We start from the raw sequence: 72,089 nt of genomic DNA on the forward strand, positions 1-72,089 counted from the left end.
CTAACATTACAAAAGTACGTCCCAAAGTGATAATCATGTCTGCTTCATTACAAACATTTCCTCATATTTCCATCAGAAGAGAAAGCCACCATTATTCTTCCTCTGGGCTTTCAAACGTGATGATTCATTTGTCTTTCATCTAGACAGAGACAGGACAAGCGGGACAGCAGTTATAACCTTTAGGACATCAACAGAGATTTGTCTGTATTTCTGTTCTCTACGGGATGACATTTAGTTTAATCCAAGAATGGAAACTGTCTGACTCATAATCCTTCAAACTCATCCTTTTACTCAAATTGGCCCTCCTGGATCATATTTCATATCTCACCAGAGCCTGAAACAACACAAACCATCCCTGGTGTTGTTTTGATGCAGGGCTGTTTCCAGTCTGAACACCAGGTCATGGCTATAGGCGTTGACCGATTAGGTTATGGGTTAAAGCATTCTGTATGAAAACAATATTGGCAGGTGCCCATAAGAACATTGTAACAGGATTTGTTTAATGGAATCATTCCCCCTATTCTGATCCTTTTCATAATGCACGTTCAATGTAGTGATGAGGGGCAAAATCCACAGCCCTCTTGTGCAAAAGTACTTTGTACAGTTTCTCTGATGTTCATATGAGGCTTCAGCAGGCTTTGGGTGGAGGGACACAAAGAGGATCTTTATTTTTACTAAAAAGACAAGAAAATAAATGTCAGATGAAATGTGTCCAACTCAGTCTGCTGAAGCCTCATGTGTGTGAATGCATTTTTACACTAAACAAAGGGCGACGACTTTGTCCCTGTTCACTTACATTGAAATTGAGTTGTGATTTGATTTTTGAAGGTAACTCTTCAGTAGGAAAAATCTAAACGATCAGGCTGCTGCAATGTTCATATGGGCATCTGACTATTGTTTTAAGACATACTTGTAAAATTGTGGACTCATCCTTTAAGTTTGGGTTAGGGTTAGGATAAGGCTGGGTCCAGGGGAGGAATTCAAAATAAAGGACAAAACAAAAACTATAAAAGCGAACCATATTTCAAACGCGACCATTCAAACTCACCACTTGGGAAATGACATGAATAATAGTAATACAGTAATACATTGCTCAATATTTTTTTGGAACTTGTGTGTGCGTGTGTGTGTGTGTGTGCGTCTCCCTCGTGCCCCACCTCCCTGTCCCCCTCTCGTCCAATCAGAACAGAGAACCGCATGCAGCAGCAGCAGAGGAGCGGAGCGGGGAGACAGTGGGGGAGGGTCACGTGTGTACACACTGTAGGGCTCAGCAGCACTCCAGCAGTAGTAAAGTGTGCAGCGGACAGCCCCCTTTCAGAACAAGCCTCGTCGAAAAGTTGAGAGATGAAGTCAGTCTTCACCGTAACGCAGTAACGCGGTTCTTTCTGCTGGTTTTTAGGCGTTAAGAGCGCGTGGAGTTGCCGAAGCGGGTATTTTAGGATGCGTGTTTGTGAAATGAAACGACTGAGAAATGCCAGTGGAAATGCAAACGTTAGATCCAGACCCAATGCCACCGTAGGTTTGTCACCGAGCCAAATCTATACGTTTCTGGTGAGTTGACCTCTCTTTTTCTTTATTATCTGGACCCACTAATGAGACGAGTGTGCCTTTGATTCCCACCTCACAGTGGTAGAAACGTGACTTTACACTACTGGAGATAGATGAGAGAGAGAGAGAGAGAGAGAGAATCTGTGCCAACAATAGCCGCAGACATGGCAGAATAATGGGGAAGCCGTGACAGCTATCCACGCTTTGATCGGTGCAGTCAAGTGTGATGGAGACACAAACAAACCCGAAACCACGAAAGGCTTGTTTGTTTTTCTTAGTTCTGCTCGAGGAGTTTAAACGACGCGTTTATATTTTGGAAAACAACACCTTGAAGATGTTTCTCACGGGATCAGCTTCTCTCTAGTGCTGCTGAATAGAAAGTTCTCAGTGTATTCAGAGGTGCTCCTTCACCGGCATGAACACGTTTCAAGTTGTTTTAGACTGCTCTTTGCATTAATAATAACCCATATCGTGTTCATATGACATCTGCCGCTCGTGGGATGTCATATGAGTGTGCTAAATTAATCATAATGGTGTTTATAACCAGCAGTCTATTTGAGATGAAGCTCACTGTAAATCTAATATATGGCCTTTAATCCCAGGCCATCAATGAGTAATTAGGCTGCTATTTTTGTATGTATATATATATATATGTTTAGCCTTGCTCAGTTTAATTATTAATAACATATAAGGACATGCACTGCTTAAATGTTGGATTAATAATTTATTATTCTACTCTACACAAGCACAGGAAGATATTCTTGGCTTGACATCTTAGTTTTGATCAATGACATCAGGACTTTTGAAGTCACGATTTAATATTCCCCTCTGTAGCTATTTATTTACCACTAATTATGGAAAGCAGCTGGAGGCTGAGTGAAGGCCAATTTCTGATGAATTAGTTCTGCTCAGATAATTCATCCAGCTCGCCAAATGAAATGCTTCTTGAGATTTAAGCTTTGCACTTATTGTTGTGAACTTGATCCATGTGACTCAGGGGGACATGGGCATGTGTGCCGTGGCTTAATAATGGCAGTAAGCCTGCTTTGTGCTGACCAGTGAACTCTGACTTTGTTGATGTCTGTCACAGTTCAACGTGTTTCCGAAAAGACGCTGAGGAAGCTGTCTTGACTGGCCGTGACCCGAGCTTGACCAGAGTCTCAACCACCAGAACTTGAATATGAGGCAATACTGTTTTTCTGAAACAATCAGACAATTACATCATCAACATGTTGGACCTTTTTAAGTTTTGTGATTTAAAGGAAAGAAATCCATTCAAAAACAAGTTCCCTATTCCAGCGCTGTGACTCGAGTCTACGGGGACTGATGATGATTTTTGAGAAAATGTTGTGAATTATATTAAACCCTTCCACAGAAATGGAGTTGATGGCAAGTAGTTTTAATCACCTCTGAGAGCTTAGTCATTTTAATTTGCAGAATGTTATGCAGCATTAGCATGCACCTGAAGTCAAACGATCGGTTAATGCTCTCAGTTGATGAGCAGCAGAGAGAAAGATTTGGGGACTTTCTGAATCATTTACATTCTAGTAGTTTAGTACCTCTGTGGGCAGGTACTTCAAACTGTCCACTATTATTTGCTATAAAACTTTTGTGCATCAAATGTCCTTGTGCCATACTTCACCGCTGACACTTCTGCCGAGTCACTTAATTAATGTGTAAATGTGAGTTCTTGTCTTTCTGTAGTATTTCCGCTGCTGCACGCTGCTGCTGCTGCTGCAGACGCAAGTAGCCAATCATGTGACATCACTCGGGGCTTTCTGAGAAGCGCCTGTAAATTCCAGTAAGGATATATGAGGGGTGTGGGCCCAGCATGTCACACTACTCCCATCATCAGCCCGCGAGATCTGGCTTCAAAACGCTAAGACGTCAAACACATGGGCGTCACTCTGACGAGATCCTGTTTGGTGGGGCTGTAGCATGCTGAAGCACGCCCCCCCCCCCCCCTGGGAATATTTGACTTAACCACTTTTGACATGGAGTGGGGCAAAAAGTTCAGACCGGGCTTAACCAAGTCTACGGCTGCGGTCAAAGTCATGGAGAGGAGTTCTTACAAGAGCTTAGGCTATTCTTACTCAGCCGTGTAATTGTACGTACGGCACCTTTATGCTAAGCCACCTTTCTGCTGGTTTTATTCACACCTACTCGCACGCATACTTCAATAACTCATTTGTATACTTAGATTACTGCATAATTATTGTCTATTGAGAGGTAACGTGCCTCAGGAAGTACTAGTGCACGCTGTAATAACAACAGAATATAGCGCCTGTTGTTCTGCTTATATGTTAACAGTATATCTTCACCCAACACCAACTACATCTGTAGTTTTGGTAGAATCTGTCACAGACCTCAAATTGAAGTGGCACTTATTCCTCTGAACTCAAACAGACACAGCTCCTACGGTTTGACTCCGTTTGTCCCCTCAGCAGAGTGGAAACGAGAGATTTCATTCTCACGGGCTGCTGGTGAAATGTGCGGTGAAAGTAGAGGTGGCCCACCGGGAGTTGATGCAGACGCTGCAAAGCTAGCAGTGGTTGTTCACAGACTTAGTATGAAAATCATGATTTTAAAGTATTGTTTAGTATGGGCTCTGTTTTCATTATTTAGTGACTTAGAGGAAATGCAGAGGAGACTAATTGCTCTCTGATATTGTAGATACTGGCATTTTATTTCTCTATTCATGTGTCGTAACTATATTTTGCGTACACCGTTCCATGAGTGGCCTGTTTTTAAAAGAGTGAAGTCCCACGAGTGTTGAACCAAATATGTGTTTTACATGCTATCAAGTTTCTGTCACTTCCAGTCGGTAAAGGTGGGAAATTCCGAGGTTTCAGTTTCAGACCAGTACGCATTGTGAATGCCGTGGCTTCAGTTTTCATCTCTACGTTCTCATCGGGTTGCAATTGTCACGGTCTTGCATCAAAGAGTGTTTAAAGTCTTAACAGGAAACAAAGTATGTGGAAACAAACTGACACCGGTGCAACACGAACCCTTTCATGCAGAATATCAGGAAGAGCTCTCAGAAGCTGTAGCGTGAGCCGCAGTGGTAATGAAAGGCTGAAGCGTCTGTACACAGCAGGTGCTAATGAGTGGGGACATCCAGCCTCAATGGGCCGCGTTCTCTTTAATAATCACCGACTTCTTACGTCATTATCTCCTTAAGTGATCAGGGGTTGTTGTAGGAGTGAAGAGCAAACAAAACGAGGCCTGTTTTAGTGAGTGAGTCACCGAGCTGCTTATGTTAGAGCGCCGTGTTTACAAGACGTCTGAGCGGGGCTCCTGTCCCGGTGAAGAGTAACTCTACACGTTCTCCCCCCTGATCCTGGTCCAGTCCAGCTCTGAGCTCCAGCCTCCACTGTAGTCCCATTGCAGCCAATTGGAGTCGTGTAGAGGAGGAACTGAGCCCGTGTGTGTGTGTGTGTGTGTGTCTGAGGCTGAAGGCCAAAACAGCCCCTCTGTAGTGGTGTGACGTAAGTGAACGGAAGAACATTCCCCCTTTACTGGCATCGTTACTCATCCTCCTGAAAACAGTTTCATTTTGACATTTTTTTTGTATTCTTAAGTTGATTTGCTCTTCAGAGGATCGTTTCCAACATGTGGAAAAGTAACTGCCAAATGATCAGGGAGGAAATAAAAGGCGGGTGAACTTGGATGACTTTTCACTGCAATCCTGCGATAGCCTTGTGATCTTCCACTTCCTTGACCAATGAATAATGAATCATTTATTTAAAATGTCATGTGTTAATAATGCAAGGCAGCATTACATAAGCTTATTTTCAAAACGTGCCGCCCCCGTCAAGCTTGATCCCAAACGCTCCCGACATGCGCATGGTTTTCTCTGACCTTGCCCCGAACTCCGACCCCGCGACTCGATCCTCTCTGACCCTCCGCCAGAGCTCGCTTCACATTTCACTCTTTATAAATCTAACCCATCACCACGCTCCCAGTCCCCAGTCAACCTGAACAGAAGGTCCATGTGCTTTAGAGTCGTAGCACCAAAGCAGTCTGTAAAAGTGTCCGGCAAGTAAAGTGTTTTTTTTATTTATCAGGCTGCTGACTGCACAGCGATGCCTCAGCATGTGACTGTGTGAGAGAGAGAGAGAGAGCAGCAGAGCGAGACAGGAAAGCTTGCAGAGGCGTCGAACACTTGCTCTGCCCAGTGTGAGGAGAAATGGTGCACTTTGAGGCTACGCTAGCAAACCAAACATATTGTGAGCCGTTTGTATTCAGCCAGTCAGATGCAGTGAAGTGAAATTAACAGCGTTACCCGGGGCATAATGGCTGAGCCGTGGCCGACGTGTTTGCTCCTCTAGCCAGCATGGAAACCAAAAACAGAGAGGGCCCCCATGGTATACACTATTCATAACTATGTTTTCAGAAGCGTATAATCGCCTGAAACTAAGAATGGCGGTGTTCTCGTTAGCTTAGAATGAGCCCTTCAGATCGACATAGGGAGAGTCTGCCGTGCACCGGCATGTTCTTACAGTCGTCATTCTTGTCAATATTACATGGCTCTAATTATCACTGGGTAATTGATAAACTATGACGTTTATCATCTGTTCTGTGGCTAACTCCTGTCTCCCTCCCTCTCTGCCTGCAGGCCACCCATTGAGAGACCTGACCCGTGTGGGAGCCCAGCGATGTGGCTCTGCACGGCTTACAATGAGACGGACACCAGCGTGGACTTCCGGCTCTGCCAGGACTTTGGCCTCATCCTGTCCGTCTTCTCCCTCATCTACCTCCTGGTGTGCTTCCCGTTGGGGCTGTGCTACAACGTGCTGCTGGTCGTGGTCAACCTCTCCAACAAGGTGTCCATGACTATGCCGGATGTTTATTTCGTCAACATGGCCATCGCGGGCCTTGTGCTCAACCTGGTGGCGCCCGTGGAGCTGCTGAGCTCCACCTTCACCCGCTGGCACGCGTGGGAGTACAACAACGAGGTCTACATCACCCTGCTCATCCTCTTCAACATCTCCTCTCTGGTCATCATGTATTCCACCACGCTGCTCAGTCTGGACTACTACATCGAGCGGGCGCTGCCGCGCACCTACATGTCCAGCGTGTACAACACCAAACATGTGTGTGGGTTCATCTGGGGCGGCGCGGTGCTCACCAGCTTCTCTTCGCTGCTCTTCTACGTGTGCAACCACATCTCCACGAAGATGGTGGAGTGCTCCAAAATGCAGAACAAGGAGGCAGCGGACGCCATCATGATGTTCATCGGCTACGTGGTTCCAGCTGTGGCCGTCCTTTATGCCTTTGTGCTCATTCTGCGCATCAGGAAGGAGTCCACGCCTCTGGACCAGGACTCGGCTCGCTTGGACCCTTCTATCCACCGGCTGCTGCTCGCCTCGGTCTGTGTACAGTTTGTACTGTGGACCCCGTACTACATGACCCTGTTGGTGCACACTGTAGCCGGCGCACCGGGGTACATCAGCAACTCGCATTACTTACCTACATATTACTTCTTGAGGTGTGTGTCTAAGCTGCTGGCTTTCTCCAGCAGCTTTGCGATGCCGCTCATGTATCGGCAGATGAACAAAAACTTCTCCAGCAAGCTTCAGCGGCTGCTCAGGAGGCTGCACTGCAGAGACCAGTCCTGCCCTCATGAACGCTCGACAGTGCAGCAAGTGGTGACGTGAGACCCCCGCTCCCCCCTTTTCAACCTCTTGGCGACGCCGGCACTTATCTCCCCACTAGGCCCAGTATCTGAGTGGGCTCCCTCGCTGCTCTGGACTGCGTTAAGAGCGACGTAGCTAACTGTGGAGGTTCCTGTCACCTTCCAGAACTTGGTCTGATCTATCCAGGTTCCGCATTGAGAGGACACAACAAGCAAAAAACCACTAAGTGCTGTTATTTTTGTGGTCACTGAGTGAAGCTCTCCACTGAGATACTTGAGCGTCTAGTTTGTGGGCGGTAAATTGGCACAATCAGCTAATAACTACCCAGCGTTTCACACACACACACACACACACTCGTGAAATATCTTGTTAGCAGGGGACTCTCAAGCACTCGACCACGGCCGTGCATGCAGCTCCCCCGATACGGGTGTGCTGTGGATATTCTGCTGACGGTGTGCAGGTTTGACCGTATTGAGTCACGATACGCTACTAGATAGGTTCAAACTAAAATAATGAATAAATGATGCATGATGCTTTCTCCTATCACACAAGCAGAAAACCAGTTAGCTATAAATAAATAATCAAGTAGTTATTTTGTTCAAGAACAAACTTAAGAATGCATTGATGGGTGCTGGCCAGTATATCAGTGACCCACCACAGCTAATGAACTTGCGTTGCATGTGTCAACATTACATTGTGCGCTGACAGTAAACAGTGTTTGCTGTCCTCAAACTAGAGGCCTTGATCACTTGAATGGGAAGACTGTTCTACCTTTACAGAGCGGGAATTCCCTTTTTACTTCAACGTGTCGACGAGTGATTCCTCATTATCACAGTAAATCATTTTCACATTTTAACGGTAGAGTACAATGTGAACGGTCTCTTCATTTGAAAAGTTCTTTTCTTTCTTGACACCAGTGCTGCCCTAAAGCTAGACGTAGGTGCTGCTACGAAGAGGCGTTCTCACTTCACTTTGAATGAATTGAGTTGTGAGGTTTAGACAGGCTCACAGGCATCTGTCAAGCTCCACTACAAATATCAAATATATGAATATACATCAACGTCACTTTGAAGTCACAGAGTACCACATGAAACGCTCATATAAAGCTCGTATTCAGACATAACCGGTGTACCTCTTGTGATCTCTGAAATCACATCACCAGCCATAAGCAGTTCAAATCAACTCCTTCAAATCCAACCTCAGCTTCAGCCCACTATGAGTCTGTTGAGGAGTCACACATGGAGAGCCTCACACGGGGTCAGTGAAGTCCCACAGTGTCACAGAGAGGGCCCTGGGGAGGTGGCATGTGCATTCCCTGAATTGTTTGAGTGGTTGGAAGGTTTTTGTGCAGTAAAAATATGAAGCCTTACCGTGTTACTCGAGAGGCGCTATCACAACCTCCACAAATCCTAAATGACTCGCCTGTCGAGCAACTGCAGACCGCACGCTTTGATGCACAACTGTAACGCTGCCCTTATCCAGTGAGCTCATCTGCTCGTTTAATGGTAGAGCTGCTTTGCTAGTGGTGATGAACCCCAGTTATGAAATGAAAAATATATAGAAAACCTGCTTTTGCATGAGTGTCGCTGCATCACTGCGTTTGTTTAGTTTTGCTCTTTGCTTTCTGGATTAAAGGGCCGGTAACGTAATCATGCTGTGAAGAGAAACAGCAGCGGGGGGGGGGGGGGGGGGGGGCAGCATTCACTTGAACAGAAATGGAAAGTGGACACACTGTTATATTCATCACAGACAACAACTAATGAAGGGCGCTTATGTTTGTGGAGTTTTAATTTACACCTTTTAAATTAACAATAAAGCTGAAATTGTTGGGCGATAAAATGTGCTCGGCTTTCACTGTAATATTTAAGGGACTGCCAGATGTAACAACCCAGATTTGATGCTTTTCAAACATATGTGAATTTATTATTAAGATTATAACATTATGTCCCTTTATACTGTTATTTTCTTAAACATCTCTTGACTAGTAGGGATATTTTTGTCTACGATTGAGGTCTGAAACAGTGTTCAACGTTTAGATTTTCGCTGCGTAGCCCCACCCTCGTTGTGTGTATCTGCAGTCAATCAGTTAGAAGAACTGTTTATTTCCAACTGAGTCTGTGTGTTTACGTTATATGCTACAGTATGATGAAAAAAACAAAAAGCACACGCACGTATCGTGACACAGTTAATCATTATTTGAACCCAGTTCAAAGTCCCAAAGCTTACTGTTCATCAAGGATTGGAAGGCAAACAGTAGCACACATGGTGGAATGAATCAAAGCGTGTGACGGTCTGAAGGAGGACATTTAAGCAGCTTTTGTTAACATGCTGTCCGTTTTATATAACGTTAGAGATTGCAGTTACCAGAACACCAACTTTTATTTAATCAACAATGACACTTGATTTATCGTGAATAGAATTGAGTGCGTCACAGCTTTCTCATTATGTGACACTTGAACATGTTCCCGTGCGTTAGTACTATGCAGTTAATCTGGAAAGAACTGATATTTAATTTTACATTTTGTGAAGAGGCAACTAACTAGAAGGCATTCAACAAAAATTCAAAATGTATTGTTTTGATCATTAAAAAACAAATGGTAGATTGAAATTTTGTTCTGAATTTGCATCAGACTACAAAAAATGAATGTCAACGGATTGTTGGAGGATAAATAAAAGTCACTTCTAACCTTCCCATGTTGCTGCAGCTCCACCTGTAGGCAAAACACCATCACCCATTGAAGATGGCTTTGAGTTGATATGTGCCATCTAAATGTGGTTGCAATTGCACAAGAAGGCCTCACTTTTAGCACTAAAATTAAAATGTTTTTAATTTCGTTTTCGAAATATCTTGCTAAGAGACGGGACTTATTTCCCGGCAGAGAGAATAATTAACAATCACCACTAATGGACCGACTGCACGATGCAAATAAAGCTTCATTAAATTGGGCTCAAAATCCCACCAGACTCGGATGACTGCTCGGGTCTTAAGTTTGGTTTATTAGTTCAGAGGGGCCGTGATCTCATACCAGTGCGAAGACATCGGAACAATAATCACTGAGTTCAGCTAAATTGCTGAACCACACATGAAGACCAGAAGTGTAAAAACACCCTCAAAGTTCTCGCGTGTCCAAAGTGTGCAGATGCATTTTAACTATTTGAACGGCAAAACCTCAGAAGTCCATTTTAAACCACTTTCAGATGTGATGCTTTGTGTGACTGTGTATGCAAGTGTATATGTATAATACTAAACAGTGTGTATATATTGTATGTGAGAGATTTACAAGAAGATACAATGCTCTTTCAAAAACAGTATTATTTTGTGAGAGATAGATATATTTAGATTCTGTAAGTGATCTACTCTATTGTCAACTGAGTCCAAGACTGATTAAACAATAAACTAACTATTACCACTCCTCCTTATTTCAATGAAACTGACCATATTCAAGATGAAAATATGTTTGAAACATCTGCTCTGCAGTCTGTTTAGTATGATTAATGCCAAATGTTTTTCTTAAAAGTTAACCAAATTTGACAAGTTTGTGGGAGACAGAACTTGGAAGTGTTGCTTTGTTCGCAAAAATGTCCCTTGAAATGGAAACTTACTATTCTCACTTTTTTTTTATTTGACAAAGACTGACTCCTCGACTCAAGTCAAAATACTGTTAATTTGAGCTCCTCAACCCAGTGATCGGGTCAGGATGGTGGGCAGCTTGTCGAGGTTTCCCTCCCTGTGAGCTGCAGTGACAGTGGGAGTGAGGTCGCCACACGCTAACAGCAGATTGCTTGTGGCGAGGCCCTTCAACCACGCCACTCTGACTGGGGAAAATAACAGCGGTCCAGGCATTCTGGGAATTGTTTTGTCTTCTGTGGGTCTGAACGTCCAATACTGCTGCTATTCTCAGTGTGTAGGCTACGTCTGATAACAATGCTGCACACAGAGCTGTGTGAATGCCTGCAAGTAGGAGCTGAAAAGAACAGTGCTGCAACAGGAAGCGAGGAGGGTTGCGATGAAGAGGTGATGAGGTGAAAATCTAACTTGTAATTAGATGGGTTACAATAGATGCGGAGGTGAGGACCCATGTTGCAAGGAGGAGTGCATCAGCTGTTGCCGCTGCTAGAAACAGACCCAGCAACAGTAACATGTGATTGCACAATAGTGTATATATTTTCAACATCTTTGGAGGAGCCAAACCACAGAGCAAACAGAAGAGGTCCAACAGGAGGAGGGGGAGGTCTTGAATTATATGTCCTACATCTGGAAATGATATGATAATGGAGTGAATTGAACATGGTTGTCATGGTTCCTCTGAGGTCTGGAGTTGCAGGGTTTTTACTTCATTGTGTTGGCTCAAGCAAACAATACGCAAAGGACACAAAACATCAATCAGTGCAGTTACAATGTGTATTTGTGTGCTATTTTTCATTTTCTTATAGAGCGGGAAACCAATGATGCGACAGGGCTGGATTTCTCTAAGAGGTAATACGGCGGAAAGAGTTTGACATCATTAGTCTGTAAATGCACCGCTCACAAGAAATAGGTCGTCTAGCTAGCAAAACGGTAATCAACCAATAGAGTACTAATAGTATGTTGTTGTTTTACCAGAGTTACTTTCTTGTCCTTACTGTCTAATTATGCTGATTATAGCTATGTGCCAGGCAACCAGTGGAGATTCCGGAGCAAGGCTAGTTGTTTCCCCGTTTCCAGGATTTATGCTAAGCTAAGCTAACTGGCAGCTAGTGTGGGTAATGTAAATTACCCACACTAAGACTAAATTGTCTTTACACCCCTACATCAATAAATCAAATGCTCTGACAAAAGAAACATCTTCTCAGAGCGATAAACCAGCGATAAACTCCAGTGAGAGTCCCCCACGAGCTGCTAGCTTGACAGCTGTGATGCTAACAATAGCCACTTTTGTTGTTTACACTCATCATTCTCATCATCACACAACTTTTGGAGTTTGTGCTGCTAGTTTCTTTCATTGGTAAACAGTTAGCAAGACTCGGCTGGGTTTTTGGGTTGGAAAACATTTTTAATCGTACTCGTGCTGGCTTCTCCATACCGACCCAATAATCGGATATGAGTGGTATCAATCATCTCATGTTATACAAGTTTAATAGTATATTTCCATAATGTAAATTTCTTTCTAAACTCTCAATATACAAGACGATATCTGGTTTAGATAAGTTGTGTGCGGTCAAAATGAAGGTTTTGCGTCATTTTCCTCAGGTTGCATCAGGAGAAGCTCTTAACTGTAAAAGCATCCGTCTGGGAAAGGGGTAACGCTGACAGAGCACCGTTTTTAATGTGCTACATTTAGTCGTCATGTTGTTTTTCTCCTTTAGAGGTTCATCCAGACCTAAATTATTTGGGTCAGCTTCAGTCTAACATAACATCAGACCACCTATGTAGCCAGAACATTTGGCTTGTAGCTTCAAATGTTGTATCTGGCTGTTGACCAGATTTCACACACACACCCTTAGACCACCATTGTTTTTCTTAATGTGGGTCAAATTGGGCTGCAGAATGTAATGACAAGAACAAGCCGAAACAGTTCACAGTTTTTTTAGAAATCTGTTTCACAATGTTATCCGTGAGGGAATTATACTCATAAAACAAAACGTTTAAATAAAATCCGATAGAAAAGGTTGGACATTTTGAGCAACCGTGTCTCCTACAAAATGATGTTCCCGTACAATTACACTGCACTCTGTTACCTTTCCAGGGAAACTTGTTTTCTCCTATTACGGCCACATAAAACAGTTTGAAACACGTGGAAGCGTTGAAAATTCAAACAAAACAATAAACGCTACAAAACTACGTTGTTAGGTTTAGGCAACAAAACTGCTTGATTAGGTTAAGTAAAAACAACACAATGGTTTGTCATACAATGAATACCAAAATTGAAACAAAACTATACTCGTGTTTAGGCAACAAACTTGGTACTATCACACGGGACACACACAGCAGTCTCCTGGGTGAAAGCCCTGTGTTTTCTTGGCCAAACACCACCTTCCTGCACTTCCGTGAATTCATGTGAAAGTTGTTTGATACATCAAAAGCAAACGTAATCCGTGAATATTTTTTCCTTAAAAATGCAATTCACAATGCAGCTTTGACAGGGTTTTGAGTGTACACGCTGGAAAGAGAACAGGGGAAATGACTCCAATATAATGAGATAAAATAAAAAAGACCACATGATGCAAAGTCAAGCTGGTTCTGATCCCGAGTCAGATTTAACCAAAGCAATAACATAGATAAAAGAGGTAGAATACGTTTGAACTGATCACTGTCCTGCATCTAAAACTTACTCCTGAGGTTGGTCAACAGAATAATACTGCTGCAGTTCTTGTCTCCAATGTTGTCCTTGACATGTTTAAACGCTTCCACTATATGAATCCTGCAGAACAGAGCAGAGCAGAGACCTGAGAGAGGAGCCTTCATCTTTGACCCACCACATCACTTCAGCTCTGGGGAGACAAGTGGACCAGGGCAGATGCTCTAAAAACAAGCCACCCTTCCTCCCCTGCCACTCTTCTTCTTTACTTTTCCTCTTCAGACAAAAAATAAAATACACTAACAATAAAATTCCAGCATCAGCTAAATATCAAACATGGCCCTTGAAGCAGTGCAGAGGAGCTGGACTGTGCAGGATGTTCCATTCAGAGGTTGTGGTTGTGGCTGCGGGAGATGTGAGATGGAGCCAGAAGCACTTCAGACTGGTAAGTGGAGGCAGATGAGGGTGTTGTACCCTCCTCCTCTAGACCTCCCACTTTCCCTCTCCTGACCACAAGCAGTTAAACCCCACAACTTCCCATTAACAGCACTGGTAATGTTGTCTTGTTGATTAGATGTCACTCGGTGGGACGTTTTTTTTTTTTCATTCGTAGATAGCCCCTTTTTTATACAAGAAAACAATCGTTATTATCATAATATGTTTTCAGCATTATGGTGTGATTTCATGGTTATCATAATAGAAAACCGAGACCGAAGCAAATGTTGGATCCTCCTTGTAATTTACCGTATAATCCAATAATCGAGCCCTCAGCTTCTTTGAACGTCACTCACCTCACCATTCTCAGCACGTTTCTCTGACTCGGCTAGAGCTTGTGGAGAGATGTTCATATTCTCATCACCTTGCCAAACATCCTTCACTGTTGATGCCAGTGGGCCACCCAGTGGACATGAACAGGGAGTGCATCCTCTCTCTCAAACCCTCAGCAAATGACAGAGGTCTGATCGAGGAGTAGTTGAAGCACAATGCGTCAATTCAGAGTCATAGATCATGAAGAGGCAAAAGTCCTGAAGGTAGGTGATGTGCCATGTTGCTGCATCACACCTCATTACTTCTTCAAGTTGTCTATATCACCCTTTCCTATCACACATCATTTCATTCAGTTTTAGCACATGCAGGATCCTTTTTCTGAGAGTATATTTTCCAGATTAGGATCACTGTTTAGTTAACCCTAGCTTATTTAATCAGTTACTTGGGAGTGATTTATAATGTGGAGTCAATGCCACAACTCCTCTTTTTAGCCTTTTTTAGGCAGAGTTAAACATCAAGACAGCTCTGCTGGGCTTCAAACAGTAGTGTGTACTTTGTTTGACTTGTTTGACTGTAACATGTATGTCGAAGATATGTTTCCACCAATATTAAATCAAATATCACCCATTTTACCTGCTCTGCTTCAGTGCTGCGTTTGACTAATATGCTTCATTAACTTGGTCTCATCTCGCCCCATCAGGGGAATGTGGACACTCTCCTCGCTTTCTTCTCCTCTCCCCTCCTCTCTTTGACAGTCTCTAGCACCTGTTCACTGACTGACCTCCACATCCACACTTTCTCCTTATCTGTGTGAAGTCATGCGGGCTGAATAACTGAGATTTTAGGTGGCAGAGAGAAAATCACTCACACATCAGACTTGCTGTATGACCCAGACTTTCTGCTCTCAGCTGCTGAATCGATTTTCTACCACAACTAAAAACCTCTTCTTCTAACCCACAGATTCAATTCTCTCCTGTTGCCTCGCTTGTCAAAAACTCAAACTGCTGTTTGTGCCAGCAAGGCCACCAGCTGCCAGCATTTATTTACACTTGAGCTTTTTGCTCTACCTTTCATACTTATCTTTTCCTGTAAATAATAATAAATGTTTGAGGACTAAAATGTTCAAAACCAGCTTTTCTTGGAGTATTTAAATGTATAAACTTTACACAACAGTGTTCAATGATGTATTTTGATCACCTTGAAAACCCCAAATAATTTTGAGAGGGCATGAAGGTAAATTGATTGATTGTTTAGACCAATCTACCACCTGATGCCAAAAGGATGCAACAACTGGATAATACCAAAATAAATGCTTAATGTCCTCCTCCTCATCGGCACTAAATCGACAGATATTTTCCTCAGCTATTCCCCGTAACTCGGTAATCGAGTAAAAGATATCAGGAATATCTTGTCATTTTCTTTACTAGAAAGCCCATAATTAAGTAGAACATTTCCAGTTTCCCTTGATTTTTCCTCGATGCAATTTTCTTAAAGCAACCCGATTGGACTGTTGGCAGACTTGTGAAATGCCACATGAGTAGCAGAAACAAGTGGGCAGGCTGTTGACCATTTAAATAGAATGTCTTATTCCAAGGGTGCATTGGATATAAACAGAAGAGTATGTCATGTGTGTGCAACTCAGGCAGTCAACATTGCATTGCAGTTGAAAGGGCTGAACTAGCTGGCAGGCATCTCTGCTCTCTGAAACTTTTCAAAAGTTGCCTCTGTAATCTGTAAATCCCAAATTGTACTCGACTACACCAAGAACTCTGTCCACCAAGCTTGAGTTGTGGACATCGACAGTGCTGTGACCTGCCCTGTCTTCACTCACTCCACTGGCTGTCTGTTGTTGATGCATGACATTCAAATCCCTGGAGCTGGTGCACATAGCGCTGCCAAAGGAACTGCAACCCCAAACCTCCAGGCAAGGATCCAGCCCTGGCCTTGACTTCTCTCTGGCTGTCAATGGATGAAGTGACCTTCCCACCATGTGAAGACCTCAGAGTCACATTCTGTCTTTCGGAGGCAAACTGTAAATTCTTGTTGTCATGGACCCTTGTGATCCAGTTCTTTCCTTTCATCCTGATGAGATGCTCCTAGTCTCAATGATTTCATCCATTTCTGTCTTCAATTATTCCAAATATTTTGGATTCCAAGTTGTTTCTACTACCCACTGCAATCTTTGCAGCTGTATACTGATCATTTGGGAATAAACCTACTATGATATGAATAGATAATGTAGGGGTCAATATAGTCTAAGACAATTTAGTTTTACAACTGTGCTTTGACATGATGCAGCCTGCTCCATATCAATATATATGGCTCTGTTGTCGCAGATGGTTATTGTATGTCCGCAATTATTGCAGGCATCTGCAGTTAATGCCCCCCAGCTGTCAAAGGCATTACACTAGCCAACACCACATCAAATAGGTCTCCACAGCCACAGTTTGGATGCATAGATTAGTTCAGATTATGTTAATGTTACTCCTTTCCCAGAGGCAACGGGTCTGTTCTGTTTTGCCCTTATTGAGAGTGAAGGCTCAGGTTTTTTAAGCCTTATCTAAATGTAATTGTAGTATTGAGAATGAACAGTAAATAAGAATGGTTTAATGTGTTTTGCTGTGTGGAATTAATAATCGATACAGATCAGTAGATAAGTTGTCTATCAAACCTATTGATGGAGAAAATAAGAAAGGTCTTGTGTGGTGTGTTTACACGGCCCTGAAGACTAAGAGCGACACAGTTGAGCAAATACTGCATAAATATGTAAGTTTCCATAACAACACAACCTGGTCGAGATAAACTCCACGCTTCTCATTTGCTGTCCAAACTTTACTTTGTCCCGGCTAATTCAGTGGCTGGATCTTTTCAGATGCTCTGCAGACACCTGGACTCACAAGCTGGGCGAGAAAGAAAAGGAAATGTGATGAAGCATGGTAACAAACCGAAGACGACAGATCATCTCCTGCCTCTCTGTCTCTCCCTCCTCTCCTCTCCAGACAGGGTTGGGCCAAACAGCAGGTGGTGCAGAAGAGAAGCCCGGACATGCGATTTACAAATCTCTGGCTCTCAGACCTCTGCACCGGACAAGCATGGAGGAGTAAAGAATCCCACATTTTAAAAAGTAAGTGCTGCTTTTGACATCTTTTCTATTATTTGTGGTTATGGAATAGAGCTTGATGTGATTCATATCATTGTCAAGTTTTAAAAACAAGGATAGTTTGCAAAAGGTTTACAGGTGGTGGTGTTCAGTTTCAGTGTGGATGGGGCAAACCCTCATGTCCTGGGAATCCAGTTGCATAATAAGTTATGCGTTATGTCGTTAACTAGTTCTATATCTTTCTCCATTACATGTCTGAAGTGGCTGGTTGTAGTGTCTGATTGAAACAGGTCTCAGGTCTCACTGATTTTGGTAGAATATATAAAGATCAAAACAAGCTCAAAACCGAAGAACAGTTTCAAAAATGATTTAAATCTGTTTTTAAATATCCTTTCCTGCTATTAGAAAAGGATACCTTAGGATTCAGATATCAGGGAATACATTTTTGGTGACAAGATAACTTCTCTGAATATTTTTTTAAGTACAGGAATATTTGACTCCATTATATTATATGATATACTTATGTGATACAAAATAGAACTGTGTGAGCTTTTGTGGAGGTTTTGAACTCTCCCTATAGTTAAAAAGAAAAAAGACTGCATGCTACTAATGTTGTGATCATGACTATTTATTTCTTGGAGGATTTAAAAACTATGGCAAAAAAAAATATTTGTAAGATTTCCAGCCATATGCATGAATTTTGCTTCCATGTGCATGCATGTGCTGAATTACTGCTATGAAGACGACTGTTGATAAGAATGCATTAATATTGCAGAAGGTCTCCCCTGGAGGAAATAAAACCCAAAAGGCTGTGATGTTTGCTAAAGGTCATGTTTGCCAAACAGAAAACAGTCCTTCTATCACCGGAGAAAGCCCCAGATTTTGGGCCTGAAAATCATCAACCAAGGAAGAGGACTGTTAGTAATGTAAAAACATCTTTGTATTATATACATTCAGAACTGAGTGTGATGTGTGTCGACTTGAGCCATAAAAACACAGAGGTTTGTTAAATGTCAATTACAAATATATTTTCATCTTGCCAATTAAAAGTCATCAAGTCTTCACAAACCGTCTCGAGTGATTGGCCGAGGATTTCTAAGGAGGATTTCAATGCATCTGTTTAAGCCTGCATCTTGAATGTTAATGTGCTTATTTAGTTGCATCTGCCATCCATTTTAGACCCCTTTAAAGGTCTGCCTCCAAAGTGGACCTGTTTCATTTAAATACTGGATCTTAAGATGTTGAAGTTTTTTGTAAAACAAGTGCTATTTATCGTAGTTATTCTCATTTAACTGCACAAAACATTGCTTCTTTTTTCACGTCTGTACTCCTAATTGATTTTTTTTTTCCTCTCCTCTCCACAGCTCAGGTGTCACAGCAATAGCGTCTCTGGCCGGGGCTCTCTGAATAAAGATGCACATGGACTTGGACGGACAAATCAGATGACTCAAAAGAAGAGAAAGAAGTCCAGCCTCTGATCTCAGGACCACAGTTTGTGATGATGTGAGTCCTCAGGTTGCAGAGACCATTTTAAGACATGGAGGTGCTTCTGTTTTGTGTTTGGTACCTATTGATAGATGTACCTTGATGTCAACATGAGGTCAAAGAAACAGTAACCATTTTGTTCCACTCACCTGACTTCTGTCAGCATGCCAACACAGCATAGATGACTCACCCTTTAAAGAGACATCACTGGGAACTAACATTGTCTAACGATGTAGCAGCTACAGGTGACTTACATGTGGCCCACGATTCAAGACAGTCCAATTACAGTCAGTATGGAAGTGCAAACAACCTCTCTGGTCTGGATATATGTTAACAGTACAGAACAACTGAACACTTCAAATGAGAACAACACAACAGATTTGATTGAAGACTCAGACAACTACCAATCTTACATCATTGGTCTCTTCCTGTCCTGCCTGTACACCATCCTCCTCTTTCCTATTGGATTTATTGGTAACATCTTAATCCTGGTGGTGAACCTGAACCACAGAGAGAAGATGACCATCCCCGACCTTTATTTTGTCAATCTGGCTGCAGCCGACCTTATCCTGGTGGCGGATTCTCTTATTGAGGTGTTCAATCTGAACGAGAAATATTACGACTACGCTGTCCTCTGCACCTTCATGTCCCTGTTCCTGCAGGTCAACATGTACAGCAGCATCTTCTTTCTCACGTGGATGAGCTTTGACCGATACGTTGCCTTGGCCAGCTCCATAGGCAGCCGCCCGCTGAGGACTATGCAGCATGCCAAGCTCAGCTGTGGCCTCATCTGGATGGTTTCCATCCTGGCCACCCTGCTCCCCTTCACCATTGTGCAGACCCAGCACAGGGGCGAGGTGCACTTCTGCTTTGCCAACGTCCTTGAGATTCAGTGGCTGGAGGTTACCATTGGCTTTTTGGTGCCCTTCTCCATCATTGGTCTATGCTACTCTCTGATTGGGCGAATCCTCATGAGGGCCCAGAAGCACCGTGAGTTGTGGCCACGGCGGCAGAAGGCCCTGCGCATGATCGTGGTGGTGGTTCTGGTGTTCTTCATCTGCTGGCTGCCAGAGAACGTCTTCATCAGCATCCAGCTGCTGCAGGGCACAGCTGACCCATCGCAGCAGACTGCTACCACCCTGTGGCATGACTACCCACTCACAGGCCACATCGTTAACCTGGCTGCTTTCTCCAACAGCTGCCTCAACCCCATTATCTACAGCTTTCTAGGAGAAACCTTCAGGGACAAGCTGCGTCTCTTCATTAAGCAGAAGGCCAGCTGGTCAGTAGTGAACCGCTTCTGCCACCACGGCCTCGATTTACACCTCTCTGTCAGGGGCGAAGTGTCAGAGGTGTGACAATCAAGAAGAGGGACAAACTGAGTCCATTGAATATGGTAAAACAAATCTTCATATCAAAGTGATGTATCACCCAGTGGGATATATGACCTCAGCTTTCTTCACCTGTTATTTAGCTTTGCCTCATAGTTGTACAGTTAAACCGGCTCACTTTCTGAACAAAAACATAAGGCCACCAAGAATGTACACTCAAAGAAGGATGAAAATGACATGATGTATACGTCCCTTTATGTAGCCAACAATGCACATACAGTACTTAAAGCTATAGTCATGTTTATCTGCATGTTGGATTGTTTTCTTTAAGTGTATTTGGTGTGTTATTTCTTTAGTTAAAGGTTAGTTGGATGGCAAGGCAACAGTAAATGAAATGCTAGTTACGGGCAAAGTGTCAGCATCTATCTTTGAAGTACAGCCAGCGGGCAAATATAACTAATGGACAGATGAGTGTCAGAGGAGACCAGCCTTTGTTTGAAACGGATAATAATGAAATCTAATCAGACTGTTTCATCTTCAACAGAGGGGTCATTTCAGTTAAAACTCACATATAATATCACCTGGTTTATGTAAAAAGAAAAACATGCATTTATCAAGAAACTACCACATACCACCATCCACATCACCATGACATCCCATAACAAAATGACTGCACTCATCTGTCAAGTGAAACCTAACATGAATCAAATGTGAAAACAATCCATGACATCACAGTTGAAGAAAAACTATAGCAATGACTTGCTTTTTACTGTCCCTGTCTAATAAATAATAATAATAATAATAATAATAAGGTGAATGGGATAAAGAAAATGTAACTAATAGATATCAACATGAAACTTCCCCAGTTGCTTACCTACATTAAGGCAATCATTTTTTGTATTACAAGTTTTCTGAAAATGTATGTTTGAATATGCAAATGAGGCATTATGCTACTAAATATGTGCTAATTACCAAAGCAGAAACTTAAACATTGCCAGGTTCAAAATTCTTGTTTAATTTTGTTGACTCATAAGAGTCAAAGGTTTTTACAAAGGGAATGTTGGATATTGAATCACACCATGAATCAGAAAATACTGTCAACAGTCATAGAAAATATAAAAATCTATTTTTGCCATGTCTTTGGGAATAAAATGTTCCATAAATCAGGCAATTAATGATATATGAACAAACTCCTCTGTAAGATAGGAATGAAACTGGAAAGTTTGGTGTATGTAAGTGCTACTGAAGTGGAGAATTCTGGCTCAGAGTCTGACAAAAAACTAATTTTGAGAAAACGCCTTTTAAAGATATTTATTGTGAAATGAAGAGACTACAGGTGCATATAATGTATGTTTAAATATGCAAATGAGGAGAATTTAGGAGAAATCTGCAGACGCAAATAAAATAAACACCTAAATGTGTATTTTGGATGAGTCCTTTCCACTAGTCTGAAAGAAGACATGTTGTGGAATCAAAGTAGCCTACAATCTCCAAATTGAAAATTAATTTGTGCATGAAAAAACGAGGTTTTTGCCAGCGTTTCTCCCTTAATGTACCCTCTGCTTTGTGCATTTCTGCAAACCTTTTGTTTTCCTTCTGTTGAATGAAAATGGCCTTATGTATAGCAAAACATTCATTGGACAATGCAAACCAATGTGTTCTATTTTTAGAAATAAATAAAATGTCTCACTTTTCCAGGAGTATAAAGTGGAAGTTGTCGAGTGATGTTCTTCAGTAATAACAACATTTAAAATAAAACAGCTTGTGTTGTACATGTCTTCAAGTATCACATGGAAGATATAAAGGGTAACGTAGCTTCACCATTCATTTATATCTTGTTAAACTGGACACTTGATCTCAGTCACGCAATCCGGTGAATTAAGGACATATGAAATGTGTTATTAATCTTCAAAATCTGATGTCTGAGCTCATATATATTTTAGTTTTTGTGGGAGTCAGTGAGTGCTCATTTCAGAGATGGCTGTGTTATTACCCCACTTGTCAGGTCCTGTTAACATGATGGTAAAGCAAAGAGGCAGGTGTTGTTTTGCCAGGAGGGGATGAGACAAACACATCATTCAATGTTGACAACCTGAAGCTGCCTCAATCTTTTGTGCCTACACGTCTGTAACACCCATTACACTGTGCCACGGGGGCATTACACAGGTCGAGGGTGGGCCATTGCTGTTTATAAAATATTTCCACCTAAAACATAATACATCTGTGTGCCTTGCTTTTCTGTCTGTGAATGGAATTAATTTATTTTGTATTCAATTAACACAGATATTATGGCAACATATTTAGGTACCAAAGGCCATCACTGACATGTGGATTCTCTTAAAATATAAAAAGTATATATAGAAGGAAGCTCCTCATTAAAATATTGATCATAGGTTAATGTAATGCAGATTGCCAGGCTACACAGGTGCAGTTTAAACATTTTAAATTGTTTCCCATCAGAGACTTAATAGCAGAGGTTTTAATGAAACCTGCCACTAAGTTTTAGAGCCTCAAATTGTGTGTTGACCCGTCGCAGCAAACGTTATAGATTCTGATTGCGTAGTGATGCACTATCTTCTTCAATTCAATTGCATTATATGAAATATAACAGGGTTTAGAGAATATTCTATTTCTTTTTTACATTTGTGCAAAACAAAAATAAAAAAACACAAATTAGGAATGTAAAGCGGTGATGTAGCAACGGCAAAAAGAGTACAGGGAACTCACGCCTATAGGTTGAGGATTGTACATCAACATATAAAATCTGTGTATTGCCAGCCTGCGGTGGGCCTGAGCTGAATCTGTGCATGAGGCAGCCAGAGATAATGGCGTGACTGGGAAAAACAGGAGTCCAAACCACAAACTGTTATTCCAGCTGTAACAGTCCCAGCAGCCTGGGAAAGCAGCGCTGAGGATCTCTTGAGTGATTGTTTATTAGAGGTCTGCAAAAATGCTAAACTTGTTGTGGTACATGATGGTAAAGATACTTTTGCATGGTGTTCCATTACACTGTCCTATGTCCTACTCTCTTATCCTGCAAGAAAGCAATCACTATGTTCTATGTTTCACAGATTTGTCTTTTAAACCCTGACAAAGACAATTTAAGTATATCTGATATATTTGATTTTTGGTTGTTGATTTAGATGTGTATGAAGACTTGCATTCTTCCATAAACAGCACACGGTTCTATCAGAGTCAGAGGGCACAAAGGCAGGAAGACAGGGAAGTAATAATACAATGAGAGCTGTCAAGTTCACTGAGAGAAACAAGCAACACATAGACACCAAGACCCTCCAAGTTCAACACTGTGGAAGAGACAAAGGACCATCTTTACATCACACATCCACACGCATACAAACATACTCATTCAAGATGCTGTGAGAAGAGGTTGACAGTGGACTGTGTGTACAGCTGAGACGAGGAAGGTTAAAGGTTTGTGGTGACTGACGTCACAGAAGGGGAAAAGGGTGTGACTTTTCCCCTTGCTTACATTTAATACTTCCTCTGGAGGATGCTGGATTAAACAACGAGTTTGCGAGCAACAAATCTATCTGGTAAAAGAACATAATACAATATCTTTATGTTATTATATAGGGGTGGATAAGCAAGATCACGCAGCCAAATGATGATGATAATGCACTCTTGAGACAAATCCTGGCTCTTTTTACAGACTAAGTTGAATGTAGTTGTTGGCAAATTTTCCTCATTGTATCTCTGCTGCTGTTGCTCAAAGACAACAAAGTGCTAAACAAACAGAATGACTAGTTTATTAGGTGCAAAACAATGTGATATTGTACAAAAGTAAAATTAAATAAATGTATCTTAATGTTCAGACAGCTGTTAATTCAACTCTTCGATAATTTTAGAGGCTGCAGGTAGAAAAGCAGAAATCAAGCAGACAACAAAGTAAGCTAAATATATTCCACATAAAGGTGAGCACTCTTAAAATATGTCCTGTGTAAAGAAGGTACTGGACACTGTCCAACTGTAAGCTGAGTGGGGGTGGGGCATGTCAAAGTAATTACAACAGGACCGTCCAGGCTTTATGCATAATTATTAGGCAGTGCACTCGGTGGACCTCAGCAGCTGAATTATGAATTAGGCGTATAATTGCATTTGTAAATTAAAATCCCTTACAGGAAAAAAAGAGCTGAATAGAACAGATTAGCTTCCCGGATACAGAAGAGAAGAAAAAAAGATTGGAGTTTGACACGCTGCAGGCAGACCCCATACATTCCTTATATTGAACATTAAGGCAATCGAAAAAAAACAAACTTAAAACACAAATTTGTAAATTCCCTCTGGAGGCAGATGATGGTGTGTTCGAAATAAACTGAACTTTTTGTATCATTTGCTCCTGCAAACATTTTATCATATTAAACATAGAAATCAGAGTATAATTTCTTTAAAATAACCTAGATCACACTTTATGTGTTGTTCTACAAAGACGTTAATGATTATCACACATTATGAAGCTCCACATATTAAAAACATGTGAGACTTTATAAGATAGTTTATAATCTTAAATATGACTACTTTAGGTCAAATAACTTTTTTTTATCCTCCTAATATTCTGTAGATATTAGACTGGGGAAAAGGAAATAAACAGACTCTTCTCCTTTTTTGTTGGTTGCTCATTGAACATGATGATGGTGGGGATTCATTGGTAGAAGAAATACTGATAAACTCAGTATTTTCAAATCCTGCTTTGAGGATCTTTGAAATAGGGGGGGGTTCTCATTGTTATGAATGTTGGGGAAATATTCCTCAAATTTTGTTATTATTATTTTAATTTCGTTCCCGTAGCAGGTGTAACAATAGAGGGAAACATGTCACGGTCCCGTCTTTGCAGCGCCCCCTGCTTCAATGTTTGCAGAGTGCGCTGGCTTGCAGGCGGACGTGCATGCACGCGAGCAACAGATCTGAGCGCATGCGCAGTTCATTGTTTTGACTGAAAATGCCGTCGGTTTCGAAAACGGCGGCCAATGCGTCTCCTCAAACCGAGAAACCTACCCACTATACGTGAGTAAAGCTGCTGCGCAGAAACTACTAAATCGCTCGTTGTTGAAAGGGTTATTTGCATGCGCGCGTGTGCGCGTTTGCATTTCTTGCATTCCTCAACTCTTGTGTGCGTGTTCAAAACATGGTGCTTTTCCAGGCATTGTGACTACCTAACGTCACTTAGCAAACAACGACTGCAAGCGAACGACATCAACCCTAACGCAGGAAACACGGACATCTTAAAGCACTTAATTCACAAGCCAGACGTTAACGGAACCGTAAACAATTGTTTTACCGAGTTGGGACATTGTTTTCGTAATCCCTTGAATGTAATACCGTCAACTTGGTTTGCTAAATGATTAGCCAGGAACTCGCTAACCAGTCTGCTTGTAAATAGCTCGGCCTTATTTTGAGTTCCCCCTTGCTACGTACATTTATAGACGTACGCTCGGGGACTTCCAGCCAACGTTAGGTCGGAATTCTTACGTAGTTTGCTTTGTGAATAGCAAGCTAACGTTAGTGACCCAAAACATACAGTGGGCTACAACACGAGCCACATAACACGACAGCACGCTGTCGTTGAACTTTTCCTCGTGCAGACATTCATATTAAAACGCGGCTCGTGATTCTAAATGTTCCTTATTGTTTCAGATACTTAAAGGAGTTCAGGACGGAGCAGTGCCCGTTGTTCCTCCAGCACAAGTGTACGCAGCACAGACCGTTTACGTGCTTTCATTGGCACTTTCTCAACCAGCGGAGAAGACGACCCATCAGAAGAAGAGACGGCACTTTTAACTACAGCCCCGACGTGTACTGCACCAAATACGATGAGACTACAGGCATCTGCCCGGATGGAGACGAGTAAGTCCCAGTTTCAGTCTTAACATCCTCCAGTTTCATGGAAGCCTGTCGTGGTGCAGCTGCTGACAACCGACTGATGTTTTGCTGCCATGTTTGGTTTGAGGACCAGATTTATGACGCAAATCAGACTACTGCCACAAACACAATATAAAGCACAGGACATTTCATGAAGTAGAGAAGTGTTTATGTGTCCTTTTAATGGCTTGGGGCTGAGGTGTGTCTTCATTGGGAGGCGTTGTGTGGATACACTACTTGTTGAAGTAGTACTTCATTGTTTCATGTGACTGAAACAAACGGTGAGAAGCTGCAGCACTTTTTTATTGTCCGTAGACCAAGAAGGAACTGCTTTGGAGCTAACTATGTAGTGGTGTTTGCAAGGGACTAAAAGCATGTGTTTGTGTTATGTTTGTGTATTTTGAGGGAAATTCTCATAGATTAAAAACTCGTTTACCAGCTTGCTCTACAGTAACACAAGCGTGTAGGATACACAAGCTCTGTTTAATGTAATATGTGCCCATCAGCTCCGCTGAGTTGAGTTGAGGTTATAAAATGCCAGCCTGGTTATAAAAGCTAATTTAATGCAGGAGCTGTTTATTTTTAAATGACGGCTAAGAGAGGTCTGTGTGCTTTTGTAATCAAATCTTTCTAGCACTGAAAAGAGTGGCCTAAAGACGGGAACCGTGGATTCGTTACGCATAGTGAGCAATATTAAGAACATGATGTTTTGCATCTTATTTATTTACTCATGAAAACATGGTTTCATTGGTAGCTGCTTGGTGCGCAGTGTTTATCATTGAGTATCTGAAAGGTCAGATGTTGCTCCAGATGTTGTCCGCATGTTACAGATGCAGGGTCGCACGGCCACTTCTTTGTGTTGTTGCACGTAGAGAACTACGTTTAACATTTCAGATTGGACTCTCACTTCATGTGACATGAACCGCACCTCTTTGTCTTTGAGGTAGGGCTGCTGGACAGCGTGTCTGTGGGAGCCCTCCAGCATTACATTCACTGCCGATGCTACTGTTATTTTAACATTTAGTGCCAGTCTTGTGGCTCCAGAGGAGTCGAGAGTTATCGTGCGCGTCGACTAAATTCTCAGAAATTAGATGTGTGATCCTCAGAAGGGGCGGCGGCCTCTCTGTGTCACCGGGAATTAAAAATGCCTTTTAATTGAGTCCCACATAGAAATAAGATTATTGAACTAATGGAAAATGAACGACTGCTATTCCTCCTCTGCCAATGGCAGCTATTTATGTATGACCTTAATGTGTTGCCGTAGCAACTGTTGCTACTCAAGAAAGGAAAGTTTGGTTTATTTAAGAGGCTTTTTGACCAAACATCTCCAGAGGCCCTGCACCCACAGGGGTCTTATTCTTATTCTTGATTAAAGAGTTAAAGGTGTGCAACTATATCAAATGAAATCCAAATCCTCCTTTTTATTACAGCTTCTAGTTTTGTTCGGACCATGTTTAATATGTCAGCGCTTTGCTGTTATGTCGTCATATGTTGTGATGAGATGCATTTTAGAGTTTACTGTCTAATTATGTCTTTAACTTGAGATCATGTGGTATGTTTGTTTTGGACAGATTTGAGGTTTGGGCAGCACATTGTCTTCATTGTTTTAATGGCATAACTCTTCTTTTCATTACATTTTTATTTAGCTCGGCTAATTCCGTTTTCCGATGTTGTGTCCTTGCCTCCTTAGCTGTCCTTACTTACATCGGACCACTGGCGACACGGAGCGCAAGTACCATCTACGCTATTATAAGACGGGCACTTGTATCCACGAGACAGACGCTCGGGGGCATTGTGTGAAGAATGGGCTCCACTGTGCTTTCGCTCACGGGCCACATGACCTACGACCTCCCGTCTATGATATCAGGTGACAAACAAAGCAAACAGTGGGCTGAATGTCGAATCATTACCTTATCTTTCTTGGCTTTCTTCCTTGTATTTTTAATATTATAAGATGTATTTTATGAATGAATTATATCACCATCACATATGCTGTTCCACCTGCGTATACATAATGTTAGGTAAATGTCAGATGGTCCGGTGTACGGTGTCACAATGAACTTTAATGGTGATTTGTTATGGTAGAGAACTTTATGATACATTAAACTCTTTTAGATAACAAGTAAGCTTAAGGGTGTTCAGCTAGATCTTTCATATATATATGACAGATAGTAGTAGTGTGTATATATATGTGTATATATATATATATATATATTACTTTTTGAGGAACTGAAAATAAAGATAACATTGATTGTGTGTGCACAGAGAGATTCAAGCACAAGAGGCCCTTCAGAATGGACAGCTGGGATCTGGGGAAGGTATTCCTGATCTGCAGCCGGGTGTGTTAGCCAGCCAAGCTATGATTGAGAAGACTCTGACAGAAGACCCCCGGTGGCAAGGTGAGTACGCCTCACGTTGATGATAACGGGCTCATGCAATACCAACACACTTGCTAGTTTCCTTCGAAATAAAAGCACATTAATACTTTGTGCCATTTTCTTTGCAGATTCCAACTTTGTTTTAGCCAACTACAAAACAGACCAGTGTACTAAGCCCCCAAGACTATGCAGACAGGGCTACGCCTGCCCCCACTACCACAACAGTAGAGACCGAAGACGAAATCCCAGGAAGTTCAAATATCGGTAATATATTACTCAGTTTCAGTTAGAATAACAAATTGTATGAAGCTGTGTAAATGTGATGGGTTAAGGGTTCTAACTCTATGACTTCAGGTCTACTCCGTGCCCCAATGTGAAACATGGGGATGAATGGGGCGAACCCTCAAAGTGTGACAGCGGAGACAGTTGCCAGTATTGTCACTCTCGCACTGAACAGCAGTTTCACCCAGAGGTAAGTGACTTTTGTTTTTCAGAAAATAAGGTCAGAGCTTTCCTCTTCACTATAATGAAATGTAAATATAATACCCAAGCCCTAAAACTGACTCGTTGCCAAAATACAGATAATGTGTAGTAATTCGGTTTTGGCTGTAATCCTGCTGCAAGTTCAAGATATTGTATTTGGTGTTTAATTATTCGGTTAATATTATATTGTAGTGTCATTGGTGGTTGACTAGTTTTTCTATCAGCACACATCTTAACTTTGTCTCTTATTGGCTTGTCTTTTGTTTTGTTTGTTTCTCTTAAGATCTACAAATCTACCAAATGCAATGATATGCGACAGACTGGGTACTGTCCCAGAGGACCGTTCTGTGCATTTGCACATGTAGAAAGTAAGTTTGTCTAAATACTGTTTCTGTACGAAAGTAGAGAATTACGAATCCGTGAAATCTGTAGTAAAGCGCACGCCCTTGTTGAGAAGAGCTTGGTTGTAACGTTAGTGCATCCAGCAGTAAAAGTGAACTGCAGCCACTGACCACATGCTGGACTGTTCTCAGAGCCCCGAAGCGATATCTCTCGTTTATTCCAGGTCCATTGTCTCGTGTCCAAATTGCACCAACTTCGACACTGCATGTCCTTGGGTCCGCAGCAATAAACCCACCAAGTGTGACGTAGATAAGATGAACACTTCTCGTTCAAAGGACACACACACAGATTCTTTACCTTTTCAGATTGACATAGTCACAAGACATTTTATTGGATCACAGCTGTTTGCAACCTGGTTGTTTGCACACTATAAGAATTGAATATGTATTTTGATCCTTTCAGGGATTCCCTCTACAGAAGAGACCATGAGCTCATTGCTGACAGTGATACAGTCCAGTTCCCAGTCCCAGCTGGGCTCCCAGCAGTATTCAGAGTGTCCCGTCAGTGAGTGGAACAGCGGAGGCAACTCCGCAACCAGTAGCAACGGACAAGTAGGAAGTGTATGTTTCCTCTGTTGCTACGTCAGTGCTCAGTAGAGAATGTATCCCAATCCACTCGTCCAAGGTGTTTGATTTACTTGTCGACATGTTGTTTACCGTGCTGTCATTTCTCTCTTGCCATGTTTTTTTATACGTTGTTTTGTCATTGTTACTATTTCCTTTACTGTTTTACATTTCATGACTACGCTGTTTTAAAAGAACGGAGGCGATTTCTCATTGAAAGTGCTATTTAAGACTATAATTCATTCATTATTACATTCTCAATCTTAGAGAGATTCTCTAGTCCGTTCAGAATAATGCTTTTATTTTTTATCATAATTTTTTTTATTAAGACCATGTGCAATTCTCTTTCTCAGGTTTCATGTTCTAATAGCTCGACTGTAACTCCAAGCTCAGGAAGCGACAGTTTGTTATCCCCAGTGGGATCCATCAGCAGGCCCAAATCCTTAACTAGTACTAGTTTATGTTCAGAGTCCACCACATCCAGCGTCTCCTCTCTGGCGTCTAACTATCCTAGAGCTCCGGGCTTTGAACGAGAGGATCAGGTATACAGACTGCTCTCTTCAGCTTTAGGATGAATACAACTCACAGACACAACGTAGGGCTTCACTGTCAATGTGTCACTGTCATTCATTTTCCATTACTGTTTTGTTTATTTCTCATTCATGTCATTTTAATCTGAGACATTTCTCCATTAATTGCTTTGTTTTAGATGATTTCATGTGTTTGGTGTTCTTTACAAACAACTCAGTCGTATCTTATCACGTGACGAGAGTATCCAGTAGTGTATATCTGGGTGACTGGCCAGCAAAATGCTCATTGTTGATATTCATAATTCATGTTGCATTTTGTTAATATTCTGAGAGGCTCCATCTTGCAATCATGCTGCCTAAAAAATATGTTCACGATGCAAACACAGCCAGGAGTATTTGTAACTAAGAAGCGTAGTTATTACAGGATGTTGCAGCCCACTCAGAGTAAACGTGTCTGTTTCTATCATCGTGGTTGAACTATTTTTAAATCAATGCTAGAGCTACAAGTGGCAGAAAGAGTCCGGTTACATGTTCAGTCTATACACCTCTGGTTCTGATCAGATGTAATTCAGTGGAAAGTTACCACATGAATCATGACAACTACAAGAACTACAAGTATTCAGCGCAGCTCCAGAGCGCGTCATGAAGTCCCAGTTGGCTCCTCTGGGTAAAGTCAATAGTGGTTGAGGGCCAAAGATCCATGTCATTTAGTTCTTCGCTGCATTAGCTTAGATATTATGTCAAATGTAGTTTTGTCATTAAAAATGTGCGGTTTCTGTGTTTGATCACTTTTAGATTAAGAACAAGGGACAGATGGATCACAAATTAATGGACCAAGAAAAACAGGTCTGTGCTTCAATGTGTTACTTTGTGGCGATAGATTGATGGTATTACATAATATATAATGCATTGATTTAATTGTGAATCAAACAAATGCCTTTTGTGCTTCCTCTTTAGAAACAAAATACTGTATTCTCTGCGGTGAACCCTTTGGCATCAAGCTTTACCTCCAGCATAACGTCCAGCTTGGCCTCTAGTATTGGCTCAGATAGTTCCTCACCCACCACCTTATCAACAATGAATGCAAAAGCCACTCCTTTCTACCCGGGGAGCAACACAGTGGAGTCTGTCATAGGTATGTCAAGTCGACTGTACCGGGATCGAGCGGACACTGTGTATTCTGTGTATTCTGTGGTAAGATGACAGCTGGATGTATTTTGTTTTCCCTCAGGATCCGCTTTGGACCTCAACTTCAGTGACATTAATGTTGCATCTCTTGATAAGGAGATAGAGGAGCAAGACAACAGCGTGGGACTGGCAAGTAAGGACACCTAGTTTGTTATCGTACTTTCCGTGGTTCGAGCAGTCGATCCCAAATGGTCTCATTGTTTGTCACTACTTTGTCCCCACAGATCAAAGGGTGCTCGGTGGCTCCGCCCCGGTCAACATTCCTGGCTCCCTGGCTCGATCGTCCTCATTTAATTCCTCGTCGTCGCTCTCCACCTCCCCGCTGAGCTCCCTCTCCCAGTCTCTGTCGCAGTCCCTGCTGTCTGCCACGTTATCGCAGCACAATCAACCTTCAAACATGTTAGCCAAGCAAGAGCATGGCCTGCTGGGAACCGCCACCTCCTCTTCCCAGAACTCTTTGGGTAAGCTGATAGCATCAGGCGTTTTTTGCGATAAGTGAGCTGGAACGCATTTGACTTCAGGTTTGAGTCTCAAAGTCTTATATGTCAATGAAAGTAGTTTGATTCTTCTAGATTTACTGCAGCACTACTCTGTTATAGTCATATAGTTTTAGCGTACTTAAGTATTGAGCACTTCCATCAACTTTACCTAAATGTGTAATGTAGTTCCATGTTCAGAATAGACTGAGAGGTATGGCTGTTAGAGTTATATTGTAACAATATTTTACCCCATGAAGCAACAAGAAAGATTCAATTCTCGAAGCTAAATCACTACTATAAAAGTTTAGGTTTAATTGAAATAGTTTGAATTATCAGAGAGCTCTGAAAAGATTTATACTTTCCATCCCCAACGAACAATTCATTTGATGCTTGGTCTTGTGATTGTGACACTTCACTCCCCTAGGCTTCAATGGAGGGGCGAGCAGCATTTGGGACTTTGTGAGTGGCAGCTTTTCACCGAGTCCATCCCCAGTTTTCAGCAGCCTAACATCCGCAACCAGCAGTGCTGATCTGGCCCGCCTCTTCAGAGACCTGGACGAGGCCAAGAGGAAGATCAAACAATGGGAGGAGGCCTGGCATCAGGTCAAACAAGTCAGTGTTCTAAATGCGTTACATATCTTATTTAGTATCAGAATGATTTCCCTTTTCGTTGGTGGCAAGTTTTCTTCTTTTAATCCCAAGACTCCCCTTTGTTCCAGGCCTGTGAAGCTTGCCAGAAAGACGCTCGCGAAGCAAAGGAACAAGCGAAAACGTCCGAGGCAGAGCGGCAGCTGGCAGAACAGAAATGGGAGGAAATCGAGCGCAAGCTGAAAGAGCTCCAAGGGGACTTTGATGTTCTCTGTCGCACCCCTGGAACACCCCTTCTTCGTAGCTATAGAGAGCTGGACAAGCTCCCCTTGTCAAAGCTTCACTCCATCCAGAGTCAGCTGCGTAATGACCTAGACCTTATAGACGGGGTAAGACAGACTAGATCACACACAGATTTTCGTTTGTAGCCTCTAGTTTTCTCATTCAGATCTACGTTTTGTTGTCATCAAGCATGCTTATTTTAAAAGTCTGCATGGATTGTATTTCCCTTAGTTGCAGCTGATATTCATTCTTTTCTTTCCCAACAGGTAATATATCAGCTTCAGTCAAAGAAATGTATAGTTTGCCAAAAGCATGATCGCTGCATTGTTCTGCAGCCTTGCCAACATTATGTACTATGTGAGAACTGTGCACCTAGTAAAACCGAGTGTCCCTATTGCAGAGCAAAGATATTGAAGTGGTGATGTACAATTACTCGAGGTACTATTTAAAGATTTAGCCCTTTGAAAAACTACTAATAGATATTCCATTTTCTAAATAGCAATGTCTGTTCCGTGCAGTGATTGAATTGATTTAGAACACAATGGTGTTTGACTGAGAAAGCGAATAGTATTATGAATCAGATTGTGTACAGCGGATGTAATCATAGTTTTTGCTCATTTTATGTGCACATTAACATTGCTCAACCAGATAGCTTTCTGAATGGAAAGCCACGCACTCAAATTAGAATATTGAATGAACTCGCTGTGCCCTTTCCTCGAATCATCAGTCTCTCTAAAGGACATGTGTCTTGTGTCCAGAGATCTATATTTTGTATATTTGTCAGCAGTACATTTTGGCTGATATGCATTGCCAACCGCATATATTGCTCTTACAGTAAATAGAAAAGTACAGTTTAAAAATAAAATTGCAAACAGGATTGATAAACGTACTCAGAGACATTGAGTGTAAGTTTGTATTTCTTCTCTTGTGTTAATGGATTGGATATAATGATTGTGGATAAAACTCTGATTTCTTTACATTTAATGCACTTAAAGTCCACCCGGAGCAAATTTGAAGGCTTTTCAGAAAGTACCGAGGAAATGTGAATTAAAAAAAGATTTTAATAGAGCCGTTAAATCAGATTATTGTATTTGAAGAAAGAAATGCAAGAAAGACAACGTACTCACTGTAACTTTAATATTATATCTTAACTGAAAAGTTCTAGTTTTAAAATGAGGTATAAAACAACTCCTGTGTCTTTCTCATACTGTAAGTCTTACGGTTATTTTGATGGTGGGGGAACGTTGAGACGCTGCGTATGATCTCAGATGCAAAGAATTAATGTGTAAGCATTTGAAACGTACTGCCAGGAAATGTAGAGTTGACTCGCTCAATAGATCCACTGATGTTAAACATAAAATGGGCAAAACGCAAAGCAGACTTTTCGTTAACTTAAAGAGGAATACAATAAATCAAAGAATTCACTCGGGAGCTTTGGGAAGCAAATCGAGAAACCAGATATCCAAGAACCTGAATGTGACTGATGCTTAATTAGAACGTCACATTATAGTTTTGACCTAATCGGTCTGAAATTCCAGAAAAGTGTGTGCTCATAGCATTACAGAGCGCGGAGCGTGTGAAACGGGTCGCTGATCAACTTTCTTCTACCACAATGTGCTAGAACACTGAGAAGCTCCATGCTCTGAGGAATTAACACTTAATACACACTTACATTCACAGCTATGGGGACTAATTGATGAACAAAAAGTCATCTTTGGCCAAAGTATTGTCCAACTCTAGAGACTGAATATGCAGATTTGTAAAATGTCTCACATCCAATAAGTTCTTAGTGCTGAAGCACACCTGCGTCTGTAATCACACTAACCAAGGAAACGACAAAACACATGACCCGTCTTTGTGTTCCTCTTTAAGTAAATCCATTTTACATGCAACCAGTCAAGCATCATTAAGTTTGATTTGTTATGAGAGCACTTTGTTGACCTGGGACTTTATTAAAGGGTATATAGAAATGAGCTTTAAGCTGCTTTGTAGGTATTCTTTTGAGTTTTTTTTTGTAGATTAATATTTTCTATATAAGCTAATGTCTGAAGCTTTTGTGTGTACTGTGAAACATCATTTGGATATTTCATGTTTCCTATTGTAAAATCATGGCATGGTTCTAGATATTCTGATTTCATAGCAAAGTACTTAATGGTTTCTACTTTCATAGCTAGATTTATAAAATTTCAATCAAATAAGTGCAAATTTAAAATGTATTTTCGGCATAACCAGCAGCTGTAATATCAGTAAGGCACATGCTACATGTTAAGGCTGTAATTCAATCAGTTGAGTTTTTTTTGTAGAGATGTATAGAGCTTAGCCTATTAGAAGAGCATGTATTGTATTTGCTAAAAGCCTGAGGTGGTGATTTTTGTAGGAATCTAGTCTCTTGACCGTGTCTAGAACATATCGGCCTCTAACTCTAAAGTGCCTTGCCTCAGTTAAAAAGGTTATGTGTCGAGTTTTCAGAGCGAATCGCAAGTAGTCGAAGCTTGTGCAAAGGCTTTCTGCGTGTCGCGTGTCTCGTCTGACTTTGCAGAAACAGTGACACGTGTATGTATAAATATATGCCGGCGTATTTGGCCCAATCTGGTGACGTTTTTCTGCAGAAGATAACTGAAAACGAAAGCTCGTCAGCGCCCGTGTCCTCCCCTCCGACGACCCGCCCGCTCATTCCGTGGTCGTGGTGCTCTTTTGGTGCAGCTTCAGTCTCTGAAATTAGGTTTTTCCAATTCAATGTTTGGGAGTATGCAAACAGGACAGTTTGTACAGCAACATATACAAATGCTTTTTAGACGGTTTTAGTAACTTTCATTTGTTTGTGTAATGATTCTGCAGTGAATGAAGAAGTCCGTAGTTGACTTGTAGATTGGACAGGACTTATGCTTCGGTTCCTCTAATTGAAATGACCTTCTACTGTGTTAAAAAGAACTTTGTATTCCTTAAATTCAATAGAAAATCACGTATCTCCAGGTACACTTTTTGCTACTTCTAAATATGGGAAAATGCATTGTTTACATTCATATAAATGACAATGAAGCAACTCAGAGGAAAATAATCCAGAACGGTTATGGTATTATTATATTACAGCATAAAAGGCAGGCTTAGCCTACTTCTGGTATTGCATGTTATGCGATTTATTAACCAGCTTCCAAAAAACAAACAAAAAAGGAGAAAAAAATGTGCACTGTGTCACACTGCCAGGATATTTGTGTCGACTTATTTTTAGTGTAGTAAAGGCTTCATAACTTCTGCGAGCTTCGCTGCTACTGGAAAAGATATTAATGTAGCTTCTTGTTAGACATTTAGATGTTTGAATGTTGTGCATCCACAGCTCAGATTTCCAAAACTATGAAATATTCTCTCTTCTGCATCTACTTTAACTAAATCTTACTTGATTGAAGTATAGATTTGTAAATCCGAGTCAAAGGTTCAGTACTTTTGTATATCACTAAGAATGATGTCACAGACCTTTTTAACATTGAGCGAAGGTAAATGTACATTTGTTGGATTTCTTTCCCCCGGTGTACGCTGGAGCTAGTTTCACTCTGTCCTTTGGCCTGTGAAGCCAACCTGACTAATGTCTAGTGTGGAAATCTAAAAACGACCAAAGTGGTGTTCTGAGGAGAAGAGTTACCGTTGAACAGAATTCAAATGATTCCTCCGGTATGATCGGACGGACGCTGGTCTGATCCACAGTTTAAACGGCAGAGCACCAAGGCCACCCGGATGAAACTGAGACAGCATTGTGAGTGGCAGAAACTCTGTTTTTGGACGGATTTTTGCTGTAATATTTTATTCAGTAAGACATTATTCCTCGTATTGAGTAAACAACAGGACTATGCCAATGGCTTTTGCTTACATTAATGGACTTGAGCCCATTGTTTTGCAGTTTTACCAAAGACTTGAACTGTTCTTTCTTTTTTGCTACATTTCATCATTTTTTTTTTTTTCCAGTAATAAACCTAAATTGATTTAAAACTAATCACCTAGTACCTTAAATAGATAATGTTCATTAACAGCAATTAATGGCATCTTTTTTCTATCTTAAGTTAGCGATACAGAGATGGTTAAAAATGCATCCATGCGTCTCATCCTTACACAATGTGTATTTGTAAATTAGATTTTGTGTTAAGTATACATTGACGTCTATGGCAGGTTTGTGCAATACTGGCTGTGAGGATTCAGTGTCGGTATAAAAGTCGTCTACAGTGAAGGAATGTCAAAGGTGACATTTGTGCTTCTGAAGTGGCCATAGAAACCTTTGCTTGTTGACTACATCATCACTTTGGACATGGATGGTTATGCATTATATGCTGTTATGATGGGCCTACGGTGACTGTGAGGGGCTTTCTTTCTCTCTGACTCTTGGTTTTCTATTTCTCAAAGCAGTGGTCCAAATTAGCTTTTGTTTTTGTAAAATGACGGGACAGGTGATGATTGTGGGAAACGATAATGGCAGATACAGACGTAATTAAAACTGAGTTGTTATTCATAATTTGTTGTTGGTCTCTCAAGTGGTCTCCTTGCCCCCCCCCCCCCCCCCCCCCGAAAAAAAAGAAATCACTTGATAAGCACAGCTTTCATTTCTTTAGATTTGTTAAATTGAGCTACATTTTCAAGTACATCGGTGCCTTTAATGATTACATCGTTTTGATTGGTATGAAGAGAATTTGTCTCCGAGACAGTGATTGCTCTCAGTAAGATGGCAAAATATAACATGCTTAATTAGAATTTAAAATTACAGTGCCTTACAATATTTTTGTGGACCACAATGTGATCGTTAATGAGCGTCTAGATTAAGGCCACTTGAGCTGAAAGGAAAAAGGCGGATCTAATGAGATTTGCTTCACCAGTTCCAAAGGACACAAAGGTTAGAAATGACTGCTGATCGTCTAGCTCGGTCTGTATTTGCCATACCATTATACAAAAAACTAAAAGAACAGCAATACTTATCCATCGAATACACAATTTTGATCTCAATAAGTCATTTGGCACCAAAAACTCGTTTGTAAGGAAAAGCACCAAATAGGGACTCTTGTAAATGAACTGTAATAGATGTGTCGTTACGCTCTGCTTTGGAATAGTTTCATCTATTTTGCATTATTGTTAGTTGTTGTGTTGTCTTTTTGTTTTTAATATTATGAAAATGGAGCCTGAACATTTATGCAATCTTGTACATGTATATGACTATGATGTATGGAGCTTTTCAAATTAAGTAAAATACTAGCACAACAGGTGTCGTCAAAAGTAAATAATCTGAATGTGGAAGCAGTTGTTCCATACACTTTAGAAAATGTCTAGAAATGTTATTCTAACATTGAAGCCCTGAAATATTGAATGTATTGTTCTAAATTAGATGAACAGGTCACTGGATATTATGGAGCTCAGTTAATTCATTATGATGTAGCATCTAGTTGTGAATTACTATTCAATAAAATGTATTAGTACTAAAACAAATGCAAGTTTTCAAATATCTATTTGTCAGCATAATGAAGAAATTGAGGAAAGAAATGTATTTTTCTCAGTGTGATACAGAGATTTAATAGATGATGTGTTAAATCTGAGGACACTGCATTTCATGGATTGATTTACTTAATGTCAGTGCGTTTAGACATTATTTATAGATTAAACAATATGTCCCTTATTTTGTGACCAGCTGTATGGATATGTAGAATTCTCTACTGATAATTGTAGAAATGATTCTGTTGGTATATTGATATTTTTTGTGTTGTAAACACAAAAATAGGTGCAAGTCTTAGAATACTAGATTTTTCTTTTCTACATTGAGGATTGTGTACAGAATATTTTCTGTAATGCATTACTAGTTAACACTTGTTCAATTGTTACACTACAGTTATGCAATGGTTTACAGAGTTCACAAAATTATTTTTATCATCTTGAGTATTAAAATAATTTTTCATCTGAAATGTGTGAATACTTTTTTGGCTCAAACACAAATTACAGAAAAATGTATCTGAAAATCTAACGAAACAATCTGAAATACTGCGTGTTCATGAAACAGGAAGTGGACACCAGAGGAGGCAAGAGGTGGTTTTTAACTTTATTACATTACAGTCGCTTGTAAACATATTTATATTATCTAAAACAAGTCTGTCCTGAGCAGTTGAATTGTAAAATACATTTTTCAAAACAGACATAAAAATGCCAATTAACACAGCATTACCTCTGGCATGCTTGTATTTGTGCACCTATTTGAACTTTATGGCACAATGAGGCCACGTTTGATGCCTCATCTCTCAGGAGACGAGGCATCAAATAGGTAGCGTATCAGCTGCTGGGCCTGGAGGAGAGAACACAACAAAAATGAGTTCAAAGGTGACTTGTGCCAAACAAAACAATATTTCATGACAATACAACAAATCCTAATGCAGCATTACACCTGGTTGGTTAACAGCAGCTGACGAATGAATGATTGAAGAAAAAGATCAATTATATTCATAATTTACCTCTTTCTGGCACTCTGGGTAGATTATCATTTCCCCCACTTTTTCTAGTTCTGACCTCTCCTTGTAGACGCTAGTGTGACAATGAAAGGGACAAGTTATTTATAGATACATATTCTACATGTATGCGCATAAGTAAGTTTGAGTTTTCTTCTTCCTTACCTTTCAAGAATCGAGTTAAAGCCGCTCACAATCGCTTTACCTTGCAGCACCATTATGAGACAGGGTGCCGAGTAAAGGTGAGCCATCTTTAAATGAAACAAGATTCAAGGGAAGATCAACTGTTGAGTGCACTGTTTATAAGAAAATAGGCCCTGAAAGCAACTTATTACCAAGCCAACCTTCTCACCCTTTCGTTCCCTCTTGATGACACCTTCAGTGTCTCAGCGATATGTTTCCTCTGCTCATTATCCAGTATGCTCATCCTACCTGCCACCAGATGGCAGCCTGACCTCAGCAGCTGCTCAAGCATTGCTAGCTGGGATGGCACTCGGCTGAGAGGTGGAGCATTTAAGGGTAAGAGCAGACAGGTTGTCTGCCAGAGAGCACTGTGTATCCCTGGTACCAATAAACAAGCAAAACGTTGTTTACTAAGGTCATCTGGAACACAGTCATATTTCAACATCATTCCAGAGGAGTCCCTGCCAAAGTCACAATAAATGATTAAATAATTTGAAAGAACCCATTTTGCTTTAATAGAACCATGAGATCTTCAATGCTTTGACTTTAAAGTGGAACGACAATAGTCAGGAAAACGTGAATACCTGAGTACACCACTAAACTGATTATAGGGCATAGCTCTGCAGACTTTACAGAGAATTTCTCTTAATACAAGTTATCAATACATAGAATTGTCTGTTCATCAAAATAAAACCAGACAACCAGTCCAAACCTCTATTTGGTCCTGGAGGGGAACCACTTCCCTGGTCCACAGGGGCCGATGTGCGGCTCTGTTCACGCTCCACAGAGACTAAAGGGTCTGAGCGCACGCTGAGTATCTGAAAGAAGGAAGCGAGCTCAAACGCAGAATGTTTGTCTTTTATCAGTCGTAAGTGAAATGTGTGCGATAGGCATACCTGCTCCCGTCTCATTGTGCTGGTCTCGGTGCAGCACAGCCCCTCTGGAAAAAACCTCCTCACATCCTGAATCGCTTTCTGATGTGATCCTGATGCTATACAAGTGGTTACAGACCTTTTAACCATACAGTAAAACGAGGCAAGTTGCAGGCAATTCAAAGTCCTTTACATAATACACTGGTACTGTTGCACACATAGCAATCCAGTTCTTAAATGTGTACCAGTATGCACTAGTAACTGACCATAAATGCCATTGTATGAATGAGCCATGCCATGATAGGTCCACAGTGACGAGTCGTCTTGGTCCAGCACATCCAGCAGCCTACTTACAGCATTTTCCCCCTGGAGGCAGAGAGCCAATGAGGAGCCAGAGCACAAGTACTCCACATGGGCCTCCAAGTCTGAGGGGTCCTGCACACAGAGGTTAACACTTTATGAATCATCAAAGCCTACGTTTTTGTATGAATGGAAAGATATCAGAGAGATAGTCACTATCAGTTACACTTTCTGCAGGCAGTAGTGAGTAGGCAGTGCTTTTGTCCAGGATCACTACATGCAGGCCCACCATTGTGAGGCCACACAGCTGGAGTTCGCAGGCTATTATAGCCAGCGTGTGATTCCAGATTGTTGGCTTGAACAGGCACACAGTGACCTGCATCTGTGGATCTGAACAGAATCCATGATGAATGTTCAAAAGTCCTGTCATGGCTTCTCACACTTACACATTATAAAACACAAGATGTATCTCTTGATTATCACATCAACGTGTAACAGAATTCACAGAAACTGTAACTTAGATAGTAAGACATTAATATGATAATATAGTTTGCCACTGTTAGACAGTAGCCTGTGCTGCACACAAATATATCAGTCCCTCACATTCACATTGAGTATAATATCCCATTTGTGATTTGAAGACATACAGATCTTACTGAATGTCTGAATGTACATATATGGACATGATCCTCGATCATTTCACGCTATCGACTTATTGTACGGTGTATGGACATGAACTTGATCATTTTTGCTGACCTCAATATTGTGTTTACTTGCTTGTCTGGTTACATGTTTGTCTGTTTACTTACGAATGTCACCAACATTCTACCCAATGTGATGCCAGAGTAAACAGCAAGTTTTTCCTAACCATTATAAGAACTGAGCATTGTGCAGACATTGCACATTTTTGATTACAGAGCCAGAGAGTCCATTTTAGTTACTGTTTTGGTTGTCTTTGAATGTTTTATTTATTTAGAATAGTTTTATATTTTGTTCACATTTGAATGTAAAATGAATATTCCTATGAATCCTAGTTCATTGCTCTTTGAAAGGGTGTACTTGCATTATTATGCTATTATATTATCATTATATCAGTGGCACAAAATGGTCTTAAAATTACAACATCGTTTATCGCAATTATTTCTGGGAAGATATATTGCCCAACAAAAGTAGTTATGCCAGCAGGCCGACCTTTGAGAGAAAACGGTGTGCACGCAGAGTCAGAGAGTTTAATTCCACAGATTTATACAATTAAAAAAATGTAATTGTGCTGAAATCTACTTTTAGACATCACGATATCAACTGATGCCAGGGACAATATTCAAGCTCAACCTGGTTGTTTTGTGCACAAACCTTTTGTACTGCAGTTTTGCGGAGGAAGCCTCACAACTGGACGTACGCTGTGGTCTGTAGTGGACAGAAGTGGGGTGATGAGACTTTTCCTGGCGTATTAGAGACTCGATAAAGACTCGATTTTAGACTTGGTATCTGATTGCATGTTGTATACAGCACTCAACAAACCTACCAGGAATCATCTCATGCTCAAAGAAGAAGAGGGAGGCTTGTCTGAAAGCCACTTCAGGTGTGGGTGACATCAGGACACTGAGGTTACCGGGGTAATCTTGCGGTAAGAGTTTCCTCAGTGAAGCAACAGCATCCACCCGTTTAAGAGCACACACTAGGGCAGGAGATGTCATCAGACTGTCCACGCTGTCTTGACAGAGCTGCTGCCCGACCTCGTATGGATTCAGCTCCTGAGCCTGAAGTCGAGTCAACGCAGGCAGCCACTTCAGGCCAAGCAGCTTGAATCCTGTATGTTGTACATCACCTGTATCATCAACATTGCAACCATTGAAAAATAAGGTGTGGGGGGGTATTCAAAATAAATAATTCACTCATATACTCGCTACTCTGTTCATTCATTAAACTGTGTCGGCTGCTATGTGTATTTGACAGTGCATTGTGTTTGCTCTGCCCACTCCCGTTTCAAAACGCAGGACAAGCTGTGCTACAGTTGAACTTCGCCCACCTTCTGGCTCCTCTGTCAGCACTCTGTGTAGGAGGCTCAGGCCCTGTCTCATGTCCTTTCCACAGAAGGTCAAAATCGCCACCTGCTCCATGTCGGAGTTGGATGAACACTTCTGATGGGACAGGATCACACTGGAGGGATCTGGCACTGCCCACATATACTGAACTAAAAAACAAATATACAGAAGAAACGTAAAGGGAAACAGCAGAGGAGCATCTGCTACTTTACTGATGCTGAACACACGGTGCTTACCAAAGACACGGTACACGTTGCTGCTGAAAGGCACAGTGTGGAAACAGAAGCTTGGCTCTACTGTCTGAACTCCATCAACTCTGGACTGGATGCAACCCAGAAGCTGTTGTGCCTTAAATTCTCTCATTAGAGCTGAAACAACACAGTAACTACAAGGTTATTTTATTGAAAACATGTGCTGACTTTTCACATTATTAAACCTAAAATGTACAGAAGCCCTAAGAGGCAAGTGAGGGAAACATCTAGTTATCCATTTTCAAGTCTGATCTAAAGTGTTTACTTTTGATGTAATTTATTGAGATAAATTATGCTCTCGATATAATATGAGATGGAATTCAGACCTGCTGGCAGACTAACACCGTGGTGCACTGCATTTTCTTTCCTCAGTAACAACAGCAGACAGTGAGAGGGCAGCTCCAGCTGACCCTGATCTGAGGTCACAGTCTGTGGGCTGCAGAACACACGAGCCTAGAGGAAATGTACACAGGCTTCAACACTGTGACAAAAAACATAGAAGTAACATTTGGTGCATTTGGTGTAAAGATCACAATTGCAGCTAAATGTTCCATTATGTTAGATACACACTGTTCTTCTGAAGGTGTGAAGCCTGAATGAGTAGCTTGTAGTTCTACCTGCTGGTTGGAGAGTCCAAGGACTGCAGCTGCGTTGCTCTGAAGCTGCGGCCTCTGCAGCCCCCACATTCTGAAGCCTCTGCCTTCACAAACAGACAGCACTTGGCCGTAACAACATGGAGGCACGGCAGGCGACACCACCAGGAGTAAGTCAGCTATGTGTGTAGGGGGGGGGAGAAGGATTAGTGGCTCCACTCTTGTAAAAAAAATGTATTATCCTTGCTGCAAACTAAAGTTCCTGCAGGATAGTAAAGATGAAAGTTGAAAATGAAATGTGGGCAGATGGCAGTTTCCCTCCTTTTGACAAGTGTGGCTCCTTGTTGAGTTACTGTACCTTTCGTTGTGGCACACAGAAAGACTCCTCTTCTGTCATTCGAAGGTACAGCTCTACAAAAAGTAGACGGTGACTGATTACAACATTTTTAGAATCAGTTTTTCACACAATCTGATGACATTTTGACAACAAACCTATTCAGAAGCCGGTTGTGAGTGTGTGCACTTTCTCCTCTAACTCTTCCTGAAAACCACAAGCACAGCTCCCTGTGGACCTGGCTGGCCAGTCGAGAGGAGAAGAAGAGAGGAGGCTCGAGAGGATTGTGATCTGTCTCTCTGGGCATCAGACGATCTATGGAACTAGTTAGATCGTTCAACACTGAGTGGGCATGAAGGCCCCGCACAGCAAGGGCAAGAACAGGCTGGCAGGTCTCATCAGTTCTCTGGAGAACTGGTACAGCACCTATGAGTCAGAGGGAGACAATTTAACTTCAATGAAGACACTGACAAAGGACCTATAGGACACAGTTGGAACCAGGATGCACGCCAGACCAATGAGCCAGACGGAGAGTTATTGGGTATTTTATGACCAGACGGCTTTAGTTATGTTTTACCAGCACTGTCACTCAGGAACCCCTGTGGTGGATAAAGGAGCCGCAGACCACACACATCGAGCCCTGAGTCGAGAAAAAGTTGGAGGGTGTAGTGTGTTATGACAGGATGTAGCATGAAAGCTTTGCACCCCAGAGCGACCGATACCTGCAACAAAAATAAGTGCGACATGTATTTATTTTGCCTTCACTGCCTCGTATTCAGTGCTTCTTAGGATCAAAAGACACACGCCGATGAGGGACATGCTCACTTCTGTGTGCAGCTCTTGTGTGGTCTCTTTCCCCTTACAAACATGTTCCTGAGTCTCCACAGTCTGCCAGTAAAAGCCTGGACTGAGACCAAATGTCCAATCTATAACCTGAAACACAAAGCCATGGGAGCAGAATATAATCAACAGAATGCAAGATATGTGCTTGAAAAAGATATGAAATCACACTCTCTGAAGCACATCACCTTTTTGTTGGAGGTGGTGGAGATGAAACAATTTAAACAGGAAGAAGGCAGGTGGATGGGTGAGGCATAGGCTTGTTGGTCCAGCAGGTTTCTGAGCTGAGGTAGCCAGCTGGCGATTAGAGTGAGCGAGGTCTCAGTGAGGAACCTGCAGACATGGTTGTAGAAAGGTGTGTGGATGTCTTTGTCCCTTTTCTACAAAACAAACAAAAAAAAGGAAGAGCATCAGCACGGCTATTCTAAAGCCGACAGAGTATGTGTGTTTCTTTTGTTTTTGCTTTATTTTGCTGTTCACCCTTGGTATATAGGAGTGACGAGCCACAACTAAGATGTGCAAAGCCAGTCCGTCCTCTGTCCACAGCTGCTGGAGTCCTGCAACCCAGAATGGGACCTTTGCACCAACCTCGTCTTCCTCATCACGTGGCTCAGGGCCAACCTAAAGCACGTAAGCAAGCGACCCTTACATGGTGAAACTTAGCTTTACGATAACAAACAGTGGGAGAGAGAAGCTGCTGCTCACTAACCAAAGACAGAAACCAAGCCACTAAAGTGTTGTAGATGTCTGATTTGTTTGCCGCTGAACTCAGATGTTTTCTCGTCCTGTGAGCTCTGGATCCAACCACGCCAGGACTGGAGAGCTCTACGGTCAGCAGCATACGTTTCTCACTTTCAATATCTGCTGGTAGTGTGCTGATGGACTGTAGATGAGATGCTTCCTGAAAAACAAGTCATAATACTGTAAGTTTTGACCTTTTTTCTAAGTACTGTACATTTTGAGTTCTGTGTCACTTACAAAATCATAAAGAACATCAGTCCTTTCAGCAGCTGGCTGCTTCTGATTGACAGATTTGGGTGGACGATGTATTTCCAGTTGCTTAAGAATCTGCTGGTGTTCATGTTGATATTTCTGCTTAGCTCGTGCTCCCTGTTGGTCACTATCAAAAACATTGTCACGGTTATAATATCTGTTTATCCTCGATGATGTGCTGAATGAATGAAGACCAAGGCATACCTCTGCTGCTTTGGTTCTTTGGTTGTTCTTTGCTGAGTTGTTGGTGGGCTTTTCATTTTCAGGGTTCTGTACTCAAACTGTACATGAGAAGATTGTCTGTCTCCCCACAGATTGCGTGACTCATGTCTACATGTGGACTCTACAGCCCGGGGTAGCTTCTCTTTCAGTTTTTCTGGAACATTCTCTGGCACCGAATGTGTAGGGTCTGCGTATTCATTCGGATATCTATTTCCATTTCTGTTCATCTCCCTGATTTTCTGAAGCAGCAAACTCTTTCCAGTCACTTCCCTGGAAGCAGAGACATGACAATATGAATTGAAACAAAATGTGCTGGACAGATGACAGAAGCGTGACAAATGTTTCTATTGCAGGATATATTTACCTGTCCCTGCTACGTGATCCAGCATGCACTTTAAGATTGAGTTTCTCTGCAGGTGGTGTTTCCTGGTGATTGTTGCGTTTGGCTGCTGACTTGGACTCTGATGAAAGATTTGGGGATGTTCTTGGTGGTTTTATTGAAGACTCAGGGCAACGCAGGTCAATGTAGACAGTGGGACATTCCTGCTGGCTCAGCTGCAGCTCGTCTTCCGACCTCCCCGATGATTTTTTCCACACATTGTTATGTCTGCGTGAAACAGGTGATTATTATCATTATCTTACAAGCCATGGTCACAGAACATGAGCAGTGATGAGACTCACCTGATGTGGTTTGGACTTTTCACAGGCTCGGACACAGACTTGGATGACTGGCTGTTACAGAAAGCAACTAGTCTCTCCATTATATTTCCCTGAGATCTGTCCTTGTCACGTTCTATGATGAAATCATTAAGGTTGATTGATCATGTAAATGAAATACATAACCCCCCATAATCCTCCATAAACCCTTAATTATTTGCTATAGCGACAGGTGTGTGTGAAATAATGACTTACCTGCTTTTGTTTTCAAAGGTTCAACTGACGCATATTGTTGCAGAGGTAGTAGCCCGTCCAGATTTTTGAGAACATCATCCAAATCCCACTGGTCAAGCCTCTGAAAGTTAATGTGTAACAAAACCAGTATTTAGGAAGATTTAACACCTAGAGATTACTGAACTGCATTAACCCCAATCATGAGATTAAATATCCGTAAACCTTTGTACTTTGCCAAACTCACTGCAAATGAGAGAACGGGAAAACCCCCATCAACTGTTGTGTTGTCTACATTTGGTGTTACAGAGGCATCGGGCTTGGCTCTGTTCAACTGCACAATACCTCTCTCACAAGCGTCTGCCTTTAATGGTGAAACAGGAAAGGATGCATCTTTAGTGAATGCCATGATACACTGGTGTGAACACAGTGGCTGCAGATCAATACAACCCACCTCAACATCAGCACCAGAGTGGTGTGTACCAGTTACAGTCGTGCCTTCCACATGTTCATTATCATCCAACTGCCCACTCTCTTCTGACCAGCAGGTCTGAGCTACAGGTTTCAACAGCTCCTGATTGAGAAAACACGCACACACACACACACACACACACACACACACACACACACACACACACACACACACACACACACACACACACACATAGAAAACACACACAAATATCAATGATTACGTTTTTGGAGTCCTGACCTTTCTGCGATTAACACTCTTGAAACTATTTTTTAACTTACTAACCTCTAGATCATCATCATCCGTTGAAAAAAGCTCAAAGTCTTCCGGGACCGTCAGGGACAGACCAGCTGGTCTTTGGTATATTGTGGCAATCTCTTCATTGTCGGACTGTAACGTAAATCCATTAACGTACATTATGTTTGGTGTTTGTAGTTGTAAGTCAAGTTAAATAACATTTGTAGGAAGAAAAAACACATACTGATGAAGAATCAAAGTCGATGGTCGGCAGATGTTGTTTCACTTTGTCCAGAATGTCCATTACTACCGGTAAAACAATGAATTCTGTCCGGTAACGTTACCGTTTATGTTCCGCGTCACTTGAGGCTCCTTAGTTACCCTGGCAACGGAAAGCTTCGGAGTGCACGTGGGCTTCGCGTGGCGCTTCGAGTGTCGTCAACAATGTTGCATTCACGGCCTTCGGAAATATTGTAACTAACCCATTTGACAGGAACGTGTTTTACGCCTGAACAGGTTATTAACCCACAGGTGAGATAGACAGATAGAGAGAGATACGTGTTGTTGGAGGTAGGTTAGGCTCAGTAGACTGCACACGTATAGTTTATAAACACCAGTACAGTCAAGTATGTGCACATTAGGCTATTCTGGCAGCTTGAATTCTCTCGTGCTAAAAGGAATATAGTGCACTCGGCAAGCTATCGTTTGCAGGAGCTGCATCAGCCTTGAGCCGAGGCAACTGTTGAGAGGTAATATTACATATACTCTGTTCCTATTCAAGTACTTTCATTTATTTATGCTATATCATTTTTGATATCCTGTGAACTTTTTCCATTTTACTTATTAATAAGATAAATTGCTGTGTTTAAGTCAGTGGCGTGTGTGTGTGTACTGTGGTTAGGATCATCCGTCCCATGATGTGTTAAACTAATTCATTTCCTGTGGGTAAAATAAGTTGCATTGAACATTTTGAAAAGAAAGTGAAGGCATACACGTTTTAAAACATTTATTGTGGGTTGAATTTCCCATCAGTATATTTTTTTGAAGTGGCAAACAATCATTACTACACCAAGTAATACACACATCTTGAAGACATTTTAGTTTCTGAGCTTTACAGATATGTCTTCCTGCCAGTAATGTTTGCCACAAGTTTGTTCAACCAGCCCAATCACATGAATTATTGACTAAATTCGGATTCATACTGTAGCTTAATGGGCTGAACTTAACATTTTGGAAAATGCTATTTCAGTTTTGCATTTCAAATTGTAGGCCTATACCATGGTTTTACCTGCTATCCCCATTTTAATTGTCCCAAAATGCTCATGAAAGAGGCATGTTCAATGACATGAAGGGATATCTAAAATATATTTTAGAATATATCAAAATATTTAAAAAATCCATCAAATTGTGTTTTTTGTTTAGCAGCTTTGGAAGAGTTCGCTGTCTACATCTCGCAGGTCCTGACCAACTAGACGCGGTGGGCTGGTGCATGTAATGTTGTTCAATATGGTGATGGTTGTGTCGGGCTCTTCACCCTCTGCGTGAGTCTCCACTTGCCGAGGAATCACCGACGGATTCCTCAAGCTGTAGTTTCTGAGGGGGAGGGAACTGCAATCGCATGTCCACCGGTTCCAAGATAGCAAAAGTTTTTCCATACTCTCCGGAAAATCAGGGACCATGCTTGTCAAGGTATTAGCTCTCAGGTCCAGATAGCGCAGTCTTGGGAGTAGCTGCGTTGTGCCATTCTGCAAAAATTGTCGACATTCATTGTTGGACAACAGCAAGTACTCCAAATTCTTAAGGCCAGAGAATGTATGGGTTGTTAGAACCTCCAACTTGTTGAAACTCAAGTCCAGTCCCAATAGGCCCACCAGGTCGGCAAAACTCTGGTGTTCTACCACAGAGATGTTGTTATGCTGCAAGAAAAGCCTCCGTAAACCAGAGAGTCCAGTGAAAGCTTGAGTTGTGACTCTTGCTAGGCAACCTCTGTCCAGATGAAGGCTGTGAAGCTTTGACAGACCTTTGAATATTTGGTCGGGCAGACTGTGGAAGCAACTTCCAGACAAGTTGATGACAGCAACATGAGAGAGCCCAGTGAAACTACCCACTTGTGCCTCCTGCACTTGGTTGTGCTCTAGCTCTAGAACCTCCAGATGACCAAGCCCCTCGAAGATCCTTTCCCCCAGGGCTCGGATCCTGTTGTGGCTGAGTCGCAGCTCTTCTAAATACTGCAGGTCACGGAAAGTCCTGGGCCTGATTCCAGTGATTGAGTTGTTGGAAAGACGCAGCACGTGAAGACTATGCAGGCCCAAGAAAGTGTCGTCATGGAGAGAAGTCAGTCTGTTGTTTGTGAGATCCATCCATCTTAATGACTTCATGCCTACAAAGGCTCTGGGTGCCACTGTCACAATCTGGTTCTGGGCCAGGTAAAGCTTTTGCAGTTTAGTTAGTTTAACAAACACATTAGCTTTGATGACCTTGAGGTGATTTCCAGTCAGATCCAACTCTTTAAGCTCAGCAAGATTTTGGAGAAGCTGTGGCTGCAGGTAAGCGAGTCTATTCCCTGCGAGAACAAGCTCCCGTAGACCTTGCAGGTCGTGGAAAGCTGTCTCAGGTAAAACTGCTAATGAGTTCCACCCTAGGTTTAGAAGCCACATGTGTGAGAGTCCTGCAAACAGTCTTTCTTCAAGACGAGTGAGTTGGTTGTTATGCAGACTAATTGAGGCAATGTTAGGCGTATTCTGGAAGATCGTACCTGGTAACGCCCGGAGGCGATTTCGCTCAAGGTGAATGTGTGCAAGCGACCGAAGTCCTTGAAAAGCCTGAGGGTCAAGTGTCATCAGCTCGCCACTCTGCAGATTCAAAAAGTCCAGGTTGGAGAGATCCTTCAAAGACGCTGCTGGGAGGGAGGTGAACAGGTTGCCATCCAGCCAGATGGAATGAGTAGAGGCGGGCATGTCCGATGGGACTTGTGTGAGGTTACGAGCACTACAGTACACGTTGAGCTCCAAGCTGTAGTCATCATGCAGACAGGTGCATCCTTTAGAACATGGAATGGGATCTTCGGCCACTTTCTCTCCAGCTGTGTCGGGGTCTGGCAACACCAGTGATGTTCCCAGTACCCACAACACCAACAGCACAATGGTTTGCATACCAGCTGTGGATAGAATATTAAAATCAAAATCAAAATACTCACTAAGTTCACTCCAGAATAGTTTAGATTGTTTTAATGCTGTATGGTCTACATTATATAGCTTACCTTAAGTATGAGAGGTCTTGATTCAAGGCGGACAGGCTGTGAAGCACTGAATGACTGAACCTTGTGCAATTGTTTGTATGCTGAATGGAAAGTTTGCCAAGCCCCCAAAGCCTTTTTTTAAAAGTAGGCTGCACTGAATATGTATATTTAACCCATGCATGTCCACTGGACCTGTTTTGAAATAATTTTTTCATATACAGACCTTTTTTCCCAGAGGTTCATAATTATCATATCAACTTTGATCATTTTGATACAATAATCTAATGTCCTTAATGATTGTACTGTCTGTAAAATGAGAATTGCCTCAGTAAAGGTGTTAGCCATGCTTAATTAAGATTCTAAAAAGTATATGCAGTACCTGTATCTCCATTATTCTTAATAAATGTCACGTTTATTTTATTGTCACACAAACTAATAAGGGATTCAGTGTACAGTAAGTGGCCTTTGGTGTTTACTAAAGTCAGGGTCCTGTCACTGAGTGCATGTGCTGTAGATTTGAACTGATGCACAGATATGGTGAAGAGATACGATGGACTCAGTGCACCAGACCTTTGACTGAATTCATGATTTTCTTTTTTCTTATATTTAATCTGATAACGGCACATTTAACACAGGGTAATATGAGACAAAGTTGTATTTCACTTGTTACCTCAAACTTGGAAGTGTGTTTCTCATATTAAATATTCTCTGAGGACCACAGTTGTGAAATTGTAACATCTTTATGAGACTAACTAGTAGCACATTTTCCACACTGAATGAACAAACACTGCATATCCCAATACCACAGACTCTAAACTAATCATTAATATTTTTGGTCCGCAAATAGTAATACTGTAAGACATACTACTCTAAACTATAGGTTCACCCCTAAACTGCTGGTCAAAGCAAATAACTAATCAGCCAATCACATTGCAGCGACTTCATTTAGGCATGTAGACATTGTCAAAACGATCTGCTGTTCAAACCAAGAATCAGAAGGGCTGGTTTGAGTATTTTAGAAACTGCTGATCTACTGGGATTTTACCAGTTATATTAATGTCATTTGTATTGTTCTATACCAAACAGTTTCATGTCGATACAATTCATTTTTAAGATACATATCATTTAATCGCCTAATAAGTGGTGATATCTGTAAGCACTATTTCTCAAAATTCTCCAAAACCGAAACATGAAAAAACAGCAACATCATTTTCTAGATTGGAGACTTGCTGAAGACGGTTTAAAAAGTAGGAAACATTTTTAAATCAATAGAGGTATAGCAAGTGGGATGGTACCCAAGCATTCATTTTGTTTTATTCATATAAAATCAGCTGTACCTATCTGCACAATAGTGCCATTTCAGTTTCATTCACTTATTTGACAATGCAGGATGAGGTCAGTTCCAGAAGTCCATTTCCTAATCACGTCTATGATTGCAATGACTAACTTTCTGTTTATTCTTTTTCTTCGTATCTGAGTTCTTTTAGACAACCATGAACTGGTCATGCTCTAAAGGACAACCAAATCCAGATAACACTGTGTGCTTACATGAATTTCATTGATTGATTTGCCAACACTGGATTCATAACGGTAAAGAAAATGTATCATCTTGAAGTAAGTTTGTAATGTATGTCACTCAAATCTGGTCCTCCTCTGCAGTGAATAAGTAGGCAACATTATATCAGGTATGCAGGGTACGTGATGCAACCTTAAAGCTCATTAGATTTACTGGCACATTATCGTTATACATATTTAGATTTAATTTTGGATGTTATTATAGGTATTTTTATTTAAGTAATCCACACAGAATAAATGAGGTGTATCAATGTTTAAATCTAAAATCTATATTTTTGAATGTAAAGATCATGTTTAGTTCAATAGTAAATCTGGCACACATTTGGTGATAAGAATTCTTAAGTATCTTCTGTATTCCAGTGGCATTTATTTGAATATTTTTTGTGATTAAAATACATTTTGCTATGTTGCATACCAAAAAGAAATGCATGTCATATTTATGGCGCGTGGAATGTGTTGTGTGAAAAGACCAATATATCATCACTGAAGCCTATATTTAATATGCGTATGTCCTACAAAGCAATCAATCTCCATTTCACTTGTCCTGAAGAAAGTTGTGGTGTATTCTGAGGAAATGGAGGTAACTAATGAATAGTTTATATTTCTCTAGCCAGTAGAGAGCACTGCTGGTCTGTTGTCACATCCAGGCCCAACAGCTTGGAAGGCTTTACGTAAAGGGCTCTCTTAGCCTTCTAAACTGATCAGGTAGTTTAATGCTCAATAGAGTGTGATAAGAGGATGATTTTAGTTCAATACTATATATTGGTGAGCTGTTGCCATCATATTTCTTGATGTCTTTAAACAAAACACAATATATCTCAACTTGAAAGGGACTTTTCTGTTTGGGCTTCATAGAATGAATACAGTCATTTTTACAAACGGATAAAAATAAAACTGCAGCTTTTACTGCTGCTTCGGTGAAATAATTGCCATACCGAATGGCTGCCATAGTGAGTTGTTAATGATTGTTTCTTTCCTGACAAACACCTCTAATTGGCTCATTCCCCGGCACTCAATCAGACACAGAGGTTGCCGGTTTTGTCAGTTACTGTGGGCTTCCTGAGTGGAGGACAAGAGTCTTAATAGTGAGCAGCCACTGTGCCTGAAAACGTTTGACTCGGCTGTGCCTTGCTTCTGGAAGGATAATTTCCTAAAATGATTCTTGATAAATGTGATGCTCCCTCAGCAGTGGAGAACAGGCCTGAAAGGCATGATGTCAATCTAAATTTGACGGATGCATGCTGATCAGTCTAGAAACCCATCATGATGTCTACTTCGATCTACTGCTCTGCAAATGTCAGAGAACTCTTGACATGAAATGCAAAGGAAGCTTTTAGGATCCGATAAAACATAAACTGGGTTCAGCTGCTAAGTGCATTTCTTTTATATTGAAATCAAGAAAGTCTGGTATTCTCTGGTTTTAAGTGTTGTTTATTAAATCAACTTAACCATTAGTCGACAAAATCGTACGAGTGTTAGTGGACTAACAATTATTTTGGTCGAGAACAGCTCGAGAGATATCACACGAACAAACAGATAGGTGGAAGCTCAAATTTGTCAGTTGAGCTCACCTTTTTTTTTTACCTTTTTTCTGAGCTGCTATCCAAGTATTTGTACACAATTTACTTTACTTTATTTTTTCAGAGCTGATTCTGAAACCATATGACTTTCCCAGTTAGCCTTGTCAGAAAGTAAAACACTGTGAGATAAACCAGTAATAAAAAGATCTATTGGGGTATTACCTACTGTATTTTTGCAAAGCAAAGACAGCCAGACATCACAGTACAAACCCAAGTGAACGTCGGATAAGAAAATAAAAGCCAGCAGCTGAATGCGGTGAACTGAACCCCGGGATGAACTAGGTCTATAATCGGCAAAACCACAAAGCAACAGATTAGTCCTTCTGGGCCGCTGCAGTGGGCCTCTGGATATGCATAATGTTGGACCTTCCTGCTGGCTGTTATCTGTTGCACAGAACATGGTGCATCGTGGGGCATACAGCCACGAGGGACAGACAAAGGAATTACTTTCTTTTCCCTGCTCTGTTGCTTTAACCATAACCCTTTCGTAATGATGCTAATGTGTGGGCCCAATTAAAGAATGAAGCCATTATTCTGCTATTAACCAAGTAGAGAGGCTAAATTGAACTAATTTGTTTTCTTTGTCCCTTCACAGGCTTAAACTGAGAACAATTCAGCTTCCCGACAAAAGCAAGGTGAGTTGCACAGGCTAAATATGAATATTTTATTGTTAGACATACACCATCTTTAATTTGTATCGAATAAGAGCAGGCTCAGTCAACACTGCCATCCACTGGCAGATTGTTGGACTCTTTCACTGGTTTGAAAATGAACAAAGAAAAACATTACTTGGTTGTGAAAGACGACTTTAAAACAGGGTTTTTCAACGGCCTTTCACCCATCGAGGTGACGGCGGTTCAGCGCTGCTCTGAACCCGGCTGCTACCTCAGCCCTTTGACAGCCAAAGACCCTTGACACCCCAGCAGTGGCTATTAATAACACTCGGAGCTCACAGTCTAGCTGCTTACTAGCAGGAGAGAGAATCCGCTCTTGTCAACTGGAAAGAGCCGGACCTGAGCCACTGGTTCTTAATTGATTGGGATCATTTTGACCAGAGCAAATCATTGCAGCTGATGACCTAACTAGGCCTTTTGAATGTCAATTACATGTGTGAGCCACATGATGCCAAATCCTGGTTGGTACTTTACACTAAAACATGAAAATCTATGGTTATCAATTTTAAAAACACTTCTGAAATATACTTCATTGTGTTTTAAACATGATGCTAAACATCATAATGTTCAAAATGTTTAGTGTATGTGGTGCTGATGCTGTGAATTAACATTTGTTTACATTTACACTAACTATTATGTCTGTAAAAATTAAAAGATACTTACAAATGCAGAATTTAAAAATTGACTGTCTGTTTCCTGACATTACAAAAAGAGAAAGAGGCTTTTTGGATTTATAATCTCAGGAGTTTGCATCCTAGAGGGACATGTACATTTATTCAGAAATGTTTGCAACGTTACATCCTTTAGAGGCTGACGTTTTATGTGCTTAGTTCTCGTTGGATAATTATTTTTCCTTACTTCCTAACGTCAATATCCATGGAGTCACTTTCACTCTCTCTCTCTATCCTCCCGCCCTGTGAAGGTGTGCCCAGCGGATTCACTCACGTGGATAAAAGTTCTGACTTTGCTGAATACCCTTGAGCACACTCAGACAATATCAGCTTCTAAGGCCTGGGAGAGGACAGGTGAGAGCCATATAATGCACTCAAACAAACAACAAAGTCTCTCTGAATTAGCTGCCAGGCTTTGAATCACGGAAGAGACCTGTATTCCATTCAGAGGAAGAAAGAAAAGCAGCTGATGAATCCTCTGAGAAACTCAGATAATAGCCTCTTTTAGGTCTGTCCTTCATGTATATATATAACATGTAGGCCTCAGCATTACAAGCAACCATTTCAATTGAAAGACACAATTAGTGGTTTATTTATTCTGCTCTTGACTAATACTTTTCAGTTGTGAAGATGCATACTCGCGTATGTACTTTGTATATAAGTATAAGGCTACATTCTTTTGTTGGGTAGATTTTTTTTCTAATAGTGCTATGTATAGAACTCACCGTTCCTTTCAGATACCTCGCTCTTCATCTGAATGTCATTTTGAAAGGTGGATATTACATTTTCCTGTGCAGCTGTGTCCAGGTGAAAGAGTGATTGAATTTTGGAGGAAGTGTCATCTGCATCTTTATGTATTTGGGCCAAATAGGAAACATATATATATGTTTCCTATTTGTATATATATATATATATATATATATATATATATATATATATATATATATATAGTAACAGGCTGAGTAAAGCTCCTGTCAGTGTCTGATGATATTTTAGGAATTTACAATGTCTAATGTGAGATGTCAGTCTGAAAACCATATCAGTGGACTTCTCAAACTAGAGTAAGAAACAAACCTGGCAATATCCTTCAGTTGATCCTCAGACATTACTTTGCATTTCTGTATCACATGTTTTCTGGATAACTTATCCTTTACAGTAGCAACAATCTCAGTCTGTTTCTCGTCTGCTCCAAAGATGGACTGTTCTGCAACTAGCTGAGGTTTTTGTTTTTGTATTTCAGTCTTGGCTGGGAAATCCCTCTAGTTGGGCTTAAGCATGGTTTTGAAAAGATGTGTCAAGGTCCCTTTCGTTGGCGATAATAGCTACAGCAAAGACATTGATATGACAAAGTGTGTAATGTGAAATGAGTGCATTCCTCACACATTACACATTCCCACTCTGTCAGTTTCCTGCCTCACTTTATCCAGGTCAGTTCTGCTCGCTGTCCATTTCATCCACACTGAACAGTGAGCTGTTTTTGTGATCGAGAAAAAAATTTGACTAATGAGAGCAACAGCCAGCATAAAGCACCTTTCAATCAAGTTTTCAGACGTTTGAGCACCATTTTTGGGAAACTCTTGTTTTTCTCTGTAGCTCACTGAAAGTTATTGCTCCCCTTCTATGTCGTAAGAGGAATCATTTAAAGCACAGCAAGTCTGCAGGTCAGTGTTGTGCAAAGAGGAATTAAAACCAAATTACTCAAAAGGCTTTATTCTAAAATGACCCATTTGTTTCAAGTTCATCTTAGATAAGCAGGTAAAAATGTGTGTCATTGCAAGGTGATGAAACTGGTAATGTGTTATCAACCTGTAGCCCAGGGCTCCTGCTCCACATGTAGGGCAGTGGAGTGAATAAATGTGGTTAGAACTGTAGGTTAACAATAGAAATAAAGATGTGCCTTTCTTAGACCGGCATTGTAACACACAGATATCACTTTGACAAGGTTTTATTCTTAAATCGTAAATTCCTTGTTTGGTAATTAACTTTCCTCATAACTCTTAAAGAGACTTTACAAACCACAACACAAGCCATTGTATTCAGTATAATTGCCCTCCCTTCAGAATAATTTCAATCTTTCATAACTGAGCTTTAGCTGCTGAACAAAGCCACAGATTTCCACTACAGCTGCCCAATCCAAGACCGATTTAGGATTCCTGGTGAGTGAGCAAAAGCTCTAAAAGCTTCTGAAAGCTGTAAGAGGATGTTCCCATTGTCAGAAGGTCCTTAGCAACACACTCTTCTTTGGTGTCAGATTTACTTTTCGTCAGATCAGGTCACTTCCCAATCAGAATTTGCCACAGACGATTGATGAATGAATTATTAACTAGTCCAACAGTAGTTTCACTGCAGAGCTCATTTTGGCTGACAACTTGGGTCCTATTTTTGCCATTTGAATACTGCCAACTGTGATGGTATTCCTCTGGAGAGATATAAGGCAGCTTCACCCCATCTAATTGTATTTGGGCTGCAATCTTCACAGTTATGTTGCCCTCCAGACTGAGAATGTTTTATTGCAACCGGCTTCTCTCTGTGTGAATGTAGGGGTATTGTTATCTCTTGTACATATTTCAGTTGCATGCATTAACACACTTTTCTCATGTTTTAACACATAGGTAGAAAGAGATTTAACATTTTTGATGATGGTGGGGGCCAGACGATAAAACAATTAATTAATCTTCTTTCAACTAGAATATATGACACTGTATTAACCTTATCTGTATGCATTTACTGAGCACTCTTACCAGCAATGATTGAAGTGTATTTTAAAATACATGTACCCTTGGTGTGTCATGGGTGTCCCTAAATTTATAAATCAGGGGTGTCCTAAACTAATCATTCTTGGAGCAGCAAGAGTGTGACATTCCCTATCATGAGCCTTTTAATTTAAGAGACTTCTTAAATTAAGTGTCTGACAACATTTTGGAAAGAACCCAACAGTGAGGTAAAACGTCTTTCTTTTACCTTGTGCTTGATCCGGTCTATCCAACTTTAGTTTTGACATCTCTCATGTAAATCAATATGAGATTGATTAATTGATTTCAACTGTGCAATAAGGCGTCTTTGATAAATGTGTTTTTTAGAGTCCTCTTCTTCAAAAGGCCTTAGTCTGTGTAATGGCTAGTGTCTGGTGAGACTTTGTGACTAAACCTGGTCTCCAGAGGGCTCTGGAGAGTGGTGAGAAGCCACTTATGGAACGGGTGTAAATGAAAAAAATGAGATAAGGATGTGCAGCCGGTCTGAAAGCACAAAGAGACGGAGAAAGGACAAGCCGTCTCTGTGACTTGAATGATCATTCACTGAATAGGCAGAATAGACCTGCAAAATAATGAAGGCAGAATTAAATGAATACATTATATGAAAATGATTTTAGTCCATCCAGAAATCTATCTTTTTCAGTTGGCTTGAAGTTGAAAATGCTGAACAGAAAGTAGTAGTAGAACACAAGTAAAAAAATAAAACGTACAATTAAAAAAAAAGGCCAGTGAGATTTTCAGAATAATTTGGGATCACCTTTTCATGACATCTCTTCAATAACTGTGGTCGAACAAAGAGCCCTGCTCTTCACAGTGTCTGTCACCGGTATATAACTCATCTGGGGGTTTCAAGCTCCAGCTTTTGAGTATCCCTTAGTGATGCTTAGTGTAGCATTTCCTAGAAACATTTCATTTTACATTTACTCTCATCTTCTTTATTTGATAAGATATCTATTTGCTGTGTGTTCCAGCAGTTAGCCTCTGAGGAGCTTACTGATGAAGACTTGTGTTACAGTGTTATGATGTACTGACAACTTAATTGAAATCTTAGTCCTGTCTGCTGAACCCAATGCCACATTCAAGATGTGGGAAATAAAATGGTCACGGTAGACTCATTACCCACCTGGCAAAATCAGTGCCTCACTGATGTGTTTAATAAGGATTTGAAAAACAAACACAATGTCACTTCTAATTAAGACAGCGGCCTTACCAACTTTGATTTAGGACTGACTTACATTTTTCTTGTTTCATTGAAGATGATTTGCACAAACTTGCAGGACATCTTTTAAAACTCTACTCATATAACGTTTTCTGACAACAGGGAATTTAGTCAAGCATCATACAAATGTACGAGTCTCTCCGAAAGTTTGGATTAAAAGTCACTCAAAAAGAATATCCCATGGTTGTGAAAACTGTTTGTTTTGCATATACTTCAGCTTGTATTGCTACAGTAAGATCCGTTCAACAAAATTAACTTTATCACCTACATCTTTGTGGCCTCTGTTGACCCTTCTACTCTGTATTTTACATTGTGTAACACAGGGGTACTTTTTTATGCAAAATGTGCTTTAATGTGATACATCATTTGTTTAGACTTAAAAATGATATTTGCACCTTGACACTGAAGCAAGTCTCCTCTTTCTGTAACAAAATCATGCACACATACAATTAAACAGATGCACTGTTTTTTATGGAATCCTCCCAGCTAGGGAGCATTGTTTTTTACAGAACATCCTTGAAGTTGGAGCAGAGAATTCCCTGTGGGACCCTAATATGTGATCTCTGTCAGAGAGGCATCAGTGTGATCTTCTCACAGATGGAGCAGGAAATAGTGAAGTGTATGTTATACCAAAACTTCAATTTGGCTTGAATAACGCAAGTGGAATTACAATTGTGAATCAATTTCAGCCCAAGTTGTGACAAACTTTATAAAGTGAGAGTTTTTGCAGCAATGATACTGTGAAGGTAATCGGAGTATCACAGACTTTTAACCTGGCAAAACAGCCCTTATCCTAAAATAACATGACCTTTCTTCCTGCCTCAAGCAAGGAAGAACGACTTCCTCGTGTCTTTGTCTGCTGTGGAGGCATCTCTCTGTGGAGCTGCACATTCCTAATCTCTGTGTGCCTCCTTTCAGAAACTCTCAGATTTTGCTCCAAGCTGCTTCGCTTGCTTTTGTAGCAGTGCTGTTATCTGGGCTGTGTTTCTGTGCACTGGCTTGGAGAATGGATTAATTTGGACCATTGACAGCCTATTCTGGCCCTGCTGGTGTCTATTTATGTGAATTGCTCCCTATTAACAGTCTCGCTTGACTGCAGTACATTGGAAATTATGACCATTGATGTCTTCTCTGCGTTCAAAATGAACATAGTTCCCTGTAGATTTAAGTTTTTTATTATTTAAATTGTTTTTGTTTTTCATTAAAAAGGATACACATGCATAACACAGTGTTTTTATGTAAGAACATTTTCTATTATATTGTTGGTTAAGAGTGCATAAATGTGTATGAAAAGCAACAATCTGTCAAACACAGACTTTAGACAGACTCCTCTTTCTTTGGCTAAATCTCTCGCTGACTCTCAGACAGCAACAGAGAAAGAAAAGGGATTATATCCAATGCCAAATAACTCCATAACAAATCTGTGGAAAGTGAAACTTAGTTCCCAGATTAATACTAAATTAAAATGAAACGTATCTTATCATTGATAGGCGCACAAGGTACATCTAACTTAAGACCATCATTACTGCGCTCACAGCTGTTGCTTCCAGGACACCGTGTATCTTGTATTGACAGAACTTCCAGTAAGATGGAAATGTCGCTCGTTATCTCGGCTGACATTCTCAAAGTTATTACTTTATTTTTTTTATAAGCAGCAGTTTATGATGAACGCCTCTGTAGCCGGAGCTGCAGCCTGTCACAGTCCAGTTTTTCATGTCAGGGACTAAGGAATCTAGACAGCTTGTCAGTGGAGGCTCCTCACTGGTCTCCTATTTTGTTGCAGTCATGGAAAAACCTTGACATTCTTTGTTTTATGTATGCATGAAAGAAAGGTGTGACTGCTTGTGAATTATGGATTCAGGACTCGAATCAGCCAAAGTAATTTAATTGCATATATTACACATTTGTAACACCTCTTAAATCTCAGTCTTGTTAGTCGCTGTGGTAGCAAAGATAACTTGTCATACACAATTCATATTTCATGGTGTAATTGCTTACAATTAAGTCTTTTGTTTGCGGATACATCCACCCTGAGCCTCTAAGTGGGTCTGTTTCAAACCAGCACCGTCAGCAGTTCTATTAGCTTGTTGTTGGTGAGATTGATGGTAAAGTTGGAAATGACTTGATATGAAGTTGCAGTCTCAGTCTAGATATCGTGTGGTGTCGATGAACACTGGTGTTCATTGCTGAGAGAGGTGAATGGTTCTTGGAAGCCACAATTCCCTGCTTAATGGGCCTTCATAGCACTCAGGATAACTTGATAACTCTTACATGAATTTACTTATTGTCACATGGCTAATACACATCAAAAAGGTATTTGTGTTAATATGTAAAAGTAATTGAAAACCACAAATTACAATTTTTCCTGGGTAGATGTCAATAACGGCAGAGATGCTCACGAGTAATGTCTTGTCGAAGTCTCAGGAGGTCTTTGAGCCAGAGGTCAAGTCTCAAAGTTAAGTCTTGAGTCTCTTGTGATTGTAATGAGCGTTCTATCATCTGATGCCATCTGGTCTGCGTACTGTAGAACTTGGCAAAGCTATTTCTAAGGAAATCAGAGCATGTACTATACAATCACTCCTTTATCGACGAGCATACAATCATACTAACCAGCAGTGATTATTTGTTTGGTATATGATAACTTGAAACAGTCTATATCTATTAGATATGAAAGGAAACACAATGAAAACTTTCCTAAAACTGTATTTTGCCCTTAAAATGTATATAGACTAATGTTACTAAAGGTAATAGGAACATTTTGCAAACGGTATTAGGCATGCAATAATAACTGTAACCTATTTTTCAATAACCATTAGAGTACCAAAGTATTGTATAATTACACTAAGTCTCCCACTAATGACATCTTTTAATCTGCTGTAATTTAGCACATCCCTCTAGCCTCTCAAACCCAAATAAAGTCTCTGATTAATGGCAAACTGAAATTAATAGCACGTCTCCCATCCTCCTTGGCATGTTATCAGTGAACAGGAATTCCATACCTAAATACGTTGCATTTGAAGAAAACTGACCAGCCACGGTCAGAAAACCTGGTTAAAACATATGAATCTGTGTATTGCAAGCTGTTAATCACAGATCAGTCTGCTACTACCGTCACAAGGTTTGCACAAAAGGCTGAACAACTTCTCTTGAAGGAGCAGTGTGTCGGATTTTGTTTGTCCAAAAGACCTTCTCTAAGGATCCTTGTGATATGAACAAATTCATAATGTTAAGTTACACTTGTCCTTTATGAAAACACGTTTTAGAAACTTTTATGTAAGGAAAACAATAACTGCATGTATTGGCAATCAACATGAGCTGCCATGAATCTTCCAGAAGACCCACTGAATTAAAACCAGTGTGGCACACTTTTCCCCCTCATGGATTGGCTGTTTGTTCATGTGAAAAGTACAGTCCTGCATTATATTTCAATGTTTGAAATATCACACAGATTCTTTATGTAATTGGATTACATACTTTCCGATTTTTCACACACCAGGACTATGGCTGTGCCCCTCTGTCTGACTGAATTAGGTTATTGTACCGATTTAATTTCCAGAGGGAACCACCCTGGTGGTAAGAAACATCATTTGCTAATTAACAAGAATGTCTCCTGGCGTTTTCAAGAAAATGATAGTGCTCCCAGAGGCCTGTTCAAAGTTAAGTTCTGATAGAAAGCATTGCTGTAAACAGCAGTAGCCTGCTTTAACAAGTCCAACATGGATTGAATTGTCCAAGTGCAAAAGTAGAGAGAAAAGCAAAGTGATCCAAGTATGCCCTCAGTCAATAAGTCAATAGCTGTACTGTTTCAAACACTGAGCTGCCTGCCCTCCACGGTTCTGGTGCTTTAGTTTTTCAGGTGATACAATCCTGGCTATTTGCTGTAACTACAAAATAGCTAATTTGTAGTAAAATTGTGTTTGCATATGAGTGTTGAAATGCAAGAGTTGTTTTTTTTTAAACTTAAAACATAAATTCCTGTGGTTGGAATATTTCAGTAATGTTTACATTCAAGTGTATTTGAATGAATTCCAATGCAAGGCTGTACTACCGAACACATAAACAAATCAAAGACTTGATCTGCGTTGCTGTCTTTCGTTATTGCGCTAGTTTACTGCTATTGTGCTATTGTACTTATCCACAAGAGACAAACCTCCGACTCTCCGGAGTTTGACTAACTCCACAAGGCTTTAGTAGCTGCCAGCAGCTCCTCACAGGACGCTGAATATGGTCTGTGCACTAACTTACCGGGCGGGGGCAAACGCATTACTTGAAGCCTGAAAATAAGTGTTTTTGTATGATTTGTGATCCTGCGATTCTCGCATCTAGAGATTCAGCTGCCATGCAAGGTAGCATCAGTATAAAGCTACAATAATGGAATCAATGTGCGTAGGACTGAATGTGTGTGGATGTGAAGTTGTAGCCTGCTATTGTTATTGTGTTAATGCGCTTGAACAACCTGTACAACATGAGCTGTTGTATAAATAGTTGTTGTTTTTCCTCTTTACTCATGTTGCTGCTAAGAAGAACAGCTACATTGTCAGCCTGAAGCTTCATTTTAATACATTATTACAGAAGGAAGATGATTTTGCTGAATTTAAAACCAAAAGCAAATGAATCAGGTCAGGTTATATAATCGTAACTATCAAGGTCAAATAAAGACACAGTTATTAAAAATGGTTTTAATGTAGACAGTATAATGCTGCCTCACTTCATTACAGGTGGAGCACACTAAAACAGAAAGTCCCATAAAGTGTAGTATATTATACAGAAGAGGTCCTTGTGGTCCATGTTGTAATGACACCATTGATGTGGTGTTGAGGGGGCAGCCAATAGAGCCAGCTAGAATTAGTTTTATGAAGTACTAAAAATGCTAAAGACAACATACCTCAGTAGAAAATAGTCTGTATATCTGTTTTGGGGATTGCATTTATCTTTTTTCATTTAATATTTGCTGCTGGCACACTAGACTCTACCACCAGCCAAATGTTTGTTTCCTTTTTAGTGAATATTAAGAGGTAAGTCAGTTGAACAAACCAATTACAAAACCCTAAAAGCTAAAGTAGTTTTACTGAAAAACTACTAATGTTGTGCTACAGTTGCTCATTGCCAATGACTATTTTCTACACTTGGATGGTATATCTACTACATGGAAATAAGAAGTCTTGTAGAAACCTTGTATCATCATAAAAGGCAGTCATGGAGGTTTTCCACATTTAGAAATTGTTCCAGGCTGCACTGAAACTATTTCACAAATACCACAATGAAACTGAATCACTGGTTTAACTATAATTTCATACAATCCAATACAACAAAAATGTCATTTTAGTGACTCTGTGCAGTAAAGTTTAACCCCCATGTTGCCAAACAATGAATGGAAAACATGTCAATGCTTAGTACATTTCCAGTAACTTTATGGAGGATGTGAACTGTCAAATACAGAGGTTGTGAATATATTTAACAGGGCATCTCAAACCAAAGTGACTTAGTAGTATACATAAAGACGCATAACACAATTCATTAGAACAATTGGTTAATCGGATGCATATTCTGATAATGAGCTAACAGTGATACAAAGAATTGATAGTCATTTTAAACTTTACCAAAATATAACAATGCTGCTGTGTTCTCGCCTCTGGATGTTGCAAAGCAAACCGATATTGTACATATTACGTCTTTAACTGGCAGTTAGTGTTACAGAGGAGCTTGGTGTGTAAATATGTTGGTCTGTAGCTTAATAACAGTGATTTCAGTATCTTTGAGGAAAGAAGTAAAATAAAACAATGTGCATTCACAAAAGAAATCATTCAATGATACTACACAACATTGTTTGCATGAATACAAATCTCAGCTGAGTGAATAGTCAAGTTTGAGAGTTTTTTGTGAGCAACAGAATTCATACAACGGTGAAACACAAACAGATTAACTTTGTGGCAGGACAGTTACGTGCTCTAGATCTACATATTTTGGAAAACAGTGCATACAGTTTGGTTGGACTGGAAGTCTGTGAGATTTGGACTTGAGAAGTCACCTAGAGACACCTTTTTATACTGTACGAGCAGTTTTCACTTCCCACCACAGACTGTTCATATGCTTCCCACTTGTGTATCAGCTGCTTGAAATAGTCAACTGCATGAGTAAGACTTGCAGGCGGGCGTGAGGATCTTTTTACAGTGTGTTGCTTGGCTGGAAAATCCTTGAAAGTAATGAAAAATTGTACCAGTTAACCTTATTTATTAAAACAATTTGCCAAGTGCGTCATGAATATCCTTTATTCAATGAGTTCTTTATATGGTGCTCTGAGATATGAAGTGGAAACAGATCTGTTTAACAACAGCAGGTAAATATGGTCATGTAGTAAGTTGTTTGTCAATCAGACAAAAAGCTGCTTATATGTCTTTAGTTAACCCATTTATTTGAGTAGTAACAGACAAAGAAAACGTTACTTTGCTTCACAACATTTTTACATTCATTCTGACAGAAGTTCATCAACTGTTAACTTCCAACACTGGAGACGTCTACTGCTACTGTACCACTGGTTTCAGACTGTCCAGTCCAGATACATTCACATTTTTTTATAAATGCTGAGTTTTAACTATGCTGTAAACTCTGAGCCTCCATCTTCACACTGGAAATGACTTTTGTTGTTGGGCTTAATGGATCACTAAGACCAATCACCGCTCTAATACTGGGGCTTCATCTACAGTATGTTCTAGGATAACCACACACATGCTGGTACTGATGAGAGGCACTATTACACCAATACGACACTGGTTCAACACTCTGCTGCTACTTCTCCTATAAATATATGCATCAGTAGGATGTCTGTTGGCAGTGACTTGGTTTGAATGCATTTGGAAGGTGTCCTTGAAAATGAGATACAACTTCAAAAAGTGACATTACATTAACACAATTTAAATTAACTTTTGAATGATTTTTAGTCCTTTAGGTCAACATTTTCACAGAAGGATTCCTCTATTTTATTTTTTAGAAATCCTGAATGATAAACTTAGCTTATGAATCTCTGGATGTACAGCATTTTTAAATCAAACTTTTTAATAACTTACTTTTGTACGTCTCAAAGTCTTTTTCTCAAACAAACAATTCTTACTTTAGTCAGCGATAGTCATGGCCATCCAAAATGTATGTGAACAACTGATATTGCTGATGTGTCTAAGTTGGATTTTCTCCTGTAGTCTGTTTGCTTTTGACATTTAACAAATGCGTTTCTAATCCTTGTCGGCTGAAGTCTGTGTAGGGAGGACTTTCACCCAGGAAACCACTGTTCGTGTCCTGTGTGAAACCAAAAGTTAACATTGACTTGTTTTAATTTACGTCTTTAACTTAAATAATGTGACAAATGTAGTAATTTTAAGCCAAACAATGATGTTTGAGGAACATAATCAAGTAGTTTTGTGTTTTGTTTTAATTTACTATATTTTAATAATACTCTAGGAGTAAATATGTTTCCTTAGAAACTTAATTGAGAAAGCAGTTTTTGGGTACGCAATTTGGTAGGAGACTGAATTACATTTACACAATGTTGATTTATTTGAAATATACTTCAATGTTAAGGTCCATTAATATCTCAGTAACTACTGACAATAGCACTGTATGTGTCACTTGTCTGTTATAAGTGAGTTATGTAACTTTTGTGTTCTGTTTTAGCAGTTGGATTATATGAATATCGATGACAACATATTCATCACTGTGCCCTCCTGAGGAGCAGTGATTGATACCGAGTCCTGTTACAGTACACTTCACTTTTTACGTGGCATCGTTAATGCTGCCCATCACATGCACAACTGCACATACTATAGTCCATGCTGATTAATTCAACACTCAGCAGCTACGGTTTCAGCCGGATGCTTCGAAAGTCCCTCATACTGTCACTTCTGTCTTGCTGTTGGTTACAAAGTATGGTTGTGGAGGCATGTAGCGAGTGGTGTGCAGCTCCTTCTCTATGATGCAGAGTTTCTTTGGGCCATAGCTCTGTCGGAGTCCCAGCATGTTCCTGCTCTCCCAGGATCTTAGCACACCCAGGCTGGCAGCAGTGTTGGAGCTGTAGGACAGCGACTGGGAGCTGTGGCTTTTGGGGCTTTTGTACTTGTGACCATTCTGCTTTGCAGACGCCTGTCTGGGTGGGCTGTAAGGATTACTCGGCACTGGCTCCATATCCACAGCTTCCATGGGAAGGCTTCCCTTGGTTGTCATCTCGATCACTTGCTGCCGGTTGCTGTAGAAGCTGTCATTAGCTTTCTCTGCTGCCAAATAAAATGAAACAACATCATATTTCTTTGCCATTTTACCTTTTATTAGCCAGCCATTGCATTGTGTCCTTATTGTTGAGCTAGAGAGGCAGATGAAAATAGACCTGAAGTTCAATTTTGTTGCCAGAAAAACAGAGAGAAGTAGTCCAATATCCAGCATCACAATAACTTATTAAAATAGGGTTTTACTTTATGCAAAACTCACATTGATCATCTTATACAAATGTAACGTGTCAATAACTATATATATATATACATGTATTTACATACATACTGTATATTTATAAAGCTGTTTTTTTAGTTACAGTTTCACTTAAATCAATTGAGCACTAAAGAAATAACAATAGTTGTTTTCCATATCAATGTAGTAGTAGTTATACTATAATAGTAAAACAAAAATAGAATTCTAACCTGCTATATTGTTAATGCAGTAACCCTCATTAAAATCATGTTTAGTTTCCTTTATAGTAATAATAGATGATGGTATTTGCATCTCTACAACAAGGATCTTCCTTTTAATGTCTTGTCTTTGATGCAAGCTTATTTTAGGAGAATATTAACAGTAAATAAAAATATAAATTACGTCCTCCGCTAACAAGTTATTGCAGTCTAAGAGGCAAAACCCAGGGCATAGAAAGTCTGCTAAGCAGTGGCCGCACCACTCATTAACATGTCACGATGTAATGAGCTGACATGTTTCCCCTATCCCCAGTGGGAATTACACCCTTGGTGCACAGTAATGCAGTTTAGAATGCTAATAGTGTTTACTAAATTGTGGAAGCTTAACAAAACCTATTACAGGAAGTCAGATCATGCTTAAATATATATTTTTGACATTATGCCTTCCTGTCAGCCATTACATAAAATTACATTTGTGCCAATTATTATTATCATAAACTTTTCAATGTGATAATTGCTAAAAAATTGTATTGCTTTACGGTGCAACCCATGGGGGTCTTGGACCGCCAGGGCTGAGCGGATTACATACGTGTGCTGACATGTATGACATGCTATACGCCTCATGCCCCCATTGGATTTTTGTTGTAGCGCCGACACTGGTGTTATTAAAGCAGTGGCAATGCCTCCCACTATCCCTGCAAGTAAGCTGTTGTGTTGTTACTGCAGTCAACCAGTATCTCCAGCTCAAGCTTGCTGGGTTTTGTCCAATCATATCGCGGCTCATTTGTAAACAGCCTCTCGGAGCCTAGGTGGGTCCTGTCTGCATTAGTTAACCCCTTACTGGTTGTATTTGAGACCTTGTTGACGAGAATAGGTCATTGCTATTGGGTGAAAACTAAATATGATATAATGAATCAACTAGTCGACTACTTAGTAGTTGATGACTACTAAGCTGCAGCAGCAGAACTCAGTACGGCTGAGGTGGTTTTCCAGCAGATCACTGTACACTATATCGTGTCTTCTAGCATTGGTCTTGCCATAATCAGCTGCTGTAATGTGTTATAAAACCACTCCAGTGTGACTTTATACCTCCAATCAGGTTCAGACAATATATGAAAACTGTTTACTTCAGCACTAATTGAACCTGAGCACACAAGCTCCAGCATTAGCCTTTTCTAACATTTCAGACTTTTAAAAAAATGAAATATCCCTCAGGTAACCTTTTAATGAGGTCTCTTCATCAGCAGCAAGCGGTGGCTGATCTCTAGGTCTTTCATCATGGACCAGGAAAGAGATGCATTGATGAGCAGCTTATCCTTTACAGCAGCTACTTCAGTAAAACCCACATCAGTGCTGGTAGATGAACACACATGATCACCATGTACAGTACTGTATAGCTGCATCTCATCACCACTCCCCAACTCATTTGTGTTTTGATTGCTCCTGATTGTTTCCTGCCCCCAGTCTCATTAGCTAAGATTTGCTCTATTTTTATTTTCCCTAACGATCAGTTTGTTTGACGGCACTTCAGCGGATTAGCAGCGAGAAGCTTCAGCTGCTTGTGTGAATCACAAAGAGAGTGAGCTGTTTCATGTGATTGGACCTACTACACGCACACTGAGCTGTCTTCCCGTCCATCACAGCCAATTGATTCATCTATAAATAGACTCCCGTTTCACTGTGCTAAATATCATCAAATACAGAGCCACAAATACCTTTATTTCACACTTTGATTCGCATATTTATTTTATTTTAAAACGTAAGCACCCAGGCAAAGATGAGTGTTGGCCAAAATAGAGGTCAGGAAATGTAAAATTATTTGTTCTTTGAAATATGAAAAGCGGTGGAATATCAATTACTTCAAATATGGCAGAATTTTTGTTTTTCATTTTATTAGATAAGTCAAATTGTAACCACTGAATGAATTCTTTGGGATTTAATATTACAAAGAACTCTAAATGTTGCCTTACTGTATGTGCTCCACTCCACTGTAACATATAGACGGTCAGCATCACCTGTTGGCTGTCATCAGTATTTTAATATGAGCTCACACACACTCCTTTTTTTGTTTTATGATTTGCAGGGTTGTATTTATATTTGCGTTCGTAGACACTATAAACAGGCTTTTGTAAAATCCTTTTGCATCATCTTGCTGTGTGATACTATTTTGGTATTTGAAGTTATTTCTTGATCCAAATGCTGTTTGTCCAGACACTGGCTGCAGACTTTCTAAAATTAGCACATGAGAAGAAAAACCAACTTGCTTCTTTAAATACACTTTCAGTTCCCCTCTCTGTTGGCATTGATGGACTATGGATTATCTGACAATGAGTTCTGTCAGCCAGAGATTTGATGAAGATTCAAACCAACTAGGTTCATATTTAAAGAAAAATATCATTTTGAAGTACATGTCTAACAACATATGTTGTGTAAACAGGATTCAAGAAGTAGATATTAAATAAAAGGCTAAAGAACGGTCAAAGCGACATTGAGTTACATCATTTTAATGCTAAACTACAAAGAGAGATCACAGTGAAGCTCACAAATAACTGCAGCTATAGCAGAACATTTTAACAATGTTTTTTTTTTGTCTGTTGAGACGAGCAATGTTTGACTCAAAATGAACCACTTTTAATTTTACTGCGATGCCATAAAACATTTCTGCATTTAAAACATGTCAGATTCATATATATATATATGAATCTGACATGTTTTTAAATGTTTTAAATATATATGCATATATTATATACACACACACACACACACAATGTATAAGTTAGTGAGGAATAAAATGAATGTATATAATATACTGTATAAATGTTTATTCTGATTCACCCAATTAAACCTTGATGCTCTTTCTTATATGATGCAGAGAACCCCTGATTCATTATGCTGGTTCCATTTATAGAGGATGTAATGTGCCACTTAATTAGATCCTTACCCACAGCCTTCAGCGTGGCGTACTTGTTGAGATCCTTGACAGGCTTCTGTTGTTCATAGGGGCTAGGAATCTGTCCCACAGCCGGGTAAAGCTGTGTTATCAAAGTTGATGCCTGAGCCACGTTGTTCATCTGGTTGCTATCTAAAGGAGGGAAAACACAAATTATTAATGCAAAAAATCCCTTGATTTCCCTTTAGGACTGGGCGATAATTCAAAATGATAATTTATCATCTTTTCAAGTACTTAATTCACACAGGAGTATACAAAAATAGGCTTTACCATGTGGTTATTTCATATAGACTATTTATTTATTCAATAATCAGACAACATGCTATGTCGTGATCTAGATCATCATCAAGATATGAATTACATATAAGGGGATGGATAGAAAAGATATTGGCCAAATGGCTCCGCCTTAATTCCTTTTATTGCTGAAGTAGTATACCATCTGCATTAGCTTATACAAGAGGTGATAATAAAAATTATTCAATTATTCATTTAAAGTGGCTTGGTTTTCTCTAAGTGGTGCTTACATGATCCCCAGATATAAATCATCTTGATGGATGGATGTGAAATGTGAATCTAGAATAATTGTTGCTGTGAGTTGGTAGTGTCACTTTCCCTTAAGTACGCTTTTCTGGGTGCCCAGCTGGAAAGAGTCATGACTGCTCTTTGTGAAACTGCACTAATCCTACAGTAGACATCTGGTAAATTAAGGGGTGCACAGCAAAGAGACTGGCCCCCTGCCTGCTGGCAAGGCAGAGCAAACAGATGTTCAGAGTGTCTTTTCTCTGGTTAGTTGAACGTACTAATTCACAGGCGGGAGTTTGAAGACAGTGCTGTGTGTTTTATATATCAGAGTAGAGATATCAACATGTTTAGGAGCCACTACTTGATGCGTATAGTTTTGCTTATTCATTATTTACGTGCTGATTTTCAGCTTGACCTCTTTAAATGAGGTCGCGACTGAACACTTGGTCAAATTCACAAAAGAATTGCGCTGCTTTTGCGACCGCTACACCTGTGCAGATAAGACAAACAGAAACCATTAAATTCCCAAAGCACCCGCAAAGGGTGAAATGCAACCCTCACTGTGCTGCACCTGTGCTATTTGCATGTATTTACATCAGATAATATGCTCACATTTGGCGCAAAATCG

At 40.5% G+C, this 72,089-nt stretch overlaps 6 protein-coding genes across 7 annotated transcripts in view; 3 read left to right on the plus strand and 3 right to left on the minus strand.

Annotated features, from left to right (window-relative positions):
• Positions 1 to 1,344: 1,344 nt before the first annotated feature.
• gpr146 (G protein-coupled receptor 146) lies at positions 1,345 to 10,572 on the plus strand. The gene is made up of 2 exons (XM_079178211.1): positions 1,345 to 1,551; positions 6,167 to 10,572. The coding sequence occupies exon 2, from the start codon at positions 6,207 to 6,209 to the stop codon at positions 7,206 to 7,208; it is 1,002 nt and encodes a 333-aa protein (XP_079034337.1). The 5' UTR covers positions 1,345 to 1,551; positions 6,167 to 6,206; the 3' UTR covers positions 7,209 to 10,572.
• An 8,500-nt stretch (positions 10,573 to 19,072) lies between these two features.
• gper1 (G protein-coupled estrogen receptor 1) lies at positions 19,073 to 20,176 on the plus strand (the record flags this gene model as incomplete). Its single annotated transcript, XM_079177727.1, has 1 exon — positions 19,073 to 20,176. The coding sequence occupies one exon, from the start codon at positions 19,073 to 19,075 to the stop codon at positions 20,174 to 20,176; it is 1,104 nt and encodes a 367-aa protein (XP_079033853.1).
• A 4,930-nt stretch (positions 20,177 to 25,106) lies between these two features.
• Positions 25,107 to 37,482, plus strand: unkl (unk like zinc finger; the record flags this gene model as incomplete). 2 transcript variants are annotated; one of them, XM_079177565.1, is made up of 16 exons in its annotated part: positions 25,107 to 25,171; positions 25,802 to 26,011; positions 27,717 to 27,893; positions 28,292 to 28,425; positions 28,533 to 28,668; positions 28,759 to 28,876; positions 29,171 to 29,255; positions 29,692 to 29,849; positions 30,206 to 30,394; positions 31,178 to 31,228; positions 31,340 to 31,517; positions 31,614 to 31,703; positions 31,795 to 32,031; positions 32,474 to 32,661; positions 32,769 to 33,026; positions 33,186 to 37,482. In XM_079177565.1, 16 exons carry the CDS (start codon positions 25,107 to 25,109, stop codon positions 33,339 to 33,341), a joined length of 2,430 nt encoding a protein of 809 aa, XP_079033691.1. In that variant the 3' UTR covers positions 33,342 to 37,482. The 2 variants fall into 2 exon arrangements, with proteins under 2 accessions (XP_079033691.1, XP_079033692.1); XM_079177566.1 differs by lacking the exon at positions 30,206 to 30,394.
• Positions 37,483 to 39,172: 1,690 nt separating this feature from the next.
• Positions 39,173 to 46,777, minus strand: LOC306709259 (dynein axonemal assembly factor 8; the record flags this gene model as incomplete). Its single annotated transcript, XM_079177326.1, has 24 exons — positions 39,173 to 39,223; positions 39,390 to 39,459; positions 39,549 to 39,634; positions 39,736 to 39,944; positions 40,279 to 40,384; positions 40,463 to 40,557; positions 40,705 to 40,873; positions 40,965 to 41,128; positions 42,264 to 42,548; positions 42,768 to 42,932; positions 43,020 to 43,151; positions 43,361 to 43,487; positions 43,652 to 43,806; positions 43,986 to 44,038; positions 44,120 to 44,387; positions 44,539 to 44,683; positions 44,787 to 44,894; positions 44,990 to 45,181; positions 45,282 to 45,422; positions 45,511 to 45,702; positions 45,780 to 45,911; positions 46,142 to 46,286; positions 46,381 to 46,623; positions 46,698 to 46,777. 24 exons carry the CDS (start codon positions 46,775 to 46,777, stop codon positions 39,173 to 39,175), a joined length of 3,513 nt encoding a protein of 1,170 aa, XP_079033452.1.
• A 2,110-nt stretch (positions 46,778 to 48,887) lies between these two features.
• igfals (insulin-like growth factor binding protein, acid labile subunit) lies at positions 48,888 to 50,904 on the minus strand. Its single transcript, XM_079177470.1, has 2 exons — positions 50,873 to 50,904; positions 48,888 to 50,770 (listed from the first exon to the last, which is right to left on the minus strand). Exon 2 carries the CDS (start codon positions 50,763 to 50,765, stop codon positions 49,032 to 49,034), a length of 1,734 nt encoding a protein of 577 aa, XP_079033596.1. The 5' UTR covers positions 50,766 to 50,770; positions 50,873 to 50,904; the 3' UTR covers positions 48,888 to 49,031.
• Positions 50,905 to 67,201: 16,297 nt separating this feature from the next.
• The window catches only part of shisa9b (shisa family member 9b), a gene marked incomplete at its 3' end in the record, with an annotated part of 14,438 nt that continues 9,550 nt past the window's right edge, over positions 67,202 to 72,089 (minus strand). The window contains exons 3-4 of the mRNA XM_079176925.1: positions 70,931 to 71,071; positions 67,202 to 67,584 (exon numbers count right to left, since the gene is read on the minus strand). Coding sequence (XP_079033051.1) covers positions 67,202 to 67,584; positions 70,931 to 71,071 — 524 coding nt within the window. The remainder of the gene's footprint in view (positions 67,585 to 70,930; positions 71,072 to 72,089) is intronic.

Source organism: Pholis gunnellus, assembly GCF_910591455.1.
Source record: "Pholis gunnellus genome assembly, chromosome: 17".
Classification (NCBI taxonomy): domain Eukaryota; kingdom Metazoa; phylum Chordata; class Actinopteri; order Perciformes; family Pholidae; genus Pholis; species Pholis gunnellus.

What these genes read in the sequence shown, in the direction of transcription:
- igfals (XM_079177470.1), bottom strand. Translation starts at nt 50,765, where the DNA reads ATGCAAACCATTGTGCTGTTGGTGTTGTGGGTACTGGGAACATCACTG.
- gpr146 (XM_079178211.1), top strand. Translation starts at nt 6,207, where the DNA reads ATGTGGCTCTGCACGGCTTACAATGAGACGGACACCAGCGTGGACTTC.